Source organism: Rhamphochromis sp. 'chilingali' (genome assembly GCF_963969265.1).
Source record: "Rhamphochromis sp. 'chilingali' genome assembly, chromosome: 21".
Lineage (NCBI taxonomy): Eukaryota > Metazoa > Chordata > Actinopteri > Cichliformes > Cichlidae > Rhamphochromis > Rhamphochromis sp. 'chilingali'.
Window position 1 is genome coordinate 4,247,127 of NC_137949.1, and position 72,089 is coordinate 4,319,215.

Consider the following 72,089-nt stretch of genomic DNA (forward strand, 5'->3'; position numbering starts at 1 on the left):
AGACTTCAGTGCAGGGTTTAATACTGTTGACCATAATATTCTATTAGAGCGATTAGAGCATGCTGTAGGCTAGGTATTAATGGTACTGCGGTTCAGTGTTTTAAATCATATCCATCTAGACTGCAATTTGTTCATGTAAATGGAGAGTCTTCTTCACACCCTGAGGTTAATTATCGAGTTCCACAGGGTTCCTTTTCAGTCGATTCACTCAGTGTAACACATAAGTATGGGATATCATAGCATCCACAGTCATCCTTCAGTTCTTACACTCCTTACCTGAAAACTTATCTGCTGAGTTGGGCTAGCTACCTACAAACTTGAAGTTAGCTTAACTGCCAGTGGAGCGCTAATTTTTAGTTTTCTTGTGCAGTGTTTTGCTTTGCGTTTTGTAATGGATTTCTCTTTGCAAGACAAGCATGTCTACCTGAGGATTCTACATGCTAGCAGAGCGTTGACGGAGCCCAAAGCTTGTGCATTTTGTCGCCAGCTCCGAAAAGGCAGGTGATGTTTATGGAGAAAGTGCTGAGACGAACAGCTGTCGCATGGCATGACACTCTCCTCTCTGAGTCTGGGGCCTTGGCTTCATCCGAGTCCGAAGACGAGGAGAATCCCAGCTAATTAGCTGACCACATGTGATATGTTCATGGGTTAACCGAAGATAAGTGGAAAATGTGGAAAGACAATGACGTGCTGGACATTGGTCTGGAGATCTGTACTTGGTTGGAGGATGAGGAGGAGAACCCATCGTCAGCCCATCATCAGCCTCCATGCTGTTTCACCGTACAGCTGAGAAGCTGCAGGTGGACTGGCCCTCTCTTCTGTCAGCTCAGAAGCTGTCATGGGTTGCAGGATTTTTCCTCCCACCGGAGCCCAGAACGACCAAAAATTGCCTTCCCATGTTCCCAGACTTTGTATCTGAGTTAACTGCATCATGGAGTAAACCACTGTCACTGTGCCCGGCTATGGACAACACATGGAGTTGGACAGCACCGAGGAGACTGGCTTAGCTAACCCACCCCTTATGGAGCCATCCCCGGCTGCTTGTCTGGTGTAACAAGCTTGGTGTAACTTTCATTAAATTTTATTTGACCTCTGTCTACACTCGTGTTTTGGACTTTTCCATCCGATATAATTAAATATAATAAATAAGAACTTTTAGTGTATATGCTAAGATATAAATGGGTGCTGGAAGATAGTTCTGTTAAGTATAAAACAGGACTAATGCTTGCACTCTTCAGTTTTGATGTATTAGTTAAAACTGAGGTTATTGTACTCGGCCCTGAAAATCTGAGAAATATGGTATCTAACCAGATTCTTACTCTGGATGGCATTACCTTGGCCTCCAGTAACGCTGTGAGGAACCTTGGAGTCATTTTTGACCAGGACATGTCCTTCAATATACATATTAAACAAATACGTAGGACCACTTTCTTCAATTTTAGAAAAATTAGAAATATCCTGTGTCAGAGTGATGCTGAAAAACTAGTTCATGCATTTATTACTTCTAGGCTGGACTACTACTACTACTACTGTAATTCATTATTATCAGGAAGTCCTAAAAACTCCCTGAAAAGCCTTCAGTTAATTCAAAAGGCTGCAGCAAGAGTCCTGACAGGGACTAGAAAGAGAGAACATATTTCTCCTGTATTGGCTTCCCTTCTGTTAAATCCAGAATTCAAAATCCTGCTCCTCACATACAAGGTCTTAAATAATCAGGCCCCATCTTATCTTAATGACCTTGTAGTACCATATCAGTCCATTAGAGCACTTCGCTCTCGCACTGCAGGCTTAGTTGTTGTTCCTAGAGTATTTAAAAGTAGAATAGGAGGGAGAGCCTTCAGTTTTCAGGCCCCTCTTCTGTTGAACCATCTTTCAATTTAGATTCAGGAGACAGACACTATCTCTACATTCACTTTTTATTTTCCTTTTTGCTAAAGCATATAGTTAGGGCTGAATCAGGTGACCCTCAATCCTCCCTTAGTTATGCTGCAATAGGTGCTGCTGGGGGATTCCCATGATGCATTGATCTTCTTCTTTAGTCACCTTTTTCACTCAGTATGTGTTCATACACCTCTCTGCATTAATTATATGCTATTATATATTCCTGTCTCTCTTGCATAGCATGTTTTTGTCCTGTCTTCATCTACTCAACCCCAACCTGTCCCAGCATTTGGCCGACCCCTCCCTGAGCCTGGTTCTGCTGGAGGTTTCATGTTAAAAGGGAGTTTTTCCTTCCCACTATCACCGCAGCACTTGCTCATAGAGGGTTATATGATTGTTGGGCTTTTCTGTTAATGTATTATTGTGGGGTCTACCTTGCAATATAAAGCACCTTGAGGTGACTGTTGTTGTGATTTGGCACTGTATAAATAAAATTGAATTGAATGACACTAAAAGCAGATGTAGTATGACCGTCTCAGACACACACCTCTGACTGTGAGCCCTGATGTTTCAATCTTTTGTTTGTGAGGCGGAAATAATCAGAAGAAAGGTGGTTTAAAGGAAAATAAGCAGCTTGTTTATGATGTGTGAATTTAAAGGCTGCACAAAGGGTCAATAAAGATGAGTTTGAAGTATTAGATACTCAAAGTTCAAGAATATAAACATGGAGGGGATCAGTAATAAAAGGTAAAAGGTTTGTTGTAGCAATGGGCCTTTAGCAACAGGGCAAAATTGCAAAATCACAGAATCCAGAATTTCTGTCATCATAATTTCTGTTTTCAATTAATGTCAGTCTCATTTATCATCTCTGTGGCTGTGGTTATTGTCATGGGGAAAGCAGAGTCCAGAATCATCTAGGTAACAAAAGAGCAGAACTGTGTGTCGGTATACTAGCAGACCAGACAGCAATAGTCAGGAATTCTGTTTGGTTAACTCCCAGCATGCACCTTGTAAAATGAGAAGGGCGAAGGGAGGAAGGTAACTGGAGCAAAGATGAACATTTTCTCAAACTCATGCCGGTTCAGATAGAAAAACAGAAGGGCAGAGAGGTAGCGTATAAAATGTAAAAATGACCACTCCTCTTGTCAAAGTCATCAGATCAGGTCTTTTAAATTATTTCTGATGGAAAATCAATTTCCTGGACTTCACTTTTCTTTTCTTTTTTTAGCTTTTGACTTATTAGTTCTTGTTCATTCACTTTGAGTAGGTTTGTTTTGCATCTCAGGGCCTCATGGGATGAAAGCTTCAGTCAAAACAGTCCTGTTGCCAGGCAGACTTTGAGCTATCAGCAGCATCGTTGTATGAAATCTCCACAGCCTGCCTGCAGCTCACAGGTGCTTTTGTAAAATGATATGAGGCGGTGGTTATTTCTGACAAGCAAGATTAACAGCAAGGCTGAAGTCTTTACCCAGAGTAGAAGAACATTTCATTTTCAAACTGCATGTGCTTTGAATGTCTGGTTTCAAGACTCCACTAACTTTTCTCAGTCAGGTCAAAAATATTTTCACATTGAAATCTGCAAAACAAACAATATTCCTACCAGCTTCAGCTACATTTTGTGTTACTTTTAAGTGAATAATAACATGTAAAATGATGATTGTTATAATGGTGAACATTGAATTGTAAGTGTATCATAAAAGTTTGTTTCTTTATTAGTCCTTCATTTATCCAGGTTAAAAATCTCCTTTCCAAGAGAGACCTAGCATCATGGCAACAAAAGTCAAAATACATGTACCACATAAGTATCTAACATTTTTTGCGCCCTTCCTGTTTTCCTTGTGGTATCCAACACATTTTAATATTAGAAAATGATAACCCGAGTAAATAAAAAATGCAGTTTTTAAATGATGATTTAATTGACCAACTTGACAAAAGAAAACAAAGGAAAGTGTGTGTCCTGTTGCATCTGTCATAAAACTAATACAGCATTTCAGAAAAGGAACATCGTGTCAACAGTAAAATATGTTGGTGGTAGTGTGATGGTCTGGGGCTGTTTTGCTTCCTCATGACCTTGAAGATTTCCTTTGGTAAATGGACCCATGAATTCTGCTGTCTACCAAAACAACCTGAAGGAGAATGTGCACTGAAATGCACTTGGGATCTGCAGCAAGACAATGATACAAAACACACCAGCGAGTCCACCTCCGAATGGCCAAAGTCCTGACCTAAATCCATTTGAGATGATGTGGTATGACCTTAAAAAGATGGTTCACGTCTGGAAACCCTCCAGTGTTGCTGAATTACAACAATTCAGCAAAGATGAGTGGGCCAAAATCCCTCCAAAGCTATAAAAGACTTGTTGCCAGTTATCAAAAATGCTTGATCAGGTTTAGGGGGGCAATCACTTTTCACACAGGGCCATGCAGGTTTGGATTTTTCTTCTTCTAATAATAAACTATTTCATTTAGAAACTGCATTTAGTGCTTACTTGTTTTTATTTTTGTCTAATATTTAAATTTGTTTGATGATCTGAAACATTTTCAGAAAATCAGAAAGTGTTCAAACACTTTTTCACATCATGTTTTGCTTTTGTCCAGTCAAATTTTATCCTCCTGTGAAATGTTCTTGTGCTCATTTTAGTGGATAATTTGATTGATTACACATCCCATCACTCAGTGCTCTCAGAAAGTAATCCCAATCCCTGCTCCAACACACCTGATTCAAACAAAAATAATTTCCTCAGAGATCATTAAAGTACTCTGATTCTGATGACCAACTGGGTATTATGTGCTGCAACTATCTGGTGGTTTTGAGTGGGGAAACTCCTTAAAACCTAAAACAAGAATATAGTCTTTCCTTTAAGACATTTCATCCGAGAAGCTTCTTCAGTTCCAAGAGCAACTGGTGGAGAGTCCCAGATTTTAAACCCTATGGGAGTGTCTCCAATAGGGCCTATTGATCTTCTACCTAATCACACGAGCTAAGGTGTGAAAACAGGTGTTGGTCACAATCAGCCAAGGTTTCGGGTGAACCCACTGTGAAACCTAGCCCCACCCTATCAATACTGCCAGTGACCAATCACAGTCCGTAAAGATGAGCTGCTTCCACAGTTTAATCCAGTACAAATGAAAAACCTCCTCAATACGGAAGCCATGGCTGCTGACTTATTTGAGATGTAGACAGACCTATTAGCTGTGGTTTAATGGGCGGGCATGATGTTATTAGCTTTATACCTGTTCCAGGCCTGGCAGAGTTCAAACAGATCTTAGTTTCTTTGTAAATCTTTTATCAGATGGGCTCCTTGAGAGGAATGTCTGGAGCAGGAATGAGATCTGTGTATATCATCTCCCATAGAGGTCTTGCCAAGCTTGAAGGGGAGGGCCAAAACATGACGAGAGAAAACATACTATGGGACCCTGGCATCACAGGAGATTAATACTGTTTTTCTTCAAGGTTCTTTATTTGTCACATGCATAGTCATACAAGTAGAAAACACAATGAAATGTGTCCTAACCTGTGCAGACATTATAAACAAGAAGTAAATTGAAATTAAAAATCTGGAAATTTAAATTAAAAATCTGGAAATTGAAATTAAAAATCTGAAAATGTGCATTTTGCGAGTGGAATGTTAAAGTGTTTTGTGCCATGTTAGCACAGCAATGCACTGAGAGAAGCTGACTTTAGAATATGCAACAAAACAATAAATAAAATAAAAAACTAAAAAAGAGCACAGTCTGGATGTGGCCGGGCCATCTTACTGCCACTGTCCACATAATTTAAAACTGTTGTAACAGAATAGTCTGGCAATGCAGCTAATCTGCACTTTACCCTACTTGCCTACTGGTGTTGGCCAGAGGGGCCGATGGCGCGATATGGTAGCCTCGCTTCTGTCAGTCTGCCCCAGGGCAGCTGTGGCTACAACTGTAGCTGCCTCCACCAGTGTGTGAATGTGAGAGTGAATGAATAGTGGAATTGTAAAGCGCTTTGAGGTTCTCGAAAAGCGCTATATAAATGCAATCCATTATTATTATTATTATTATTATTAATCTGCCAACAAGGAAAAATATCCACGTCCCCAAAGGCTACATGGAGGTTCTGGTGTAACGAGGACATCCAAATAGTAGATGAAAGATATCCAGTTCAAACTTACTGTTCTGTACAACATTCATCTTTTTATAAATTTGGCTAAGAAAAGGTTTTACAGTGATCTCAAATATTTAATAATAATAAATATACCTTAATAAATAAATAAAGTCTCTCCATGAATTTGCTTAATGGCATTCAACTCATATAATAACTGATGAGGACTACAGATGGAAAACAGAAACTTCTGGTCTGGTCTAATTTCTTCAAGTCTGTATACCACCACGAGTCTGCATACCACTAACTACTACTACTGACTAACCAATGCCATAGTTATTACAGACAGCAAACTAGTCACTGGCACTTAATACCATATCTGTTGAGTGAGAAAAGAAAAAGGCACATGTGCGTAACTGTCACAAAAAGAGGACAGGAACTCTGATGCACTTGTGATTTGTGCAGTTAAGAGGTTTTGCCGAGTGTGACTCTGAATATTTGTTGAGCAAAACTGACAGAAAAGGTAACAGAGATTGGGGACAAGTGTCCTTGAATGCACCACAAAGATTCAGATTTGTTAAAAGAAAATCTAAATGGCTACTTCTTTTCTTTTCTTCTGAAGAAAAGAAGCAAGCTGTCTGAAAGGAAGAAAATTAATCCGCAATCTGGCCAAGTGAAGCAGTTCTTTGTACACCTGGATCATTTTCCTCCTGGATTAGTGTAAGTGTTACACATAACTTCCCCCTTATTTAAAAGCACAGGTCTCCTTTCCATCTGAGAACCAACTATGAGGGAGTGGAAAAGTTGCAGACACCTGATCTATGTGTGTCAGTGTCCTCTGAGAACAAATAGCTCTTTGTATGAGTCTTCCATGTCTCTGTTGCCAAAAACCTTACGGGACCAATGTTACTGTAAGACATCAGATCAGGACGAGTTTGTCAAGTGTCAACATGATTCAAACAAAAGGTCTAATGGACAGCAGTTGCCAAAGCAGGAAGAAGATGGGAACTAATCAGATGCTTGAAAAAATGGATGGAGGTGATAAAAGATGAAAAAGACCACAAGCTGAATCCAAATACAATTTAGCAATTTGAATTTAAACACAACGCATCATTGGAAATACCATGCAAACACAACGAGCAGCAGAAAAATTATTGATTTGTCATAATCAAGACAGACTTTAGTCTGTAGGGGACACTGCTGAGGCTTTTAGTCCACTCTAATCCCAGAACATCCTTTTTACATAACAGTTCAACCCTAATTCAATGTGAGCTGTGGCTGTATTAAAGCAGAATTAAAAAGTGCTTAAAGCGCTCTTGGTTGCTTTTGAGGTCCAACAGGCTGGAATAAGAACATTACCGTCGATGTGAGTGTTTCTGGACATTTCCTCATTGACAACAGGCTGCTGACTGTCACGAAGATAATTCCGATAACCGGATAATAAGAGATAACCAGTTCCAGAGCAATGTGATTATGATGAGTTTTTAGGGCCACAAGATGAAGTGCCAAATTATCTGCTAAGATCAGTTAGTCAACTTTGCCTTACCCGGGCTAATTAGTACAAATTAGTGTAAAGGAAATTAAAATGTACGAATTTATTTCACCAAAAGCCTAAAGCAAAATTTTCCACAGGGCAGGGAATATTATTTGTAAATATAAAAGGCTCCAGAAGACACCACAATCATAGTGGAGGGGTTCAGATTAGAAAGTCAAATCAGACAGACTTAAACTACAGATGCCTTTATTAGCACATCTGACTGAGACAAGAAAAAACAAAACAAAAAAACCCTCCACACTGCAGGCTGCTGATACATGAGCTGATATTTGTACACAGGGGAGTCTGCCTACATTTTCCTAGAGCACAACTATAACAACAGATTTTGCTGATTGTTAGTTTAAATCCACTGATAAGACAACACAAAGTTCAAGCGTGAACTTACTCACATTTGTTCTGAATTTGCAAAACAGTGTATATGATATAAGACAGTGACACTGTTAAGAACTAAGAACTTTCTAAACTGACTAGTTGATTTTTCCCTAAATAAAGCTATTATGTGTTGTCTGGGAACAAAATGTTAAAGATCAAGAGAAAAAAATCTGATAATATACAAGATGCAAAATTCGTTCTCTGAACCTCGTGAATTCCTTTTCTGTCTATTTCACGAAAACCTTATTTTCTGTTTCTCCCATTTTCTTTTATTATTCTTATTCTCTTATTCTCTAAGCACTTCTAACCTTTAGGTAGTGTGTGAGGGTGGAAGTCTGCAGCATAAAAAATTAAAACGGAAACGTGTTTTATGGTGTGGTCTGCTGGGGCGGCAGTATCTCTGCTGGGGACAGGAAGAGACTGAACAGGGTGATCCGAAGGGCCAGCTCTGTTCTAGGATGCCCTCTGGACCCAGTGGAGGTGGTGAGTGACAGGAGAACGGCGGCTAAGCTGTCATCCCTGATGGACAACATCTCCCACCCCATGCAGCAGACTGTGACAGCACTGAGAAGCTCCTTCAGTGGGAGACTGCGGCACCCACGGTGTGGGACGGAGAGATTTCGCAGGTCTTTCCTCCCCACTGCTGTCAGACTCCATAATAAAGACTTTAACTGATCAAGCACACACATCCATACATATGCAATAATACTAAGTGCAATAATCCTTTCTGTCATCGTTGTATTTTTACTCAGTTGTATATAGTATTTGTATTTGTATTCTATTTTTATCTTATTGTATATTTATTTTATTTTATTCTACTGTATATAGTATTTTATTTTATTCTATTCTGTACAGCTGTGTACTGTATTTATTCTTATTGTATTCTAATTTTTGCCTCATAACTTTTGCACTGTCCACTTCCTGCTGTGACAAAACAAATTTCCCACGTGTGGGACTAATAAAGGTTATCTTATCTTATCTTACACGATTTTGGTTCAAGCAAATTGGTGAACTATTTGACATACAACATGGGGATCTGTCACATTTCAATAAGGATTCACAGCAAATTTCTAACTGCAGAGTATGGATCAAGTGGTTATTTTGTTCTGGTCAAAAGGATGACAATGCTGTGGCAGAAAGTACTTAATTTCTAATATTATTATTTCTGTTATTTTTCATTTGTTTTAGAAGACGTCTCCTACAAAATGTAAACTCTGTTTAATGTTTCATAATTTGTCATTAAAAAGATTGCAGAACTGTGCTTAAACAGCAAAGGTGTTCACTTGTATCAGATATGTAAAAATCCATGACTTAATTTATTCTGTGGTACAAAGTCACTGAGCAGAGCACTTCACCAAAATCAAAACAAACTGCCATGAATAAATACATTAAAAGGAGGCAGTCTGTTGTCTCATTCAGCTGAACATCTGCCTTCATCATAAATTATTGAAATGTTTTAACAAGCTTAATAAATAAAAACACATCTGATATAAAATAAAAAAAAACCCCTGAAAACAACAGTGCGTCTAAATAACAAATTTTTACCTCTGTAGCTTATAGTTGTTCATCTGGATGTAGCGTTTTCAGTGGGAGAAAGATAAGACAAACCTTTATTAGTCCCACACATGGGAAATTTTTTGGTCACGGCAGAAAGAACAAGTTGAAGAGAAGTAAAAGTTAAGAAAAACACATTAGAACAGGACAAGAAAAAAAAATAGAATAACATACTATACAACAAGAATAAAATACTTTATTATGGTAGGAAAAATTGCACTTGGTAATACTGCACATCAGGGAGACAGTTACAATTGTGTATGGGATGTGTGTGTGTGTGTGTGTGTGTCTGTCTGCACATGTGTGGTCATCTGCAAAGACCATGTTGTAGAGTTTGATAACAGTTGGAAGGAAAGACCGGAGACTCTCCGTCCCACATAGCGGGTGCCGCAGCCTGCCACTGAAGGAGCTGCTCAGTGCTGTGAGGGTCTCCTGCATGAGGTGGGAGATGTTGTCCAACAGGGATCACAGCTTGGCCACCATTCTCCTGTCACTCACCACCTCCAATGGGTCCAGAGGGCATCCTAGAACAGAGCTGGCCCTCTGCTGGGGACGGGAAGAGAATGAACAGGCTGATCCAGAGATGCTGCCGCCCAGCAGATCATACTGTAAAAGATGACCACCACAGAGTTCTAGAAGGTCTTCAGGACTGGGCCCTTCACTCCAAAAGATCTGAGTCTTTCCCCAACTCTCTGTGAATGGTACTTATGGCCATGTATCAATTGTCATTAATTAATTAAGTAATAACCTGGTGAGACTGAAGAAGTCACTTGGATAAGTGATGAAACGTTTCTCAAGACATTAAGACCTTAAAGTATTAGCTACTGATAGTTACAATTGAAACTTAGTGGGGGTTTTAATGCACAAAACCTAAAAAGGAAATTTTTAGGTAGTTGCCCAAATTCACATAGCAGGAGGTTCTTTAAAGATGAGTTAAAGACACACTTGTCTAAAGACGATTTTGTAGTTTTATGTTTATGTATGCAGGAAGTAATGTTTAATGCTCTAAAATATGAAGAAATGCGTGACTCCAGAGACAGTGAGTTGGAACTGTTGAGCTTTATTAGTAGCGCTTAGTATGAGGAACAGAAATTACGGTGAAGACAGAAAATATTTAGTCCATTAACAGAACAGAGCAGATAAAACAAAGTGGAATAAAGATATCGGCAATGAGAGAGGGAGATTCACATGTTGTCAGTGTCCGTGTCACTTTTGGCCAAGTTGGGAGAGCTGTGAAAATGAAGACCACAACAGGTTTTTAAATAGACACAATGAAACGTCTATGGGCTTATTGGCTTATCCCCTCACTGGTGCTGTGTGGTTCCTCACCTGTTTGATGAACTGAGACGCATTGAAGAGCTCACTGCAGCCATAAACAATCTTCTTCCCCTGCTTAGACTGGAAATACAGAAAAATAAAATGACGTTTGCTACTGAACCTATTATTGCAGGGAGAAAGTAACACTTCCACACAAATACTGTTGTTTTTACCAATCTACATGTATTTAACACCTTTGGTGTTAGCTGGTTGTTCGGTGGTAATGTTGCCTCACAAGAATAGAGGTTTTTGGGTTCAAAGCACAGTAGGGCCCCTCTGTTTGGAATAGGTATATTCACCCTGTGCTTGCGTGGTTTTTCCGTGGGAGCTACGGTCTCTCCTACCATCAAAATCACTAGGTTAATGCTGCCTATATCAGGAGGTATTCAAAGCTTTCACTTACTGGTAAAAATAAAGCTCTGAACTTTGCAAATAACAAAAATGATATAAAGAGTCTGCATGCCATTTTGTTATGTTAGTGTTAGTATGTGTTGTAAGTTTGGTCCAACAAACTTTGAATATTAGTATCGCAGTTATGACTTGCTCATGTTGGTCACTTTATTTCACACTGTAAACTGTAAAGCTGCTTCGTTGGTCATTTTAAACCACTTCAAAGTCCCTTTAAATCTCAACTGTAAATTTTAGACTGTTATTAACCCTTTTTTACTCCAAAGTGTACATTTACTCCCCTTACCTCAGTCTCAAAGTGTATATATATATATATATATATATATATATATATATATATATATATATATATATATATATATATATATATATATATATATATATATATATATATATATATATATATATATGTATGTTTATTCTTACTCTTCCTATATTTATTTTTGTTCTTTTGCACTGACTGGAACTGCAGCCTCGTCGTCTCGTCTCTCTATATACTGTACTGTATATAGCAGAAATGATAATAAAGTTTACTTTGACTTTGAGTACATTTTCCCGACTTCTATTTTATATAATGTGACAGTGTTTTCACTGAAGGACCTAAATTGTTTTAGTGTCATTAAACTTTAAGAGTTTTAGTTTGATATTTAACCCATCCCATGTGAAACTACATTGTATTCATCTAAAGAGACATCAGACTAAAATATGGAAAAGAACTTTGAAATGTACTACCGTACCTTGGTGTAGTCCACCAGATTCTGGTACTCGATATAGTTTCCTCCACCCACTACGAAGACGATGGCCTGAAACAGCAGGAGGTAAAAAAATCAAGCTTATATCAGAGGATATGTTGAAGGTGATGGACAGAAAGACTGCAAATGATTAAAAAAAGCTGCTGAAGTGATTTTACAGAATGAATTTCAAGTATAAACACTGCCAAAGACAAAAGTTTTATGAACTGAAAGAGGTAGACGCCTCTAATTGTATGCAGGAAATCAAGTTTTATTCCAATATTCAGGATTTGTAATTATTTACTTCATTACTATACTTATGTATGCATTTAATTTCAGATATGTTTTTACTTGTTCAAGAAATCAATTTTGTGATATTGTATCTTATTTTTTCACATCTATAATTACTTACTATAATAATAGTAATGTAATTACTAGTCCCACAGTTACTGTTTTATGATCTACCACAGACTTGCTCGCATAACTGTTGTTTTACATGTGATTGTGTGGTGACGGGATTAATAAAAGTCCAAATCAAATTCAATCTCATAAAAAAATTCCAGATTTGAAACTCTGCAACTTTCATCACAGCTAAGAAACAGTTAACTGTGCGTTATGAGAGAATCATGTGCGGCAACAGAAATTCCTGTCTGTCTTGTGTTTCCTTTCAACTTTTGTTTATCCTGGAAATAACCTGAACTGAATCTCATCAGTCAAACTTTGGTCCAGATACACAAATTCACCTCCTGAAACGGGTTCTTGTTCCTGGGGATGGAGCTGAAAGAGAAGGAAAGGATGATGAGACATCTTCGAGTGTATTTTACCCACCGAGAAGATGAGCTCTGCCAAGCTACAGATGAGATTTTGGATTTGTTTTCATACCTTTCACTGCCTCGCAGCATCTTTGGGTCAAAGTATCGATAATCATCTGTTTCCTTAAGGATCAGATAGAAAATTTTTTTTAGTCAGACGTACTACACATGACACACTTGTACTCAACAGCCACAAAAATAAACCCTAAATAATGTAGATGGTAGAGGGATATGTAGATTGGTTTGGCTTTTCTGATATTATTAGATGAAGAAGAGCCTCCGATTTGTAACTTAAAAAACAAAACAAAAAACCTGCTGGTGTCAAAATGTAAAACAACAACAACAACAAACAAACAAAAACAGAGTTAACCAAATTGAAAGCACGACAAAGGCAAAAGATTTATTTCACAGGTTGACCTGGTTGTGTTGTCTCTCAGCTCCAAGGACTAAACACAGACAGAATGACACAGCACTGTGTCTTTTGGCTTACTGTCACATGACCTAGATGCAGGTGGGTACAGGTTTAGTTCAAAGTAGTATTTGTACTGGAGAAGGATCGTTTTTGTCAGTGATGTAAAAGCCCAAGCAGACCATGAAAAACAAAGACGAGTCAGATTTATCATCTTCATATTTTCCTCATTTTAATGACACAAAGCTCTGCAAATTGTACGTCTCCCACTCCATCCTAAATTAATTACAGGAAATCTCAGTTCTTATGCAGACACTCAAAAACAGCACAACCTATTTATTAGCTCAAACTTAAAAAGTATTTCCTTAACTGCTTTGAGCCAGTGTCTACAATGGCACCAGTAGTTTTTGAGGTCAAAATTAAAACTTGTGCCAGAGCACCTCACAAACGCAGAAAAACAAAGTTAAACTGTGATTTTCTAAAAGTCGTTGGAGACTTTAAAGGCTTTCAGTTTGTCCACATCAAGAGAAAATCGTACAAAAACCTCCACTGTGAACAGCAACATGGTTTTATTACGTGGCTTTATCTGATTAATGTTAGTATTAGTATTAATATTTTATCTAACTAAAAAATGAGTAATAACCTCTATAAACTTCTCCACCATTTTGCTATACTTTAACTAAAACATAACCTCGAAATGCAACAGTTTTACACTGAGGACAATCTGATAGAGGGAGAATGTGCTCCGTTTCTTTTATCTTCATCCCAGACTTCCATCCCCGCTCCACCCTTTCCCTTTTTATTCACAACAACAGGACCTTTGTTGGTAGTCTGTAACTCCAGACGCTGAGAAACCTGCAGGGGGTGTGTGTGTGTTCACTTGCAAGTCTGTCACTACAAGGACCGGTTTAAGCTTTGAGCAGAGACATTTGGGACTTAACTTCAAAAGGAATTTTTGAAAGTTCAGAGTTTGTTTTAGGGTTCACGTTAGATTCAGGTTTTGCTTTGCATGCATATTTGTGCGCATGGTCAAAATGAATACATGGGCTGAGAGTCAGAAACTGCACTTTCAGTTCAATGTGATAAAGTGTGTTTGCTAGTTCACGTGGGTTCAAACGTGAGTAATAGAATATGTACTTTCCTTCCTCTCACACATGGACCACAGCAGTTAATATGAAGCTAATGTAATTTGTGGCATGTGTGTTGGAGCTGTCAATCACAGCTGAAGTGACACAAAAACGTGTCTTTCTTCTGAGTTTCCTCTCACCAATTAAGTTATGTTGAGGCCTACAGATATGTAGGTCTTTCAGAGGAACCTTTCATATTTTCTTTAGCAGAGAAGTTCTACATGTAATATAGAGTACTCTGCAGTTTTGTATTCACACTATACGTACATGGTAAGCTGCTTTTATATCATGTGTCTTTCTGTCGGTCAACTTTACACTTATATTGTATATTAAAGTTCCATTTGAGTAACTTTTCTTTCACATCAAGAGAAAACAACTTAAAATGATTCACGTAAAAATGTGGCTTTTTGGAAAACTTTTCCCAATCTGTACCGCAGAAGTGGACACCAGAGACACATCAGTGGGACTAGAATCCCCCCCCTCTTAATACTCGTATTAAGTGTTTCTATAAAAGGGCTTGGGCTTTTCCCGCTTTTCACAACACTTCCTATATTTTTAACTAATATTGGAAATATGTTTTTTAAATCATGAACAAAAACAAAACTCACAGGATGAGACTTCATCTCCATCAGGTTGTCCAGGATACGGGTAACCGGAAGGTTCTGGAAAAAAAAGAAAAAGAAACAACTTTTAACCTCCTAGGACCTGGCGTCCACATATGTGAACATCACATTTTGGGTTATTTAGACTAAAATATTCAATTTTGCTCTACATGGGCCTGATATCCACTTACGAGGACATTATACTGCTACTCTTCTATCAAAATTTTAAACGAATATCCTCATATGTGGCTCTTATTTTTCTTAAAAAAAATAAAAAAAATAAGGTAAAAGAAAAAAAATCTGCTAATTCTTTGTTTTTACATTCATCGGGCCCCAATCAGCCCAAATATCAGAGAGAAATGAAAAACGCACGTTGTGGAAGAGTTCGGGTCTTAGGAGGTTAAACATAACAAAGAATAATGAATCTCTTACAATAAATTCATTTACTTTTTATGATATTTCATAAGAATCATGAGTTTGTGTTTAGGTTGGACTTTTTTTCTTTTTAGATATTTGGTAAGTAGCTATTTTGGAAAACTGGAGTTGCAAGTGAAGAAAAAAAAACAAAAAACAAGAATAACTTCAAATATCTTCCCTAACAGAGCATCAAAAGATGCATTCAAATCTACTCTCACTGTTAATAATGTTCTGGCAGCGAAGCAGAACAGGTGACTTCAGCGGGTCCAATTTCAGTATGAAGAAAACAGACGCCACCCTCCCAGTGTGTACGTGTGTGTGTGTGATGATTATAAATGACTTTCTTGTCTGTGCCAGTTTTAGTCTGAAACACCCTGTCATCGTCATCGTGCTCATCCATATTCCTGTTGTCTAGGAATGAGAACGTCGTCACATTGTGTGCACTTGATTTAATATTCTGCCAGATGCAAGCAGACGGAGGATGGTGCTTTTGTGCAAAGGCTGTTAAATGCAATGTGCAGATGCAGTTCAAAATTATCTCGTATATATAAATATATATATCTAAATATAAAAATGGGAATGCTGGAGAAGATGTGGATCAGAAGAGCCACATCATTATCATATCTTTTGGGACTGCCCTAACTTAAAAAATTACTGGCTGGGAATTCATAAAACTTTGTGTGAGGTTTTTAAGATAAAATTTGACATCAATTTTGTAAATTTGTACTTGGGCTTGGTTGCTGGCTCGGTCCGGGGAGGGGACACAAAACTCTTACAAGCGCTATTAGCGGCCAGCAAAAAATCAATAACCAGAAAGTGGTTAAATCCAATCCGCCAACACTTGAGGAGTGGTTTAATGTGATTTTCTAAATATTTAAAATGGAAAAATTGACATTCTTTTTAAAAATTCTAAAAGACAAATTCTACAAAATATGGAATAAATGGATTAGCTTTGTGTCCCCCATCCGCCCTAAATTTAGGTAAGACCAGCCCTGAATTGGTGTATCTCCCATGTATCGTACAATGTCAGGTTGACCCTCAACTTCATAATATGTACCTAATGTAGTCTTTGTAAATAAGTTAAACATGCTGCATTATGTAACACACTGTCAAGCCAACGAGTTAATTTTATTTTTTTGCTATCAGAATGTAAAACAAAAGGACTAAGAAAAAGGTTTTTTCTTCTTTTTTTGACTAAATAAAGTCAATGCACTTTATTGTAACAAGTCCTTTTTTTTTCTTAAATAAAAATATAATTTAAAAAAAAGAAAATGATCTCGTTTTCAGGTGAAAACATATGCCAAGGAAGTTTCCCAAGTGTTACATGGACAAACATGAACAAAAATGTGAGAAAAGGAAAAAAACAGAAAAAGAAGGAAAAGTGCTGTTGATTACAGCCCTGTCCCTCCAACCTAGCACTTTATTAACTACAATTAAATAAAAAAAATCTTCAGATAATCTTCATATAAATGAGAAAAAATGTGATCTCTGTGACATTTGGGACTATTTTTAAACTAAAATGATTCTTCTTTTTCTTCTTACAAACGAATGCCATTTCTGAGGTGCTAAAAGGTCCTCAAAAACTCTGACACGTGTCACATGTATGAGCATGAGTGATGTAAAACAGCTTTCAAAGTTTCCATAAATACAGCACATTATAATAAATATGTGTAGCTCTGATGATGTAAATATGCAGCAGTTGTGTGGCAGGCTTTAAATGTAGTTTTATCACTTTAATTTGAAGGCTGTAAGGCATCTTTGGTCAGATAAGACTGGGTACTGTTCAGGTTGATGAACTGGACTTTAGACAAGTTCTTAATTACTTTTCTTGTGTTGATTTTGGTAAGAGTAGTTCATTGTTTCAGCTGGTTTTCTGGAATTGAAATGGTAACAGAAGGAGTTTTACTCACATGCTGTTTGAGCACCAGGTTTTTCACACCCTCCATGACAAACTGGGAGCCAGTATTCATCACTCTGGAGAACAGTCTGTGGGGATGGAGTTGGGGGGGTGGGGGTGGTAAGGAGAAATAGATGAAGAAAAGCCAGGACGGGAGGAGAGACAGGATGGAGGAAAGCAAGAGGCGGAGGGCAGGAGGACAGGGTTAGGCTGGTAGTCTAAGAAACTCTAAAGTAAAGGAGAGAGTGGGATGTCCCTGACTTTTTGATTCAAAAAGTCAGTTTACAAAAATAGAGTAATAAAAAACATGACCACAGCCTACACTCAGGAAAACAAACTTTCAGGATTTGTGTTACACTGTGATATCACAATTACACAGCCAAGCACCTAATTAGTCCCACCTGGATCCACCCCCTACTCTACCTCTACTATAGCAAAATCATAACTGCTGTCACACTATGGTACCAGTGTGCCTGCTATCACCATCAACCTTGGTTGTATGCCTACACACAGAGAACCACTTTCTTAGAGGGCTACGAATATAGACGTATATACACAGAGTGAAAAGGTATGACCCACTATTTTATTGTCTCATTTTTCACTAGTGTATCTAATGGCAGAGGCAGGAAAGGAACAGCTCACTACATGAATGAAGCACACACAGCAGCCATTCCTTTGGAGCTTAAATTTGGACATATTAGACTTCAATAACACACGGAAATAGGGTGTAATATGTGACTAACAATAACAGTAGGAGAGTAATCATAGTAGGCTCCAGTTATATTTCACAGCCATTGAGAGGCAATTAAGGCACAGTAATATGTTGTTTCTAAACAGTTTCTAAAGCTGCTAAATCTCAGTGGAAAAACCTTACAAAATTAATACATAAAGCTGGTCCAGCTGTTTAATTCACTGCTGATTACTCAATGAAAAGAATGTTTAAATTGTCATATAACATCATTTTAGACTTGTCATCTCACTTATTAGTTCATAATTCTAAAACTATGTTAAAAAGGTACAAACTAATAATATTATTTACTTACCCCATAGGTTTGACTCCACTGTTGCCATAATTGGCTGGTGTGGCAGCCATTTTGGTAAAGGCCCTTGAAAGCATGAGAAGAAACCAGAAAGACTTAAGCATACTGACGAATTAGTCAATACCGTGTAAATTAAATGATTTTTAGATAAAGCCTTGATGGAAATTTTGAGTTCAGCATTTATTACAAAATCTGTTGACCATTGGAGGGTCAAAATATGTGGAGTTAAATGATGCTGCTGGGAAAAAACACAACTTACTTCCATTGTTTAATGTAGTTTAGAGGTGAAAGGTCACAGACTGCATCCAACAAAGCCTTCTTATACTGCTCCAAATCAGACTGAAACACAAAAACAAAATCCCACAGTCATCTAATGTTAACACATAAAGACGCCTAAGGCTAGAAAATAGGTGGAAAATAACAACAACAATAATAATAACAGAAAATAATAATAAAATAATAAAAGGTTAAATAATGGGGGGAAAAAAATCAATCGCACAAACCTTCCTCAGCATAAGAGATGTTTCCTAATAGTGCCACCAACATGTAATCAAGATGTTCTTACATCATTGAATAAAGAGTGACTGTTTATATTCAATAAAAAGCTAAACAGACACTGTGAGTATTTTGAAATAGGTGCAGTGTCAGCTTTGCGACTAAAAGGTACTGGCAAAAGTTCTGGGAGGAGAACATTTAAGGAAATAATATAATTATGATTTGAAGCACATAAGTTTGCAGCACACAAATTAACACAAATTGTTTTGAATATTGCAAAACGTACATCTTATTTGCACTTGATGTGATTGTGATAGGTGCTGTTGGGAGTGTTTATTTATTTAGAATTGAGAGGGAGATGCTGTCAAAACAAGTGTGTAACTGACACTGACAAAATGATCAAAGCTGTAGATCGCGTTCCAAAACTTGGCTGTGTCTTGTAACTCTTCATTGAGTCATCACCCTGAATGTTTAGAGTTGAGCACCAAATATATTTGGTCTACAGCAACACTTATATTCATGAAAGAGAGAACTTACATGAACAAGAAAGTCAAGACACTTTTTGCAGCGAATGACTGGTTTGTAGTGTTTTAGATTTTTAGTCCCATTTCTATACAAAAATCTCTGCGTCTTATCTCTCAGCAGTGTGCACACAGTGCTATTATATGCAATACAAGGCAATACTGTATACAAGGATTTCAGGTTTGTGTGCATAAACCCTATGTTCCACCTGACCTGTCAGAATGAACAGCTATCTCAACTATTCTACCGCACACAGTCCCAAACAATTTCTAGCAGAAAAGTTTGCAAATATACGAAAAACATTGATTCTCAATATATTAAAGATTGCTCTTACACTGTATTATGTATATAATGTTACTAACTCCCTTATCAGGTCTGCTCATTTTTGACCCCCAAATTTACTTTCAGCACATATTTGTGATTGCAACATCAAGCTAATTTTCACACACTTAGTAAATCTTACTGTACCATGGCAGAATATTACACCAGCAGTGTCAAACATAGGTTTGCTGAACTGTGGCAATCCAACCCACTGGAGTTTGTTTTACACTATAAAAATGACAGAGGAACGAGGCATAATCTTTTGACTTTTACTTTATTTTGCACCAGAAACCAATACTTTTCACTTTAAGTGACCAACTGGTCATTATCGTAAGCCTTCTTCTAGAACTGTATGAACAAGTTTCTTTGACTTGTGAGTGTGAATGTATAAAAAACTTTAACTGAAATAAATATTTTTCTTAGGACTTCTCAAAAGGTCCACCACCTGTTTCATTCATTAAATACAAAAGGTGTTTTCTTAGGTTATCCAACAGTCCAATCCATTCAAGATCAAATTGCAATGTATGTGGCCCATGAACTAAAATGAGTTTGTCAGCCAAGGCATATCATAATAGGAATGATTGAATTTTGTGCACCAATTTAATTTTGGATAAGCTGGTGCCATTCACAATAGAGCAGAGTAGGTTAATGGAAGAGGAGTGCTCTGTGATGTGTTTTTGTCTGAAAAAAGTCTTAGTTATTGTCAGTTATCACTGATGTACATGTGGGATTTATTTAGCCTGCACTCTTGACTGAAACAAAAATAAATGAAACATCACTTAAGCCACCCCATGTCAAATATTTCATTATGCATTAATCATAACACAGAATTTAGCTGTTCAGAGTCCTGCCAAGTAAAGTAAGACATTAGTGTATATAGTTCAGTTTACTTCAGTGTGAAAGAATATGATGCAGTGTGGATCGTCCACACATAGCTTACTCTGATGAGCAGCTCGTGGAAGCCACCCAGGCATTATTAAAGTGCCAAACCATGTTAGAGGGCGCACAAAAGTGTGCCTGATTGTTTTTGTAGCTATCTGATATTTATCTAATCCACACTAATGAAAATCCAGCAGCAGTCGCAGAAACCTTAAAGCAAATAGAAGAGAGTAAGGAAAAGGGTGAGAGCGAGGTCTGTGAGATATAAAACAGGAGGTAGAGGAAAGAGAGCAAGAGACAAAAAGACATGGACAGAAGGCCAAGAGTTGGTCACAGAGGGAGAGGGATGACCGGAGATGACAGGAAGGAAGAGGGGAAAGAGTGAAAGAGGGGGTGGAGGAGAGGGGGCTGAGAGGGTACTCCCAATGGGGAACATCTCTCAGCTGGATGAAAGATGAAAGCAAGAGTGAGGCTCACATTTTGGCAGAGGGGCGAGCAGTCACACCATCTCACAGCAGAGGAAATGGAGGATGACACTCTGAGAATCACAGAGCTCAAAGTGGAGATCTTAAACAACCATCAAACAGTCTCCTTTCTGTTGTTCACATTTGGGAAACTTTTCGCCGAAAAAGACGATTCAACAGACAACTCCAGACATGGTCTCCTTCACAAACCTGACCAATCACTCCTTGAAATGGGAATGTCTTAGAATTATACTATACTGCATTATCCACAACATACTGGTACATATCATCTCAACAATAAGAATTATACTGGTCCAAACTACTAAAAATGCCAAGAATAACACAGTTTGAGAGACAATATACAGTATTTTTACACTAAAAAGTTTGAATCCCAATAAACTATACCATAGCTCAGCATGGTGTGCAGTGTGTCCTTAAGAAATACAAGTGCCAGGCCTAAAAAAACTATCTAGAGCAGACGAACAGTATCTGAAAGTCATGTCTTTAAGAACTGAGACCTGACGGTCACATTTAGCGTCGTCAACAGCCTCATTAATTGCCACCCTTTCATCAGGTGGAATGGTCAGTTGGAAATGTTTACATATTGCCCAACGTTACTACACAAATGACAAAAAAAGACTGCCTGAGAGAATTCTGACTGTGTAAAGAATAAAGGTTTCTTCCCAAATATCGACTTTCAAGCAAAATACAAAGAAATGAAGGGTTGCTCAAGAGTTTTGCTTTATACTCTTCATAGCTGAATCAATGGGCTACTTTCAGTCATTGTGCAAAGGTACTGTTTATAAGGCTGGGGATACCTGCATTCAGCTGAGAGTGAAAAAGTCACTTGGATGAGTTCTCCCACTGAAAACGCTACGTCCAGATGAACAGAATCAAGCTTTTGGGATTTACTTACCTGGATGATTAAGCATGCATCAAGAAAGCCAAATCAGTAATGTGACCTCCCCCAGTGTACTTTAAACTTATCAGGCATTGCGGAAAATGGGATGCTTTCATAAAACAACATCCAAGGGTTGTAAGAAAAAGAAAAAAACATTTCTGTCATCTGGAAATGGTTGTGACGGACAAGATGTGAATAAAAGATCCATTGTTCAAGAATCCAGTGGAGGGAAAATAGGTGTGGATGAGAACAAACAGTGAAGAGAAAAACAAAACAAAACATAACTGAACTTACTCTTGATGCCACTTGAGGCTGGCTCTCCAAATATTCCTATCTTAAAATTGATTTTTGGCTAGGCTTAAAGTTAGGGGCAATGGGACGCTTCAATTGACAGGTAGCTCTTGGTGTCTTCTAATCTAACCAAGTCAGTTTTTTTCTGAGAGAAACTTTGGTTCAGCCATTTGTCAGTGGCTCATAATGAAATGATAAATACGGTACAGCCAAAAAGATGTTTCTCATACAGCACATCCAAAATGTGGCTATCGATCAATATCCTTTGGTTCTGAGAACACAAGAGCGCAACCTACTTCAAGCCATCTGCACAAACCATTTCTATTATTTGCCAAACCACAGCTGGTGTTGCAAGTCTCCTCTGTGCCATTTTTTTGAGCGATGATCTAGAGCACTGTCATCTAAGATGACAAATTAAATTCTGTTTGGTTCAGAAGTCTGAAACAAGATGCTGAGACTTGGCCGGGTTAGCTTCCACTTCAAAACATGGAAGAGACAGTGAGATCACTACGGAAGGAGTTTTATTTAATCAGTGAACTTATAATAGAGTGTTTAACTGAGAGAATAAATCTAGTTAATCTCTTGTTCAATCATAATTGTGATCCTATAAAATAACGCCTACCATTTTTAAAAGTGCCTTTTTGCATAATGAGTAGTCTTATAATTTTTTTTAGTATTTGCTAGCTTTGAATAGAATAGAATAGCCATAATGTGTACAACCCATAACAGAATATTATTTTGGCTTGTACACTGGCAAAAAGTCAAGACAGTTGACTCGCTTCTTTGCGAAACAGTTACCCATTACAGAACATTCATTGGATTTTTGCAGTGGCAGTACCACACTACATTTCCTTATGAACAAACATGAAAATTTCGTTATGATCTCACGTGTTAAAAATACTTTGTAATGTCATGTTATTTGTATATGCTGCATTCTATTAACACATCTCTCTCAGAGAAAGGTATTAAGAGCTGAAGTCAAATAGTGGAAACCATCACAGAGAAATAAGCTACTATACCGGCTTTTGATATTCTTGTCTTTCTTTTTCCGAAGTGCAAATTTCACAGCCTCATCAACATTGTATTCCCAAAAGGGCAAAAACGTAAACATCTAGGCAAATTTTAAGGAGCCAGAAAAGATTCTTATTTCCATCTCGATTTTATTTAGGGGTTCTCCTACAGTATCAGTAAAGTACAGTTGGTATCGTTCACCATTTATCTCATAGTGGCACTTCTTGCAGTTCATTACGTGTTTATGAGAAGGTATTTTTAAAATTCCCAATTTCCTTTGCAGAAATATGCGTTTACAATTAAGGCTGCCACTCTGTTCTGAGACCTCCCTGCTCTTCCAAGTGCATATGGACAGCCAGATGTAGTGAGAGTAGCAAAAACAATATCTCTGCCTCTGACAAGTACAGATCAGACAGTGACAAATCAAGAAACAGCATTCAAGACAAATCTGGAATGTCTAGCAATTAGAGGGAAACCAAAACAATTTAAAAGAAGGATCATGTATGAGATTTGGATGTGTAGAAAAGTATAAGCTGATTTGTGCTAGCACTGAATTTGCTGGAATTTTGACTAATCTTGACTTTAATTTTATGTAAAATCTAGTAGATAGTTTAGAATAGCCCATTATTGTTATTGCACATGTACAGGGTGGGCCATTTATATGGATGCACCGTAATAGTACGTTAGTTTATGTGAGGGGGCAAAGGCCTCAAGATGGGTGGTGACCATGGTGGCCATTTAGAAGTCGGCCATCTTGGATACAACTTTTGTTTTTTCAATAGGAAGAGGGCCATGTGACACATCAAACTTATTGGTAATGTCACAAGAAAAACAATGGTGTGCTTGGTTTCAATGTAACTTTATTCTTTCATGAGTTATTTACAAGTTTCTCTTTGTTCACAGCCATTGACATGTCGAAGAGGTTAACACGTGAGGAGCGGATTGAAATTGTGTTGATATCTGGTGAACGCAGTAACCGGGTCATTGCAGCAGATTTCAATGCAAGACACCCTACGAGACCACCCATCTCCCATGCTACAGTTAGCAAACTGCTTGCTAAGTTTCGTGAAACTGGTTCAGTGTTGGATTTGCCAAAATGTGGACGAAGAAAACTTTCACTAATGAAGAAACATCAATGGCTGTCCTAGCTTCATTCAGCAAGAGTCCACAGCGTAGCACTCGCCGCATGTCACTGGAGACTGGCATTAGTCAAACATCCCTTCGGCGGATATTAGCTACTCACAAATGGCACCCTTACAAACTCCAGCTACTGCAGCATCTCAACGAGGATGACCCAGATCGGCGCACAGAATTTGCAGAATGGGCAAAACAAAAATTGGAACAGGACCCTCGGTTCACGCAGAAGATTTTGTTCAGTGATGAGGCAAACTTTTATGTGAACGGTGAAGTTAACAAACAAAACCACCGCTATTGGTCTGACACTAACCCACATTGGATGGATCCCTCCAAGACTGTTGGAACAACAAAAGTGATGGTTTGGTGTGGTATATGGGGTGCAACGATAGTGGGTCCATTCGTCATCAATGGAAACCTCAAGGCCACTGGATATTTGAAATTGCTACATGATGATGTGTTTCCCTCTTTATGCACTGAAGCTGGCACGTTCCCTGAGTTTTTCCAGCAAGATGGTGCACCACCACATTATGGGTGCCAGGTCCGAGCATTCCTAGATGAACAGTTTCCTGGAAAGTGGATTGGTCGTCGTGGGCCAGTTGAATGGCCTCCAAGGTCTCCCGATCTGACCCCTTAAGACTTTTATCTTTGGGGTCATCTGAAGGCAATTGTCTATGGTGTGAAGATACGAGATGTGCAGCACCTGAAACTACGGATACTGGACGCCTGTGCTGGCATTTCTCCTGCGGTGTTGCTATCAGTGTGTGAAGAGTGGGGGAAGAGGGTTGCATTGACAATCCAACACAATGGGCAGCACATTGAACACATTTTATAAGTGGTCAGAAACTTGTAAATAACTCATGAAAGAATAAAGTTACGTTGAAACCAAGCACACCATTGTTTTTCTTGTGACATTACCAATAAGTTTGATGTGTCACATGGCCCTCTTCCTATTGAAAAAACAAAAGTTGTATCCAAGATGGCCGACTTCTAAATGGCCCCCATGGTCACCACCCATCTTGAGGAGTTTGCCCCCTCACATACACTAATGTGCCACAAACAGGACTTTAATATCACCAACCATTCCCATTTTATTACGGTGTATGCATATAAATGGCCCACCCTGTAGAACAAAATTTTAGGTGCTCTACACTAAATATGCCTGAAAAAACAAACAAACAAAGAAACAGGAAGAACATATACAAAATAAGAGAGAGGCACACAATAGAAAAGGATCTGTAACAATGGTATGAAGGCTCCAAAAGCCAACTGTAAATCTAGTAAGAAACAGAATTTCTTCACTTAAAACTGTGTTGAAGACTGAAAATGTTTCTCAATTAACTCAAACAATTTTTGATTTCCTTGCTCAGTTTATTTCTGCATATTTTGGACTTTTAGCATTAAATACTCTTTTTGAGTTTACTCCAGCCTTTTGTGTCTCTGCAGCAACAACAATACAGCACATTATGCCTGTTAAATATTCTGCTCATTACCTGCTTACTGTTGGTAACAATGGTATAAATCACAAGCTAGATATAAACATATTTCTATATATGCTCAATTAATGTGTGTTCATGTTTGAAATATGCTGAAATAGAAAACGTATGTGGTTAAATTAATTACTTTTACATACCTTTAGTCCATTCTTAATATGGGTATTAGACTTTCTCAAAGTATATATAAAAAATAAGTTAAAGAAAAATATTTCTATTATCCAAAAATGTATTTTGAAAGCGCCTTCCCATCTGTGCTTTTAAAACTTCTTCTGAGATGTGAGTCTAATATCTCAAGTCAAGCTTAAATGTGGAATAAAGATCAACTACTGCATAATTTCTCTTTTTGCTATTTTAGAAACTTAAAAACACACACACGCACGCACACACACACAGCTGCTGACACTGTTGGGGATTTATTCAAAATTGAAGGTACACTGAACCAGCATGGCTACCACAGCATCCTGCAGCATCTTGCCATCCGAACCGGTTTGTGTTTAGTTGGAACATCATTTATTTTTCAACAGGACAATGACAGCAAACACACCGCCAGGCTTTGTAAAGGCTATTTGACCAAGAGGAGAGTGATGAGCGCTGCAACAGTTGGCCTGGCCTCCACAGTCACCTGACCTAAACCCAATGGAGATGGTTTGGGATGAGATGGACCGCAGAATAAGATGCTCAGCATCTCTGGAAAATCCTTCAAGACGTTTGGAAAACCATTTTAGGTGACTACCTCATGAAGCTCATCGAGAGAATGCCAAGAGTGTGCAAAGGATGGCTATTTTGAAGAATCTAAAATATAAAACCTGTTTTGAGTTATTTCACACTTTTGTGTTTACTACATAATCCCGCATGTGTTCGTTTATATTTTTGATGCCTTCCGTGAGAATCTACACTGTAAAAGTAAAGGAAAATGAAATGGGAAGGTGTGTCCAAACCTTTGACTGATAGCGTATAAATTGTGTCAATAAATATATTTAAATAAATCTTCTTTATAAATCTTTTTTTTATTATTATTATTATTATTATCATCATCATCATCATCATCATCATCATCATCTATGATCTTAACGAAATCTTAAATAAAGGCAATCATACCATACTGTTGCCAAAGTGTATCCAGTGTTTTCTTTGTTTTCTTTGTATTGTTTTAGGCTCTTTACCTTAAAATATAAAGTGCCTGCAGGCAACTGTTGTTGTGATTTGGCTCTATATAAATAAAACTGATTTGAATGATCCTGATCTAGTCAAGCATTAAGCATTTGCATCTGAACTGAATTCTCTTCTACAGCTGCATCAGGAAAGTTAAGGTTAACGCTTCTGTAAAGCGAGCACTTTTTCACACCAAACAGATGGATGAATAGCCAACCCTGAGTGTGTTCTTCTGTTGCTGTAGGCTCATCCCTGCTGAGATGTTTATGTTCCTGTTGCCAACTCGGTTATCTTAATAAACCACTACAAGAATAATTGAGATGTTTTGCAGGAAAGATTTGGGGACTTCATGTTGATCATGACTTTGGTACCTTCAAAATGGTCTGTTGACATTTACCAGAATAGAAGTTTGGATTTCTGTTCTGGTAAAAGTTTGGATGGTTTTTGGTGAATAAAAAATAGACCAGAGTAGGGCTGGAGAGAAAAATGTTTTAGACATTGGAAAATATTTAGACTCTGGAAACCAGAGGCCGTTTTTCTCATTGACACTATTAGTTAGACTTGGTGTGCTGGCAAAAAACAAAAACACATTTGCCAATTCACTGAATGTTCCTACAATAAATATGGAAGGAGCTTTTCTAAATCATTTTTCACCTTTAAGATGTTCAAAATACGTATGAGAAAAGTTGGTGTTTGATGACACTTGATTTTCTACCTCACAACATTTAAGCTGCTTTCAAAGCAGCAAGCACTCCAGCGGGTGGTGAAAGAAGCTGGCAGAATTATTGGAACAAGTCTGCCAGAGATCAGTAATATCTTCCCCACTCGCTGTCTGAGGAGGGTGCACAGTATCCTGCGGGGCCAACATCACCCTGCGCGCCACCTTTTCCATCTGCTGCCCTCAGGGAGAAGGTACAGGTCTATACAGGCCAGAACATCCAGACTGGCCAACAGCCTGTATCCACAGGCTGTGAGGCTCCTGAACTCTCTGCCCCCCTCTCACGGACAATAACCATATCCAACTTCTTAATAGCAATGAACTGGTCTGCATTGGTGCATCATATCTTTATTCTCTTCCCCCTCCTGCCCCCCCCCTCTTTCTTAAATAGATAACTATCATATCTGATATCATATCTCACAGTACAATAATATTGAATGGGTTGCATTGTTGTATTTTGTCATGTTTCTCAGGTCTTTGTCTGAATTTCTACGAACATTATTGCTAAGGATTGTCTTATTGCATTGGAGTCACACTGGGTTAAATATGTACACTTGGGTTTTAAGGGGTATTTATTATTTTCTTCTTTTTTTTGGGTTGTATGGAAGCCCCAAACGCAATTTCATTGTTCTTGACAATGACAATAAATAAATACTAAATACTAAACATGAACTGCAGCTGTTTTCTAGTTATTGCCTGACTGGAGGTTCATGTCAGAGCACAAATGTCAGATAAAGTTGTTTCAGACAAACAGTCTTTAAACTTCTAACCCCTGAGCACAAAGTCCTTGGGAGGCCTACTGACATACTTGTGAGAATAAAGGAGGTGATTACGTGGCGAGTGAGTCGCTGTTGTGCGCTGTCTCCTGAATAAACGATCCTCACTTAAACCACTCAAACGATTTCCAGAAATGAGAATACATCTGTCTGTTCCCACTCTGCATCAATCAAGTTCTTGTAATTCTCTCCGTGTTCAGTCTTGTAATGGCAATTGAAATTGTAATCCTTACAGAAGTCTGCTCTCCACAGTTTATGCATGTGGCTTTACCTCTTCCTTCAGTAAATAAATATTTGGGCGTCTATGTATGTTAATGGCTCTATATTCATCTTTCAGTCCTATCAAATTCATATCATCTAATTGACGTTATAACACATTTATAACAAAGCTGCTTCACTTGCACACAAGTACGTATGCAAATAAAAACAAAAAGAAATACCAGCCACCTTTAAAATGAAAGAACACACACTGAAATGGGACAAGCTGCATGACGTTACACCTGAATCCTAATTTTCCGCTAACCTCATTCAGGCAAGAACAAATAGGCCAGACGTGGCCCACAGGCCACACAACACTCAGGTCTAATCTACTTTAAATAACTTGGTTTTCTGACCTTTACAGCGGCACGTTTTACACCCCCCCCTTTCCCAACCTTTTAATACTACTAAAGTGTTTACCCTGACATTTTATGAATTAGTGTCGGTGGGTGTGTTACCTCTGAAGGAGCCTGCTGTGCAGTGATGTAGTAGATGAGGAAAAGTCTCATTTTGTCTTCTGGAGTGCCAGCTGACAAACACACACGTTTACACACAGCTTATTCAGTTTATTCTGTCTCTGTAATACATGCTTGCTGAATATAAACAAATACAATTAAAACAACATTTAAAATAACCCTGCAGTTACAGATTTTGCACTTATCCCAGTATGGTATATGATAATTAAGTACCTGCATGTGAGTGTGTTTATGTGTGTGTGTTTGTGTGTGTACCATCTGGGTCACTGATGATGTCCAAAAGGGATTTGTCTAAAGTTGACTTGCTCATCAGTTTCTCTTCAAATTCAAAGTAAACATCCAATTTCCGACTCTGAGGACACAAAGAGCATAAAATCAGTACAACAAACACTATATTCACACTCTGTATTGTATTTTCAGTGCACTGGTACTGCTGTAAACCATCCAGTAAACACTTCTTATCTTTATACATATTAGTGCACTGTTTTGTAATGGTAACATGTTTCCAATGCTAGCAGGCCTAGCCTGTAAAGTGAAGTAACTGTAATTTGAGGAGAAACTTCAGTGATACTGGGTCCACCTAACAAGCAACCCGTATTACAAAGGGTGGATGACTTTTAGCAAAGGTATGATGTCACTGTACTTTATGTTTGACTTTTAATGGAGAATAGATTATGTTCAAGATAACAAGAAACACAAATACTCCATCTTCTGACTATTCACCATTCCTATATGATCCAGCAGAGGTTCTCAAATTTCTAGAGCCCTTTGTTTTTAAATATTATCTAAAAGAACACTTTTCCTTGCTTCATTATATTCTTGCTAGTAACTAACTTGCTAGTGATTGGTTAGCTCCAGTAATTGACCCAGCCACGTCTGCAATCTGTCATCTGGTGACAACAGTGCCCCCATTTGTTTAAACAAGCCAAGCAATCAGTTTTTCAACTCAACTGAACTGTCAACCTTCAACTCCAATGTAATATTAGAGTTTTATAAACTCATTTTATAGTACATAGTCTTTGGGTGTGTGGCACTTAAATTGAACCTCAGTTTCTGGAAACTACTGTATACCTTGATGTGGTCAAGCACTGCTGTGGCAACATTGGTGTGCAGATCAATCAGTCTTTTCTTTTCCAACAGCTCTGGCAGAGAGCTGCAGAAGGTACAAAAAATGTCAAAAACAAGACAAATAAAACTCAGTCTGCATTTTATTACCTATCATATGGTCAAAACTCTTATTGTACCCAAGTCTGTAAAGAATTTGCAACTACAAGGCTGTTTTAGACAGTGTGACACACACACACACACACACACACACACACACACACACACACACACACACACACACACACGCACGCACACACACGCGCACACACACGCAGCTTTATTTTATGGAAATCTCACAAACCAAAACTTAAATCAGATGTTCCCTGCATCAGTACTCATCTGTCCTCTTAAGTTCATGGAAATAATTTCTTTGTTGTTGAGAAACAGACTGACGCAAAACCAAAGACATTCAGTGAAAGGGGTTAAATAAAAAGCTCTGTGTTCACTTTTGAACCATTTAACCATAATTTCACCTCATTCACTGAGTGCATGACTCAGGGACAACCTGCACTGTGGTGTAAACTTTTCTTCCACTCAGAACTATGGAGCCAGTATGACGATGATTTTTTTTTTAGGCCATAAAATATCAGCCTGTCTGTCTGAGCAATAAAACACTGGGACACCTTAAACCCAAAGAACCATTGTAAATACACATATTTTTTGTTTCGTTTTTATGATGAGGAACGTCATTCATGTAAGGTTTATATTTGAAAGGGCTGATTTTAAAATGACCTATGCTTGTTTTGATGCAGTTCAGAGGGAGAGTCGTTTTGCATACATTGTGTATATACAGTGGGGCAAAAAAGTATTTAGTCAGCCACCGATTGTGCAAGTTCCCCCACTTAAAATGATGACAGAGGTCAGTAATTTGCACCAGAGGTACACTTCAACTGTGAGAGACAGAATGTGAAAAAAAAATCCATGAATCCACATGGTAGGATTTGTAAAGAATTTATTCGTAAATTAGGGTGGAAAATAAGTATTTGGTCACCACAAACAAGGAAAATCTCTGGCTCTCACAGACCTGTAACGTCTTCTGTAAGAAGCTTTTCTGTCCCCCACTCGTTACCTGTATGAATGGCACCTGTTTGAACTCATCATCTGTATAAAAGACACCTGTCCACAGCCTCAAACAGTCAGACTCCAAACTCCGCCATGGCCAAGACCAAAGAGCTTTCGAAGGACACCAGGAAAAGTATTGTAGACCTGCACCAGACTGGGAAGAGTGAATCTACAATAGGCAAACAGCTTGGTGTGAAAAAATCAACTGTGGGAGCAATCATCAGAAAATGGAAGACATACAAGACCACTGATAATCTCCCTCGATCTGGGGCTCCACGCAAGATCTCATCCCGTGGGGTCGAAATGATCATGAGAACGGTGAGCAAAGATCCCAGAACCACACGGGGGGACCTGGTGAATGACCTGCAGAGAGCTGGGACCAAAGTAACAAAGGTCACCATCAGTAACACACTACAACGGCAGGGAATCAAATCCCGCAGTGCCAGACGTGTTCCGCTGCTGAAGCCAGTGCATGTCCAGGCCCGTCTGAAGTTTGCCAGAGAGCACATGGATGATACAGCAGAGGATTGGGAGAATGTCATGTGGTCAGATGAAACCAAAGTAGAACTTTTTGGTATAAACTCAACTCGTCGTGTTTGGAGGAAGAAGAATACTGAGTTGCATCCCAAGAACACCATACCTACTGTGAAGCATGGGGGTGGAAACATCATGCTATGGGGCTGTTTTTCTGCCAAGGGGACAGGACGACTGATCCGTGTTAAGGACAGAATGAATGGGGCCATGTATCGTGAGATTTTGAGCCAAAACCTCCATCCATCAGTGAGAACTTTGAAGATGAAACGAGGCTGGGTCTTCCAACATGACAATGATCCAAAACACACCGCCCGGGCAACAAAGGAGTGGCTCCGTAAGAAGCATTTGAAAGTCCTGGAGTGGCCTAGCCAGTCTCCAGACCTCAACCCCATAGAAAATCTGTGGCGGGAGTTGAAAGTCCGTGTTGCTCGGCGACAGCCCCAAAACATCACTGCTCTCGAGAAGATCTGCATGGAGGAATGGGCCAAAATACCAGCTACTGTGTGTGCAAACCTGGTAAAGACCTATAGTAAATGTTTGACCTCTGTTATTGCCAACAAAGGTTATGTTACAAAGTATTGAGTTGTATTTTTGTTATTGACCAAATACTTATTTTCCACCCTGATTTACGAATAAATTCTTTACAAATCCTACCATGTGGATTCTTGGATTTTTTTTTCACATTCTGTCTCTCACAGTTGAAGTGTACCTCTGGTGCAAATTACTGACCTCTGTCATCATTTTAAGTGGGGGAACTTGCACAATCGGTGGCTGACTAAATACTTTTTTGCCCCACTGTATTTAAATTACCCTGTGTTGTTCATTACCTGACAGCAGAGGTTAGCTTCGCTGTGTTGTCTGAAAGCATGCTGATGGCTCCTTCATCTTCCCCCTCTAAGCCCTGCAGTCAGAACAGACATCACAAGAAGTAGCATGCAAAATCATGCTGTAGTGTTTACAACCGCCTTAAATAGGACTGCATCAGGACTAATCTGCCATATAGTCTTCATGTAAGGTATTGTGATTATAACCTTGATTGCCATGCAATATCATCTTAAATTTCTTGAAGTACAACAGCAGATGGTTAGACATGGGATCTGGAAATTCTCTTGAAAACTTGGGACATAAACTTGGACATATCACCTTAGACTTGAAACTCAAAACTGATGTGACTGACCTCTGAATATGACTTAACTTTGTGACTCAGACAAAGCCTCAAACACTGTGAAACTGGAGCTGGATTGTACCATACTGAGTCTCATGCTGTATATGTGAGTCTTACCATGATACTTTTCAACCGTTTGACTTCATCCTCCTGCGCTCTATACGTGTCCAGCTCCTCCTGAACTGACTCTGCAACCTCTGGGAATGGACTGTAACAAACAACCAATTATAATAACCATATTATAATGATATTCAGTATAATAAAAAGAAAAGAAAAAGGCACTAAAGAAGATGAAGTGTTAGTCAGATAAACTCAGACATCATCAGCATAGAGACCAATGTTATAATGTTCTGATACACACACATCCATACACCCTATTACTGTTTGGCACCTAATAAAGCACTTCCTCAATACAAATTTAAATAGCAAAATGTTTGAACATTGTTGTAGTTATTCCAGTGTGACTCCAGAAATAGTAACACAAAGGTTTTTGCTGTCGTCTGTTTAAATTAAATACAGATTTTAGAAAAGTAAAAATGGGACATAAAGCGTTGGGAATATTAACCTTCCCAACGCTACTGAAAATTTATCAACTTTCCTTAAAAGTCATGTCTGTACTGGAAAACCAGGAGATTAAAATGAACACTATCAATACGGCCAAGAAGTGTGGCATCCTGGCCTTAAACATGTCAGGAATGGTATGCCTAGTCCAAATAATATTTAGCCCCAAATCCCACATTTCTGTGCCAAGTTAAGATAAATTGTAGGGCTGTTAATGTTAACTCGCATTAATCCGTCACCTTAAAATTTTTTATGCAATAAACCAATCAGGTGTGCAGAATGACTCAAAATCCTTGAAATGTCTCTGTCAACGCATTTCGGGCAGTTTGTCTATTCTGCGCTCCAGATGGGTTAATTGCGTTAAAAACTTAAAGCGTGTTAATCGTGATGGTGGATTAGCACACGTTAACGCGGTCATCTGTCCATTCAATATTTGGTCAATGCCCTAGCTTTTATTGTTCAGTAAAAAGCACTTTCAGCGGTTACTGAGCTTTAATACCAGGACTATAAGGATGCATTCAATTATATCTTACACATATTAGTTGCACTTAAACTTGCAAAATCTGAAAAGAGGCTTTCACATGTTCACAGATGAATGAACAACTAATATATGGGAAACAACATGTAATTTAATTCTATGATTATTCTGCTGATTATTCTGTTAAAAGATTTCAAAACAGGTGCCAGAAAACAGCCAAAAAGATTTTCTAAAATAAAAATGTCATAAAAGTCAAAGATATTTCATTTAACATCATACAAAACACAGAAGTCCTCTTAAGAATGAAGTTTAATTTAGAGTTGTTAGCATTTTTACTCTAAATGATGATGATCTAGACTGAAACAAAACACCACCTCTTTGGGAACTGACCTGCCCTTGTGTTTCTGCCAGAACTTGTCAGCGGCAGTCAAGTCATAGGTCTTCCTGCTCTTCTTCTTTGGTCTAGCACCAGCTGATGGCTCTGCCCCCATACCCTCCTCCATCACCACCCTGTTCAGATGGAAGTCCTGGTGGACACAGGAAAACATTTTTTTTTTAAGTATTGTTGGCTAATATTTTGTCCAAGTGCTATGATTATTGCTGTTAGTCGGTTATTTTGGTATGTTAGAGCTCATCACAGAACTAAAACTAATCCAGTTTTCTGGAATATATTTTTTTATTATAAAACCTGATCAAGAATCCAGGAAAGCTATTCCGAGAAGAAGTATTGGTGTGCTAAAGAAAATTGGAATGAGCTACAGAGCAAAGACAATCTTTCCTACAGCACATCGTTGCTAATTCCAGTACACTAAATGGCGCCAAACGCTGAGAAGAACCATAATATTATTGTTACCATGAAAACAGAGGAGGCATAGTAACAAACACTTGGTGTTACAATCCAGTCTCCTGTTGGGGGGGCGTGGTCACGTTTACAGGAAATAGAGACGGAGATGTGGAGTCGGCAATGCTGCCATCTGGACTGATGCAGCACTTACTGGCAAAACAAGGCCACAAACAGAAATCCATCCTAAAGCAGGCTGACACTTTTTCTTTTTATCTTCCAACAAAAAATCAGTATGTTCAAAAGTTATAGTAAAGTGTCTGATTCAGACTTCTTTCAAGATGCTAATTTCAAAATAACTCCCACACAAACTAAGCTAAAATTGACTAATAACATCCATAAGTCAGGCAGGCTAGATGAGATAACTTCTGACGCTACTTTTATCATTTATATACACTTTTTATTTGTATTGTCTAGCAGCTTTCATAGACGCCTACACTATCCAGCAATGAGGTCTGCCTTACCCATATTAATCAGATCAGATCTAGAAGTTTATTTGTGCTATATTAACCAGATATGTAAAAATCTGACTTTCTAAAAATCTTAACACACTTTCTGAAGAGAAAGTGATAAAGAATAAATATGAGACCAAATGACTCCTTAAGAGTGATGGTTTATGGGCTTTATTAGCAAAAGCTGAACTTTTATGAGAGCAAGCACATTTGTGTGTGTGTGTGTGTTGATTACATAATACATCATTCACCTCTACATTCCAGTGCTGTCAGTATTAACCTCAACACCTCACTAGTTGACAGCACTCTGGCAAGAATTAGTGTGAGAATTTGTGTGCATTGTGGGAACATGGGGATATGTGTTTCTGACAGTCATATAAATGTGACTATGATTCAGTAAGCCCCCATAATGTGCGTACAGTCATCTGAAAAACAAAATACACCCTCCTTCAGTTCTAAGGTTTTATATATTAGGACATTAATAAAAACATCCAGTCCTTAGCAGTTCTTAGAATCAGCTAAATACAGCCACTGAAAAATACAACACACTACACCCGTTTATTATTTAACAAAAATTAAGCCAAGATGCCAAAGTAGTATATTAGAAATTAGGTACACCGTTTCTGCTTCCATAGAAATTAAAGGGGTAAATAATAGTCAGGGGCAGATAATCAAGTGCACTTAATATGAAAAAAATGAAATGTTTTTTTTAATGCTAATCTTTTTTCTTTTTTTTTTTTAACAGTTTCAATTTTTTTCGGCTACAAATTAGATTTTTGTCAGTTTCAGACTTTGTGTTGTGGGCTTGTATCAAGGAGGAGGGACAGAGCATAGGAAAAATGATGGTAGGTCGCTAACCCATGGGAGCTATGAGCGCAGTAGAGAAATCTAAGAATCGTCCATTCATTTCTCCGTACTATATGGAAATTAGAATTCCCAAACTTAACACAACTTTAATCTTCTTTTGTAACAGAATCTTTTGACATGCTGCACTGAGTAGCATCAAAACTCAAATGACCATTGAGAACTGAAAGCAAAACGGCTCCATTTTTATTTTCCCTAATTGTGAAGCATTTGTCAGAGACCAAGCAGAGACTGAAAAATGAGGCCAGTGACATGCTAAAAGTTACTGTTTCTCTAAAAGTCAATTGAGTTTGACTCCAGAAGCGATTTAATCCCCACAGACCCCAATCCCCATCTTAAAATGTCCAAATTTAGGACAAAAAACAGAATGTTTTCAGCCCAGTACTTGTTAAAGGTTTTGGTCTCTATAGATAGTTTCCCACTTAAAAATTGAATAATGGATAACTGCTTTCTTTTTTAAAAAACTCATCCAATGGAATATTGGAAAGTTTAAAGTTATGGCAGTGGCTTCTTTGATTGACAGGTGTGCTAACAAAAGAGGCTGTAGCTGTTTGTAGTCTGCTAGGAATCGCCTTCACTGAATCCAGCCAATGAAATGGACTCTACTGTGTTTGTGATGGTGATGGCACCATGAAATTTGTTGTGTACCACATGGTTTTGCAGCTTCAAAGACAAAAGGAAAAGCAGAAGTATTTCTGGTCATTCTCAGACAGGTGACTTCTTACCAGCACATCATGAATCAGCGCCTGGTAGGTCCAGGTGTGATGGAGGGGCGTGGCCATGTCCACATTACGATCTACCAGGACAAACAGGGGTCTCTGAAAGCTAGAGGGGAGAGTATAATACTGATGAGCGTGGTTAAACACAGGGCCAATATTTAAACTGGCAGAGAAAAAATATTGCATGATGGGAGATAGAGTCTCACATGGACTCAAAAACTAAAGTAAACCATACTGATTACCTTTTATTCAGTGGATATCTAAAGCAATATTGTCAATGTTAACATTAATGTTAACATGTTGAAAGTCGATCTAGATCTTCCTCTAATATAAATACATACAGTATATACTGTGTGTTTTTCTACCATTTAACTCCTCATGCTAATGCTAGTTGAGCAACACTACAGAATGAGAATGGTACAGACTAAAATAATAACTGAAACAAAGAAGAAAAAATGGCATCACCTGATTTATATTCCCAATATTTATAATTTTGCAGAAACTAACATATTCGTTAAGAATGCTGACCTGAACTGTCCAGCAGTCATGCTGTCTCCTGTGAACAGACTGTTTCTGGCATCACGCAGGTTCTCACGGAGCTTTTTGTCCAGTTTCTACACAAACAAGTACACAATTCAACACAAAGCATTCCTATTTCCACAAAATTATAATGACTAAAGTGAATGCCTTTAATATTTTTCTGTCCAATGTGTTATTTTTGTTGGAAATCTTGGATGCTGGTATTCATAGGGATGATTTTTTTTAAAACAAACTATTCACCTAAATGTTGTTCCAGTTCACAAAAACAACAAAACAAAACAACCAGATTTGGGTTTCTGAGCAACCTCTTGTTGGAGCTAGGCCCAGGGGGATCAACGTGCATATAGTGATTGGGTGTTAGCCCTTGGGGCCTGGAAGGGCTCAGCCTAAATAAGCCATATGGGCCACCCCTTCTATGGACCCACCACCTGTAGAAGGGGTAATAGAGATCCAGTGGAATGTGGATTTGGTAACATTTGAAGCCAGAGACCATGGTCCGATCCCCAGTTGCTGAAACTCTGCTTTGGGTAACTGGAATAGGTAGCTAGTGAAGGAGGAGTCTGGGCTAGTACTTGAGGCCACTGAATCTGAGTGGAACATGTTCTGTACTTCCATTGCTGACATGGCTGTACGGAGCAGCGGCTGCAAGGGGGATGGTGCCTGTTGTGGTGGTAACTCCCAAACCAGATGGTAGACACTGGAGGTGAAGAGAGCTTTCAAGCTAAAGGAGTCGTCCTATTAAACATGGTTAACTTGAGGGACTCCGGAGGATACTGACAGGTACTGGCAAGCTAAGCGGAGCGCAGCCAAGGCAGCAGCCAAGGCAGCAGCCAAGGCAGCAGCCAAGGCAAAAACTGGGGTGTGGGAAGAGTTCGTTGAGGTCACAGAGCAAGACTTTTGGTCGGCCTTGAAATGTTTCTGGCAAACGACTCAGGAGAGGAAGAGCAGGTTCCCATCAACATGCAATATAGTGGGGATGGGACTCTGCTAGTCTCAACTGAGGTCATAGGTGGGCAGTGGAAGGAATACTTTGAGATACAATGAGCAGTTTGTACATGTTAGAGTGGACTCACCACAGCAACCATTTCTGCTGCGTTTCCTCTAGGACAGCGGATGATCGGAACCGCACCTGGTCAACAACAATACACTTTAATGAAGTCTCATTAAACTTAACAACAACAAAAAAAATAATAATGCCAATTGCCAAAGAGATACACATCTTTATCAACAGAATCCCTAAATTAGAAGGTTAAAATGGTTTACAGACAAATAGAATTCAGAGAGATGTTTTCTTCCAATGAAGCATCACTACTTGGTTCAATGTTGAGCCACTATTTAATAAGAATGATGTGCAAATAGTGAGTTACAGGTAACTTAAGGTTGTCAAAAAAAACCTTCAAATACTATACTGACTATTGTGGTCTAAAAATGTTGAGACCAGTTTTACAAAGAAAAATTGACTCTAAAAGGTCAGTTTTACTGACAGAGTCAGAGAGTTAGTCTAACTTTCTAACTGAACTTTCAGATCGACCCAGTGAATAGCTGTCCCAACCTACAGACCAACACACAATCCCCAGAAAATTCTGACAAAAGAGTTCACCATTACATGAAAAGCTTATTCATTCTTCTTTGGCTGGTTTTCACTGATCTAAATTGCCATGTGTGAAACAGTATTACTGTATATACTACATTAGTGAAGAGGACTGATTGCATTTGTGATTATAAATCGTTAACAGAAAACTAAGAGATTTCCACTCCCATCTACATACTTTGGCCACTGTGGTATTGTGCCAATTTGTCCTTACTGTAAACTAGCAAAGCTACTGTGGTTTTGACAGAGTCGAGGGAGTTTGACAAGTTGAGGAGTTTTTACCCCGATAATAAAAAAAGATTGTATTACCATCTAGTGGACTGTAACAGTAACACACCCAACTGAAAAAAAAATGCTTCAGCTAAAAAAATAAACATTGTGAAATCCAGGTGAATTTGTAAGCACACAGATATCAGATATTTGCCTTGGCTGTCATTCTATGAGCCACACTCACCAAGAGTGACGAAGAAACAGAAAAGACTGTCTACAATGGTGTCCATGATGGCCTCCATGTCTGTGTCCTGGATGTCTGCCCTGTTGATGGCTGCACAGGAGTGAAAAAACAGGCAAAGCAGAAACACTTACTCTGTGTTTATTTAAGTAGAAAAGGTGGCAGCTAAAACAACATGTCTCTTCTAGTCATTATATTACGTCTAGTATAGGAAGCTATGCTCACTATATATATAAGTGTGTTTGTGTTGGTCATTCAAGTTTCAGTGACTAAAGCTGTCTGTATGTCATACTATTTCCTTTGAATTTAATAAATGTCAGTACACATAATATGAAATACAAGACAAGATACTCCTCTTTACACATACATATCCATCAGGGTTTTATGACACATAATGTGTTGTGTTCTTTTGCTAATCTACACACCTGATAGCTTAACTCTTAATACATGGATTTCAGGTTTATACTGAATTATGTGCAATAAACCACCATTTGTCACAATCTTAGATCAGTTCATCACAAACTACTTCTGCAATGTGAAATATCCTGCTGATATTTTAGCAGAACCTTTAAATTAAAATATTATTACACTTCAATTAAATCTAAGTAGATTTAAATGGATAAGTGAAATAATGATTTCAGACGAGGCAGGTGAAGGCACCTCAGTAGTCTCGGGGACAGATTTGCTAATGGTCTGCACCAGCATGTAACCCTCTTTTAGTGTTAGGGTCATTGTTTAGCTCAGTGTGCCAAGTAGGGCTGCCACGATTTGTCGACTAGTCACGATTACGTCGACTATCAAAATCGTCGACGACTGATTTAATAGTCGACGCGTCGTTTGAAACTTTGTAAGATCACAAAAGACGCAGGAATAAGTGGCAGGATTTAAGAGTGTAATAACGGACTGAAACAGAAGATGGCAGCATTGCATGTACAAGGATGTCAGCTACCGTTAAACCCCGAAGAAGAAGTAGCTGTGTCCCAGAATTCATAGCGCGGCCCAGCGCAGTTTCCAACAATGGCGGCAGCTAGTTAGTTTTAATGTTACTCTTATTATTCTTTCTGGGTCACAAAATAAACGTTTAACATATTTTCAGGCGAGAATGTAGCTGTGTAAACCTCAAATATCTGCTCAGTTTATCAGGACACCACATATTTTCAAAAGCGCTCCGACGTTTTCGGAGACATCTGTTACCCACTAGCTCGTTAGCGAGCCGGGGGCTAGGCTCACTAGCGCCCTGAGAACACCGGACTCCCCGCAAATCGTTTTCAAACCCACCGCCGTCTTTCGCTACTCAGGTTAAATATATATGAGTCACTTAGATAACTTAAAATGTTATTGTTTGGCTTTTTTTTTTTTAGTATTTTATTTGTTCCTGAGTAAATCAGTTTGTCTGAGATTAAAGTTATAGTTTTTACACAGCTGAATAAACGTCAAGCAGACAACTGATTATCAGAAGTGTGAGATGCTCCAGAATATACTCCAGTGTCCTGTTATATTTTAGATAGCAAGGAGTTTATTAAACTTCACTGAAACAATCTGCAAATTTCATTAAAATTTAATAAACTATCATCTTGTCTTTATTTTTAGTTAGCACAGACCTTAAACACTTAAAGCTGTAAGCTAATGATAGTTATATAAGAGCAGATGCTGCTGGTGCAATAAGCTGTAGTTTTACGTCTAATGGATGATGATCTGATTAGACGACTAATCGCAAAAATAATCGGTGACTAGTCGACTATCAAAATAATCGTTTGTGGCAGCCCTAGTGCCAAGCAGGTGATGTATATGCCATGAAGTGAACACAGCGGTCCAGGTTCTAATGTGCTCCGGGTTATTTGTAGTATTTGCCCTTACCCTGCTCTGTTCTACTTTGCTGTCATCTCCTGGCTGCTTTTATCATAATAACTCAAAAAAACAAGACCCACAAAAATGATGACCAAAAAAAGGTCCTGTCAGAATTTCCTAAAGCAACACGTTGTGTTTTGTACTTTAATTCCATGTATTTCCATACATATGTTTCCGCTTGAGAGGGCAAAAGTTTTTAGAAGAACAGTATAAATGAATCGCACAAACCCAATTTACTAAGGTTTGCGGTCTGCAATTTGCTGCAAACTGTGCTGGAGAAAAAGCAATTGCTGTGGCTGTGACATCTGCTACTGACAGTGCTCACTGGTTTGGAAAGGGAGGGGAAAAATTATGTTGTCAAAACATCTTGTCCTCAGGCTGTGGGTGCTGTACTGGAGCTCTCTGGTTTCTGTAAATGTATGTTTGGATGAAATAATGCCACCACGTGGGGGGTGAGGAGCATTAAATTGTTCATTAAAACACAGGTAAGTGCTACATAGCTAGATTAAACAAACTGCCACACGTAAATCTTACATTTTGTTGACTTGGACTTTCAAAAAAAAAGTTCCTATAGTATTCATTTATCTCATAAATGCTGTGTCATAACAGTAAAGCTGAGTGAGTATTTTTCCAGGTCAGGTAAACCCGTAGGTCAGGTAAACCCGTAGGAAAGGGTTAGGAGATGTATGCTCACATGTTGGTGCCATACTCTACGCCCCTCTGACAGTTATAAATACATAGTGAGTAGTGCATTCAATAGCACAGTAACTATCTGGCATTTTTAAACTCAAAGATATTCAAAGGAGGGCTGGAGAATAAAGAACTGCTGAACTGTTTTGCCCACCAAGTCTGGCATGACAACTATGGATTGCCAAGTACTTTTGAAGGACTTCTTCGTGTGTGTACATCACTATCATATACTTTTATCTCTTATATTGTCACTTGATTTTCTGATCTTCCTATTTAGCTTCTTCCGTGAAGCACTTTGAAACGTGACTCAATAAAATGTTTCAAATAAATTATTTTATTAGAAAACAATAATATACATCTAAAAACCTCACAACATCAAAATGCTGTTTGAAGCTTCAGATTTGGTTTTAAGCTTCAACTTACAGTTGTGGTCAAAAGTTTACATGCACTTGTAAAGAACATAATATCAAGGCTCTCTTGAGTTTCCTGTTATTTCTACAACTCTGATTTTCCTCTGATAGAGTGATTGGAACAGATACTTCTTTATCACAAAAAACATTCATGAAGTTTGGTTCTCTTATGACTTTATTATGGGTTAACAGAAAAAAGTGATCACATCTGCTGGGTCAAAAATATACATACAGCAGTGCTAATGTTTGGTTACATGTCCCTTAGCCATTTTCACTTCAATTAGGTGCTTTTGGTAGCCATCCACAAGCTTCTGGTTGAATCTTTGACCACTCCTCTTGACAGAATTGGTGCAGTTCAGTTAAATTTGATGGCTTTCTGACATGGACTTGTTTCTTCAGCATTGTCCCCATGTTTTTAATGAGCTTTAAGTCAGGACTTTGGGAAGGCCATTCTAAAACCCTTATTCTAGCCTGATTTAGCCATTCCTTTACCACTTCTGATGTGTGTTTGGGGTCACTGTCCTGTTGGAACACCCAACTGCGCCCAAGACCCAACCTTCGGGCTGATGATTTTAGGTTATGTTGAAGAATTTGAAGGTAATCCTCCTTCTTCATTATCCCATTTACTCTCTGTAAAGCACCAGTTCCATTGGCAGCAAAACAGCCCCACAGGATCAAACTACCACCACCATGCTTGATTGTAGGCATGGTGTTCTTGGGGTTAAAGGCCTCACCTTTTCTCCTCCAAACATATTGCTGGGCATTGTGGCCAAAAAGCTAGATTTTTGTTTCGTCTGACCATAGAACTTTCCTCCAGAAGGTCTTATCTTTGTCCATGTGATCAGCAGCAAACTTCAGTCGAGCCTTAAGGTGCTGCTTTTGGAGCAAGGGCTTCCTTCTTGCACGGCAGCCTCTCAGTCCATGGAGATGCAAAACACGTTTGACTGTGGACAATGACACCTGTGTTCCAGCAGCTTCTAATTCTTGGCAGATATGCTTTTTGGTGATTCTCGGTTGACTCTTCACCCTCCAGACCATTTTTCCCTCAGCAGCAGATGACAGCTTGCGTTTTTTTTCTGATCGTGGCAGTGACAAAACAGTGCCATGCACTTTATACTTACAAACAATTGTTTGCACTGTTGCTTTTGGGACCTGCAGCTGCTTTGAAATGGCCCCAAGTGACTTTCCTGACTTGTTCAAGTCAATAATTTGGTCCATGCTGAGCTCCTTTGACTGTCCCCATTGTAGCGTTTGTATCCAATGAGCCCTATTTAACTGGCCTCAGAGAAGTCACCAGCTGTAGTCACTCATAATCACTCACAAGAAGTTAAGAGGCTATGCTATGAAGCTCATTTCACTGACAACTTTCTAAGTCACCAAAATTGCTAATTCATGTTGCTGTATGTATATTTTTGACCCAGCAGATGTGATCACTTTTTTCTGTTAACCCATAATAAAGTCATAAAAGAACCAAACTTCATGAATGTTTTTTGTGACAAAAGAGTATCTGTTCCAATCACTCTGTCAGAGGAAAATCAGAGTTGTAGAAATAACAGGAAACTGTAGATTTAGATCACAAAGACAGAAAGGTGTGTGTGTGTGTGTGTGTGTGTGTGTGTGTGTGTGTGTGTGTGTCTTTGTTTTACCATGGTAGGAAATGAGCTCCTTATTTTGATGGCAGAGGATGAACATATCATCTTCCAAAGTGATAAAGTTTAGATACTGATCAAACACCTGAAACACAAACAGATATCAGCCTGATTAATTAGTGCTGGACACAATAATGTTACACCTGCTCGGTGAATCTATTACAAAACCTGTGTTACTGAGCTGATATAAATTATCCCGCAAGGTTGCAAAGAGAAGGAAGCAAAAATAATGACCACAATCTAGCAATAATAATAATAATAATAATGATAGTAATAAAAGCAAAAGTAAAAAAATCAAATAAACCTTTTAATATTTACATTTGTCAAATGTTGCTAATTTTTTTGTTATTTAATAAATTGTCATTGCCTTATTGAAATATTTTTGCATTTTAAACATTTATTTAGTTGTCACTGCACCAAAAAGGAGTGCTTCATAAACACAGAAAGAACGTAACCTTGGTGACTTGGGTAACAGCGTTAGCAGCCAATGCGGCACTGGCAATGTCCTCCAATTTACTTCTACTGATGGCAGAGATGAAGTTCAGATAGTATGACTCATACAGCTGGTTCCTCAAGTCCTACACACACACACACACACACACACACACACACACACACACACACAATGATGAGATTGCGAATATGATGAACAATGCATTTCTAAAAATTAGTGCGTAGTAGGCCAAAATATCTCAGTCTGACAAGTACTGATTATTGGATCGTTAAATAATCAACAAAAATGTTTCCAGAGCTCAAGATCATCCCTAAGTGTCCACACTATATGTGCCACAATTTTAAAAAAATGACATGACACAACAGAACCAAGACATCCTTTAAGAATCGGGATCAATTCATCAAGTTCTGTTTTCCCTCCACACCAAGCAGCAGTACTTGGTTCTTTATTGCAAGCAAGTTCTGTATTAGAGTATTCTGACAACAAAAATCCAGAAAATATCCCAGTGTGGGATGCTGAGTATCATCAGTTGCTAAAAGATGATAAATGATAATAACAATATTTTGCTGCTGCATTTTTAACCTCTAAGAACCTGTCGTCCACATATGTGGACATCACATTTTGGGATGTCTAGACCACAATATTAAATTTTGCACAATCAACCCAAATAGCAAAGAGAAATTAAAGATTCATGCAATTAAAGAGTTCAAGAGTTAAAGAGGCATTAGGAGGTTAATGAACTCATCAAATCACAAAAACACAGAAACTTGGGCTTAAATTTAAGAAGGAAAGCCGTGAGCTTTCCTCACAGATGACACAAACACAGAAAAATGATAAATCATTTCTCAATAAAAAGGAAAGGTCAAGCTCCAGAAAGGCGGACGAATAAACGAATAAAGCTGGGATTGTCAATGTTTTTACCAAACTTTAATGACAGATGAAAATTAAACGGGATAACTGAAAAATGATTTGAGCTTTTAGCGTCTTTTAGCTCATGGTTTTGGTCCTGCAACTTCTGAAAGGAACTCTTCTGTAATTCCCAGAGTAGATAAACGCACTCAGGCAAAGAGCTGAGTGCAGCTTAATGAGTTACTGTGTGCGATCACCTGACAAATCCTGTCGATGTTCTCCTCTGTGGGCATGACGAAATAAATAGCAGGAACATCTGGAATAGGATCTCTGTCTGAATGAAGCAGCCTGAACACACACACACACACACACACACACACACACACACACACACACACACACACACACACACACACACACACACACACAAAATTTTTTCTCTGTTAAAAACTGCAAAACGAAACAAAAGTAAAATTTGGGAAACAGCTGCCCCATAATCAACTGCTACAATGTTGTGCAAAACTCTTGTTTCTTTATATTTTGCTAGGAAAATGAAACATTTTTAGCAATTATTATTTTCACAGATTCAACTGAAGAAATGTATTAATTCATTCATATTTTGAATCTATTTATGAATTTCTATAATGATTATATAACAGCAAGTTTTTTGTTATACACAACTGATTTCAGAAAAAGTGTGTGAAAGTTTTGGTGCCAAAACCACAGCATATTTAAACCGAGGTAAACAGCTGAGGTGACTCTCCAGTGCCTTCTCTGAGAGGAGCATGTGACCAGCTGGCTTTGTGGTGATTACCGATGATTATGATTATTTTTGATTATGTAATATTTTGTTTTGCTGTTCTCTTAAAACAGCTCTGTGTGTGTGTGTGTGTGTGTGTGTGTGTGTGTGTCCTACAGATGCAGAGTGATGCCCATGTCTCGGAGCTCTTTGACAGACAGCAGTGGGGAGATGATGTCTTGGCCAAACCGGTCATATATTAACACCTGCAGAAAAGGCAGAGATCAAAAGACTTTTTCTGACCCAGGCAGAAATCACAAATACAAAGTCTTACTGATAAACCACACAACACTTATTTATGTGACTGCTTTCACTGTGTGAAAAGTCTGGCATGTGAAAGCAGTGATTGCTAGTGGAATGCAGATCTGAGGGTGAACTACTGATACATACATACACTGATTAACAGCATGAAAGATTGAGTTGGGGATGTGGGCTGGCACTGACATCAGCTGATTTGCCAGCATTGTGGCTTAGGTTGACTACATGGCCTATGTGAACTATAGAATTATTATGTATTTATTTATTAAACTTTGAGTTCACCTTGAAAAGCATGACATTCTTCATTACACAGTAAGCACGTACACTGTCCCTTCAACTCCTCTTAGAAACACAGGATGTGGATTTTAAGAGGCTGAGTTAATCCTAAATAAGATTTAACACACTGCATTTTCTGAAGACATTGAGCATTTATGCACGGCGAGTATGAGTCTCAGTATTTAAGTCATGATTTCAGGCTGGATGTTTTTCCTTGACGCCTGTTGAGTTACTGCACTGTCAAAGTGACTTACCTTCCATACTGGCTCAGCTGCAGTGTTCTTCAGAGGAGGTGCATTGAAGTTCAACATTCGCTTCAAAGCGACTGCAGAAATGCAACACAGAAACTTTTATGTTAGGGCACACACAACCAGATCAGTATCCACATGGCTAATAAATACTGCTCCATTAATACTAGCTTAACTGAGAAGCAGTTGTTTCTGTAATCAAAATGTTGTTTTAGACATCTCAACAAATACTCTTCTGAAATATGTCAAGGGTTTAACATGCTTTTTTTTTTAAATAGTGAAACGAGCCTGGGGATATGGCATGCCATATGACAAAATAAAGCCTAAAATCTTTGCATTTTAGGCTTTATTTGTCACATTTGTTTCTTAAAAATATCAATAATGACTATCTGCTATGATAATCATAATTGACTAACTGTTTCACTTTTGACTAAAAACGAAATTCTGTAGGATGTGAGTTTAGTGTGTGGAAACATTTCTCTGAGCATTTCATAGAGAAAATATTTATTAACTTGAAACTAGACTACTGATGCAGTCCTCTGGGACTGCAGTAAACAGCTAGCTTTATTTTTTGCCAGCTATCGATTTGATAATCCCACTAATCACTGCAGCTCTAGATCACACATTGATAAATCTCTTTATTCACTGACCAGACTGCCCACAAAAATATTCAATAAATGTACTTGAATAAAAAAAAGTATATGCAAGAATAAGACATCCACATTCTCCTGTCCATCCAATATTTAATATTAATAAATAATATTAAAAAGCAATACAACAATAAACTGATCCAAACAACAAAGCTTACTGAAACCATAAGAGTATAATCACATGATGACGAGAGGATTCATCCAGTGTATATGAAGCTAGAAACTAGAAATAGCTTAAGGCTTTCTTCACAGTTAGCAGGAGGCTAGCTATCCGTAGCTATTTCTACCGTAGTAGACCTAGCAGCACTGATAGCTGACAGGACGACGGGTTAACTTTGGGTAAATAATTTAACAGTGTGGTTGACAAGTTAACGTGTCTGTAAATATAGGAAAAATGAACGAGTTCCGCTATAAATAGTGAAACAGGAACATTAATGAAGTAGCTCAGCCCCTGTTAGTTTAGCGCGTAGTTTAGTTTGTCAGCTATTTAAGAGGGGGAATGGTATCTCAGTCAGACTTCGGGTTGGTGGACCTCTCCACAGACCGTCAGCGCTGCTGTCTTTCGCCTGATATAATGCTAACGAAGGAAAGAAAACATTTTAACAAACCTGTCTGCTTCTCCCGGACAGACGCCGCCATGTTTGATGTTGTTAGTTACGGAGTGACTGATGACGTGGCACCAGCTCGACGTCAGCTCACACGTCAGAGAAGAGTAGAAAGTGAAGAGGTCTCACTCTGGTGCTGTTTAACAGAGAATACAAGAAAGAACGCAGATCATCAAAGTAAAGTTCCGTTTTCCAGTAGACCAATAATGAAATTTTTAACAGCTGTTTTTCAGAGTTATGTGGTCCTCACAAAACAGCCACTACAGGCACTGATTTAATAGAATATGAGGAATTGATTAGGAGTATGAAATATTTGAAATGAGCTCAGCCTTAATTCAATTCAATTCAATTTTATTTATATAGCGCCAAATCACAACAAAAGTCGCCTCAAGGCGCTTCATAGATACAGAGAAAAACCCAACAATCATATGACCCCCTATGAGCAAGCACTTTGGTGACTGTGGGAAGGAAAAACTCCCTTTTAACAGGAAGAAACCTCCGGCAGAACCAGGCTCAGGGAGGGGCGGGGCCATCTGCTGCGACCGGTTGGGGTGAGAGAAGGAAGACAGGATAAAGACCTGCTGTGGAAGAGAGACAGAGGTTAATAACAGATATGATTCAATGCAGAGAGGTCTGTTAATACATAGTGAGTGAGAAAGGTGACTGGAAAGGAAAAACTCAATGCATCATGGGAATCCCCCGGCAGCCTACGTCTATTCCAGCATAACTAAGGGAGGATTCAGGGTCACCTGGTCCAGCCCTAACTATATGCTTTAGCAAAAAGGAAAGTTTGAAGCCTAATCTTGAAAGTAGAGATAGTGTCTGTCTCCCGAATCCAAACTGGAAGCTGGTTCCACAGAAGAGGGGCCTGAAAACTGAAGGCTCTCCCTCCCATTCTACTTTTAAATACTCTAGGAACAACAAGTAGGCCTGCAGAGCGAGAGCGAAGTGCTCTAATAGGGTGATATGGTACTACAAGGTCATTAAGATATGATGGGGCCTGATTATTTAAGACCTTGTATGTGAGGAGCAGGATTTTGAATTCAATTCTGGATTTAACAGGAAGCCAATGAAGGGAAGCCAAAACAGGAGAAATATGCTCTCTCTTTCTAGTCCCTTAAGCATCTATAGTAGCAATATCAATCCATATAGCACTAATAGTGAACATTCTTCTCCAGGGGCAGATCTAGAGAAATTTTCTTAGGCTGGTATGAGGGTGGCATGGAAATCGAATGTGGTAGCAAAATCAAAGGCTTTTACACACATGCAGGTGTTACATTCTGTAATATGCATTATATATCGTCAAAATACATCAAATGCAGTAAGTATACACATGGTTCATATAAATATACTCTATAACTTTCTTATTTTCTTTAGCCCATATAATTAAACATTTCAGTTATATAAAACATGCAAATTTGGATTTTATGTACTGTATAGCCTATATAGTAAATAAGTATGTAGTCCAATAAGTATAAAATCCAGAAAGCTACACAACATAGGGTGGTTCATTTAAAAACACAAGTCTAACTTAATTTCAAGACTCAAGACTCAAGAAGTTTATTGTCATTTCGTATGGTGTTACTCAGCCTGAAATGAAATACTGTTTCTCACCTGCCTCTACAGCCTCTACAAGAATAAATACAGTTTTAAAAAAATAAATACAGTTTAAAAAGAATAAGTTTTTTAAAAAAGCAACAAAAAAGGCATAAATAGCATGAAAGCATGATTTCAAACTCTTTTTTGTATTAAAAATAACCAAATCGTTACATGCTTAAACTTACACAAAATGAGTGAAATCTGCACTGTCATGAACACATTTTTCACCAACAGCTCAAAAACTATTAAAGATGTGAGTGAGTGAATGGAATAACTGCTATATTAAATAGTTTAAAAGTAATGTTTGAAAAGCGCATGCCAACTGAAAGTGTAAAGAAAAATAACCTTAAATAAATACCGCATTCTTAATGGATTTTAATTTAGTACAAGCAATCACTGCCAGTATGATTGTTTGTGTTATTATGTAATCTGTGTGTTAATGTGTTTTATCATCTGTTACAGGTTTCTTATTCATTTTCAGTTATATTAAATACATAAATTAAAAAACACAGTGAAACAATAAAACTGGTGTTTCTGACATTATTCATCTTTGCTGAGGGTCCACATAACCGGACTGGACCACAGTCCATCTCTTATTGCCCACTTTTTCATGCCAATCTTTGTTACAGTCTCCATTTATATTTCCCCCCCCTTCCCTGACCAACATAAAATGAAAACCTCATATGAACAATTTAAAAGTCTGCTAAAATATATTCAGACATCATTTCCGAAGACCATTAGTAGTTCAATGTGTGGATCCAAAATATTCCAGTTGTGTTGATAGTCTGGGACAAAAACCCTTGTCCAAGGGTTTCAAGGATACACTAAACAGTCTTTCAGTGCTCCCCTCCCATACGGAAAAGAAATAGTAAAAACTTATATGTGATTACTCATGAAAGTGGCCACTTTCATGAGTAAATCATATAAGGCTTACATGATTTACTCATGAAAGTGGCCACTTTCGCATTACTTTCATACATTGTTTTAGTAAGTATCCAAAACATACAAGTTTCATTATATAATTTTTCAAGGGATCTTATATCTGTTTTCACTCTTATATGCTTTTCATACAAGTTTCACACAAGACAGATACAAACTTTATAAGATTTATATATATCTTTTCCATATGGGCTGTTTTCTTGAAATCTCTTGTCTGAACTCTTCATTCAAACAGTTCAAACTAGATCTTTTGTTGAGAGACAGTTTCCATCCAGTTCCATCACAATTTTTTGTAAAACCTCAAATGTGTACTTAGGCTTTGTGGGGTAGCTCAAGACCAATGAGTAAATGAGGCTAAATAAAATGGCGAATGCATTTGCAATGTTATGTGGTCATGAAGCACTTTAACACCTTCATGATTCTTCCAACATCTTTAAGGTCATCTGTAGGTTCTGCCCCTTCCTTATTAATGGTGAAGATTCCCAGGGTTACCCACATAGTAAGCAGGTCTGGCCCAGATCTGGTATTAAGCCGGCACTGCTGGCTGACTCTTGGCATGATAAGACGTATGTCATCCAGATATAGGCCAGGCCTGGCATAGATAGCACTCTTTATGTGATGGCATGCCATATCTGGACTGATTGTGGTTTGGTCCATCTGGCCCAGGCTCATAGAAAACGGGTATGACCCGGATCTGGCACCAAGCTGGCACTTCTGACTGACTGGTGTCATGGCAGGGTGTATGTCAACCAGATGTGGGCCAGGTCTGGCAATGATGGCACTATTTATGTTCCTATTTTCTTTAGAAGACCCAAATGCCATGTTTCAATACTATACTCCTATGGTAGCCAGCGTTTCAAATGCAGGTTTGACAGGTTTGTGAGTGTACACTTTATCCAAAACCTAGTGAGGGTTTACTCATGTTCAACACTGGGTGGCTGTAGCTCAGGAGGTAGAGCAGGGCATCTACTGATTGGAAGGTTAGTGGTTTGACCCCTCTCTCCTCTAGTCAGCGTGTGGAGACTTCAAATGTAGTTAGGAAGCACTCAGTTTAGAAAAAGTGTGTGAATGTGGCATGTTGTATAGAGCACTTTGAGTAATATGTGAGGGTAGAGAAGTGCTATATGAGAATCAGTCCATTCACTGTCTGAACAGAGTTTTGTCATGGTATTTTTGCACTATTATGTATGTTCCAGCACATGTTGTTATTACATGGCTTGATTAAGGACATCTGGGGCCAGAGCTGAAACTGTTCTGGGCCAGCACAGGGCCAGCAGTGTGTCTGCAACTGGCCTTGTGCTGGCCCATGTGTGGGCCACCTCTGGCAAACCAGATCTGGGCCACCAAAGGGCCGTCATTCTTCGCGGTAGGTGGGCCATGTGTAAGCATATTGTGTGGGCCAGATCCGGGCCATACCAATTTTTCTTTGTGGGTATCTGCCACATTACCTCCTGGTGGAGATTCATTACATATCAAACTCAGGACCTGGTGTGGGTCTGACCGCCATCACAGTATTTATTTGCAGACTGGTGAAAGAGTATATGAGTTGAAAAGTTTCATGGAGACTGCAGATTTAGTCACCTTTGTTCACTCGTGTCCGGTTTATTTAAGAAGGCCCTGGTCATACAAGTAGATGTAAGAATGATACACAAGTGCCATTTCTTTTCACCTTGTAATGCTTTTAAACCCTTAAAACCGTATTCCAAAACACGATGCTGTGGGCAGCAATCAGCACTTCAATCAAAATAAACACCCTGAATGATTGCATATGAAAGCAGTTAAAAAATACCTGAAATTTCTAAAACTAACAATAATTCAAAAACTAATATTACTAGTCCAAAACTGCCTTAGAATATTACTGTTGTTCATGCTATGGAAGAATGGCTGCCTAACACCAGTTTAAACTTCAAATGACATTAGCAGCATAAGGACCCAGTTTGAATTTACAGACACAAAAATACGATATCATCAGAATGAATCAACAACAGTTTTTTGAACTCTACAAACAGAAACTGCAGTTTGCCCTCAGCATGACAAACATTTGCCTATACACAAACACTTAAACCAAATGAAATTAACACATTTTACACATCTAAACTATAGCTTACATATTTATGAACTGCCTTGATAAACGAGCAAGTCTTAATCTAACTGTGCGCTGCTTCACCCTCCACCGCAAGTGGAAAACCAAATTTGCTATAAGGACGGCACAATTTATTTCATCACAAAATGCACTGCTGTTGTTGGGTTCGTTTTGAGAAAAACCCAATGTGTTAAGAAGTTGAAGTAAAAAAAAAAATAAAAAAATGCTGCCCTATCACAAAGAGCACCACAACCAGACAGTAAATGCTTTTTATTATGTGTGATAAACAGGACACTAAGGTAAAAAGTTGCAGGAAAGCCACAGTTCTCCTTATTTGGCAAAGCTCCAGCTAACATTTCTTCTTCTGCAGCTTTCTGGGCATCTTATTTAAATGAAAATTAGCTTTTTTTGAAGCTATAGGCCAAAATTATGAATGAAATTGAAATGACAATGTAGTTTCAATTTAATGAGCGTAAAAGTTTGTACATTTCTACTTTCTTCTACAAGTCCTGTTGTAAAGTTACAGCAGTGCAAAATATGCCACTGACAAATGTATTCAGATTCTCATACAGAAATGAAATGTTAAGTGTTATGCTTGATCCTAATCTGCTGCCAACTCTGTTTACATTGCTAGCTTAATAGCTGACACAACACAGAAAAAAAAAATCTGTTTATCACTGAGAATATTAAATCAGTAAAGTTAATTTCACTTCCGAAACATCATTTAATGTCAACACATAGACCCCTTGTTTGTTTACATTTGGATAAAATATAATGATTACAGAGTTTTTTTTTTTTTATCTTTATATCTGCAAATATGAACAAAGTACAAGGAAAGCAAGGACAGCTCGTTAAAAGAGGTTTTTGAAAAATATGTACAGTAAAGTATGACTGAACTAAAAGTCAAGGTTACAAAATCAGCACCGTATCACAAAAGATGTTGAGATTACATAACAGAAAGTGACGACGGTTGAAGACCTTTTAATGCTAAATGGATTCCAAGGACAATTCCAGGATGAGGGGCTACGTTTTGGCCATCAATGTTTTCTGTCTCTAAAATGCCCCCCTCCCCCCCAAAAAAAATCTCCCCACACTTCCAAACCCAGAAAAACAACACATGAGGCAGGATTAATCATTAGGCAACTACAAACAATATGTACAAAATCCTCAATCACCATAAGCATAAATGTATTTAAGATATACTGGGATACAATCAAAAGAGAGACAAGCTCTATGGAGAGACAAGCATTAAAAATGAACTGAAGCCTATTTGGTCAAATGTGTTATTGTAAAAGAAACATAGATAAAAACAAACAAACAAACAACAACAATAATGCACCACTCTCATGACTCAGAATGTGTTTGCAAGGTTGTAATAACAGAGATACGATAGTAGCTTCACTTCAGGTAACTACAGCCTTCAAGAAGTGTTTTAATATTGAAGTCTAGCTTTTTCGAAAGGACAAAATTTCAATGTACCCAAACACCCGTCGCTGACAGCTTCAAGTCAGGACTGATCCACGGATGCTGCCGTCAAGATCAAACTATTTGTGAGGCGTTTAACAGCTTGGATCCTCAGCAGGAACCTTTGAGCTTGGAGCAGAGCGCCACAAGAAGGAAAGGGTTTGTGGTTCAATTCATATTCCGTGCTTGTTTAAGCAGTTAAGTAAATAGATAAAAGGATGGATATTTGCATCTAGATTTACATCTTCAAAAGAACATACAGAACATTCTTTCTTCTTATCAGCCAACTCCAAGAAGCCTATTGACAGGAATCGCCTAGTGCTTGTGAGTTTGCACTCTTCCGAGCTTGTGAAGGCATGCTGCGCTAGCATTCTACTAAAGAATATTATACATATGTCAGAAAAAAGAAGAGTATTACGTAACACTGTCGGTCCTCTAGGTATACAACACCAGCTAACTCAGTATAAATGATATAGAAAACACTAAGGTCTACACATTAATACCGTGTCATGGTATCTGTAAACAATACCACTCAACCAGCTACGATACTGAAAGTTTTTCTTGCTGAAGCAAATAGTGATTTCTTTAACAAAACATCAAAAAACCTTGTTCATTATGTTTTAAATGCGTACATTGCCCAAATTTCTCTCTGTCAATCACAAAGAAACCCCTTGGAAAAAAACAAAAAAACAATCAGAGTTTATCTTCAAACACAGATCCCAAACCAGACCAGAGCCAACCCCACCTACTTCTTTAACCATCTGAGGGGAGAAGGTGCACATGGTGGCTGATGGCCTGCTCCATGGAGCTTTTAAAAGCCTGGTAGGAGGAAGTGATGGGTAGGAGGAGGTGTTTGGACTCAGGCTCACTCTGAGGGAAGAGTCCCTCATCCCTCCAGTCCACACCTCTCCCTTCTTTGAATCCTAATGGGGAGGGTGTGAGAGGATGGAGGAAGGAGATGGAGGGAGAAGAGACGGCACTGACAGCTTGTTGCTTGGCACTTCCTGTGGCAAAGCGAAGGAGATCCTGAAGGGAGATGGAGCTCCTTCCAACTGAGGAAAAACAGAAAGGGAGTATAAACATTTTAGAGCATAAATATTATCATCATCATTTCTGTGGGACACTTTGGGAAAACGTATCAACACATAAAACAGAGAGTTAGAAAAGGACCCACTACCACTTTTATCCATCCTAATGCAATATTTTTTATTTATAATAATAAAAAATAGGATTAACATTTCACCTTCACACTCAAGCAGGAAGTGCCTCCAGAAGGTGACAACGGGCGTCTCTCGTTTCAATTTTTCCTCCTGCTCAGAGAAGTTGATGGTGAAGAGCTGACCAATCTTCTGAGCTGTGAGATGATCACCAGCTTCGCAGAAAACTCCACAGAAGACAGATGGGAAGAGCTGAACCTGATCATAGTACAATGTAATTAGAGTTTTTAGCTTCACTTTTCTTCATTTCAACTTCTGAATACTTTATCTTGATGTTTAATAACATTAATTGCTGCTTTTTATATTAATCAGTCCAGTTTAAGTCACTTAGTCTTTGTTTTCCCATCAAATATTCCCATTTGTGTTAACAGGGTTACAAACAGCTCTGAGACATTTTTGAACTGATTTAGAAAAGGGTAAATTTCTTTTCAAACTTCAGTCACCTGATCAAAGACACCCAAAGTCTGTAGACCTTCCCGAAACCTGAGGATGAAAATAAGCAAAGTAAACACTGAAAATACAAGAAAGACCAAGGAAAACAGGAGAGTTATCACCACAATCATTACAATGGAAAAAGCATATCTTAAAAAATACAAAATAAGACACCTAAAGAAGATCAGCAGGTGCTGTTATAAGGAAGTGTTGTTTAATTTGGTTTCTTTTACTATTAGGACTACAATTAGTAACTAGGATGCACCAATCCAGGCTTTTCCCGTTCTAATATGCTACGATGTCTTGGTTTTATGCATCTGCTGATACCAAGTACTGATCTCATAACTGTGTTAAATTAATAACTGGATTTTCCACTGTGAGGATGAGACTAGTAATCTTTGTGTGTACGGCAACATCAGTTTCCACTTAAGCATTGCTTCCCCAACTCATTTAGTATTTATTCATAAAATAACAAATGACTAAGATCAATAACACTCAGGACCTTCTTGCCTGTGAGTAAAAGTGCGAACTATTGCACCACCATCTGCCCAGAGTTGTATGTAACAAAGTTTAATATATAAATGGAAAATAATATTTGTGTGTTACTGTAGAGATGGATGGATTAGGATTCTCCTTAATGAGAGTAGGTCTGATTGAGGTCACATTCAAAGAATAGGTTTAATTACATTTAATGACTTAAAGCAGTACACCTCTGATAACCATAGTGGTAATATTTTTGTAAATTAGAAAAGGAGAATTATATTTTGACAAGCTTTTGTTGTTTTCTTTGTTTTCTTTATTTATATTCAGTGATGGAGTTTTAGCTGTCCATAAAGAAAACCGGGGTCATTTTATACTCTGCGTCTTATATTCAGAACAACGGTCTAAATAACATAAGCACCAGTTCAAGCCACAGCAGCCCTTTCTCCTCTAGGATAAAGCACACGGGGTCCTGGCATGCTTACGCTGACTTTGCTGGAGAATTACCTTCACTTTTCTTACACGGGAGCGATTAAACATCACACGGGCCATGCACTAGGGTGCTGCTATAACTATTTAAGACTGATTTCATACACATTTATGGGCACCTCTATTAGGTGACATTCAGAAAAGATCAGGACTGCAGTGCATGCAGGAAAACAGCCATCTACTGTACTTCCATGTTTATTTATCTTACCTCTGCAGTGGCAGCTGCATCCTGGTGATTATGGTGAAGCTCACCAAATCCTCCACCAGAGCCTCTCTCTCCTTCAGGCTGCTGATTGGTCGATTACAGCCAGCTAGTTCCAGGTACTCCCAGCTGACTGCCATGACTTCTTTTAGCTCTTCTAAAGACTCTGCCTCTGTGATCTGAAATGATTCGATCTCTATTTTAAAACTACCTATAATTTTATTTTATACGTTTTTAGCCACTGTGCCTTCCATGAAAGTTTGTCTTGTTCTTACCCTGGTGACCTGGTGGGTGAAGTGTGTGTCAGGGGTCATATGTGTGACATTGAGGGGACGGTTGGCTGGGTAGTTGAATAGACACTGATAGAGAGCACGCGAGAAGAAGCCAACAGGTGGACCACCATGGACCAGAGAGAGGGCCAGCAGGCAGCCGACATCAAAATAAAGGTCCTCACGCAGAGCTGAATAACATACACAGTCAGTGTCTTTGTTCAAATTTTTCATTTACATACAACTGCATAATGGCTTTATAACACAAAAATAAGCTTTGGAAGTACCTTCTGAGTCCAGCGCCAAGTTTTTGGATCCATCTGGGCCCTCGAACACTACACACTCCTGTATCTGCTGCATCAGCAGCTTCAGGAAGTACTCCTTGGCTGTGTCACTGTCCCAGAGGTTGTTGGGAAGGGGAGTCTGATCTATGTCTTTGAACCTGGACAAATAACATCCCACAGTAAAGAAGACAAATAGCAAAAAGTCTAAACAACAAGCACAACTCAGGAAAGCTTTTCGCCACTGACCTGACAGACAGGGTTTGTGTGGGGTCAAAATCAGCCCTCCTGACTAAGTCGAGACCAGCTGACAGAGCCTGGTCCCCGATCACCTCCACCTGGACACTTGGGGGATGAAGCTGAGGGACCAAAGACTGCAGGAGCTCTTCAGGCGATCCAGATCTTTCGGGTAAAGATGGTCTAAGAGACAGAGAGTGACAATTAAGAACAAATCCTGCATCCTCGATGAGGTACTGGCAGGTTAACTTGTACCTTTTACAGCTGATGGAGGAGTGAACTGAAGGCCTGTGGCGTTTGGACAGCAGACTTCTCCTCGGACCTCCCTGAGGAGACCTAACAAGGGAGGCTGGAGAACAAGGTAACACGGTTCAGAGTGTTTAGTCATCTCTCCATCAATTTATAAAGCAAAGAGGAGGCAGAGCTGAGTGACATGTTGTCTCAGACGTTGTCAAATATGAAAAAAAATGGAAAAGGTAGGATTAGCCAGTGTTTTACAAACATGGAACCAGCCATCATTAACCACCCATACCTTTCCCATCTGTCGCTTGTGTGCAGTCAGTGCAGGCCCAGTCTTTAGTGTCCAACTTTAGTCCCGAACATTTCCTGTGAGTCCCTCTAGAGCCACACAGTCGGCAGCGGATCACCTCAAACCATCTGAGAAACACAAAAACAGAATTATAAAGTGATTCCCATAATATTTCCTAATCTCTAGATGACGAAAGCCAGAGAAATATCACTAATGATTATGCTTCACACAGCTGAGGAAACTAAGATCTGCTCCGCTGAGACAACAGCACTGAATTTTTTTATTCCACTCATTTTATTGCTACACTTTGCCAGTCTTGATGCCTTACATAATGTAAAGCACAGCATTAGCACACAAACAGCTGCCCCTGTGCTAATGTGGTTCTGTTGTTTAAAGGATTTTAAGTTTTTTTTTTAACAGTAACTAATGTCTTTATTTGATAAACAGCAGTTATAAATATAGATCCTTAGACGCAACTTCACTTCTTGACTATTTTTCCTGTTGGCTCTAAACAATTTTACAACATTTTTAATGTTCTATAAGAAATAACGTATGACCTTAAAACAAATACTTTTTTGTACTTAGTTTTTATTCTTTTCTTGTTTCTTAATCTCAGACTGTTAGACACCACTTAAAGGAGCAAATCTGAAACTGTCTCCAATAAGTCTGAACATTAATTGAATGGAAAAACTATTGAAATCTGATGGATTTCAATAGTTTCTCCACTTATGTACTGATATTAACCTTAAGAAACTCTGCTAACTTAAGAGTCTGTATTTCTTTAATTCAAATAGGCCAAACTTTATTAATGTAATAACGCTTGCTGAACAGTGACATTCATAGACACCTCACCCTCATCTACCGGAACTTCAACACTATACAGTCCATTACATACAGTCCATTCATATTGCTATTCCTTTTGCACATTATTCAAACTGCTGACCGCTGTATATTTGACATATATGTATAAACACGCGCACACACACACACACACACACACACACACACACACACACACACACACACACACACACACACACACACACACATATATATGCATATATATTTGGAATACATATTAGTAATGTGCATACATTACTAATATACAGAAAATGTTGTTTTTACAAGCATCCTTAGATACGAAAGATACAAATCTGTAAACTAATGAAAGAAAAATATAAATGCCATACCCGCTCTTGGCAGAGTGTGTACAACCATTGTTGCAGAGGCAGGTGAGAGCGTCACAGCGTTTGTAAACCTCCAACAGTTCTGCATATGCATTTGCCTCCAACTCCCACGAGGCATCTCTGCAGGAAGCCCAGACAAAGGGTTCAGGTGGGGGGGCAAAAAACAAAAACAAACCAAAGCAAATAACAGTTTTTCCTGGACAAACAAGTGCTGAAACGCTGCAGATATAATTTAAGGTTACCTCTCTGGGATGTATATTCCCATTCTGAGCATTTCCTCCTGGAAGTTTTCCTTGTTGTTACACAGGGTACATCTAAAGAAGAACAGGCCTGCACTGTGGGCCTGACGCTAACACACAGACACACGCCAATAAAAATACACAGAAATACAAAAAGTTACACATGCATTGTACTTTTTATATACAGTGGTCCCTTGCTATAACGCGGTTCACCTTTCGGGGCCTTGCTGTTTCGCAGATTTTTTTTGAGCAATTTTCCATACAGCGCATTGTGTTCTGCATCCTGATTGGCTGTAGAACATTGTCAATCAATCTTGTGCAGTGTCTCCTGTACAGTACAGAATGCATTCAGCTTGTCAAATTTACACGTCGACGAAACATTTTACACTGTCCAAGGCAGCCGCGGGTGCCTTTGGTTTCATTCTATAATACTGGACTTATTTTTCTACGAAGGTTTGAACTTTGAGAGTGTTTAAACAAAAGATACAAGTATGAAAATGTTCATGCCTGTCTGAGAAAAATGTATAAAGCGTGTAGTGAGGGATTTTACAGCCTTAAAACATCTATAATAATTGTAAAAAATTAAGTTTGCTACTTCGTGGATTTCACATTTTTGGAATGTAACTCCCACAATAAACAAGGGACCACTGTAATATGGAGTGTAAAAAATGAATTTAATCTTCTCAAACTGAATGGACACAGTTTGGTGGTAGAACTGCAGATAATCAATTCAGCAGAGTCCAGTATGCAGGACAGCCATATAAACCATTAAAAAAAATGCAGGACCACATATTCAGGGAATATTTCAAAACATTCAGCTCCCATGAAAGCAAAGTCGAGCTGCATTTCCTGTAAACCTTTCTAAATAGTACTAAATAGCCAACCCAACATATAAAATCAGGGCTCTCTGCACACTCATGGTACCTGCACACAGTCTCTGTGGAACCAGCTGGTATGGCAGGATGGACACTTGAGGATGGAGTAAGACAAAACGGGATCAATAGAGTCCAGACAGATGGAGCAGGATCGAGGCAGACTGATGTCTAACCCAGTACACAGAGACTGGGAGGGACTATGATCTGGACAGTAAGATCTGGACACACAGACAGAGGGGCAGTTACTATCTTTTATATTTACAGTATTATAGTTTAGCAGTTTTATGCAGCTGCAGCTTGGAAGAGTTTTGCAATTTCTCTGCAATTTGGTGCATATACTTTTTAAAAGGAACCAACACTATTGAAGCTGAACTTTGACAGCATTTTACAGCAGTTTATTTAAGTTTTAAGAATTTAAGTTTTAAATTCTATGATAGTTTGGACATTTTTGTAATTCAGTTTTCAGTAGAATTAGATTCTTTTTGTGGCAGAAACAGTTTTTTATGGGTTCACAAAGAAGAGGTACATCTACTTCTTAATTTTTTCTTTACAGATACATCACTCCCAAAGTACTTGGTGATAAATGAATAACAGTTTCACCTGCCTCTCTGACAGACTCCACTCTTAAATCACATCTGTGGATCTGCTGCAGCAACAGAGTAAGGATTACCACTTCTAGATGCAGACTGAGATGGTGTAGCTGGAGTAGGTCTAACCATAGAACTGATGAGGCAACAAAGTAATAGGCCAAGAAAATAAATGGTGTGTTCTCCAAAGAAAGATCCACGATGTACTATCAGCTTCAAAGAAATAATAGCACAGGAGGAGACCCACCGAGAGCTGAAACTAAGCAATACTGGAAGAACATTTTGGAGAAAGAGCCAAGTGCCTGGTGGAACTCAGAGCAGACCATAGCTTTCTAGAACAAGAGCCAGTCAACAGCCAGTCAAAGACAGACATCCAACAATGAGTCTCTGGAATGAAGAGCTGTACACCATGAAGACCTGACACGAGCCATGCCTACTGGCTGAAGAAGCTAAATGCACTCCATGACCACCTTGCAACAAAAATAAATGGGCTGCTAACAGCAAATACTCATTCATCCAGCCTCTCCACATCATGACAAGATGAGTAGGCACTGGAAATAACACCAGAAGACATTCCCAGTGTGGTCAAATGGTTTCATAGAGGCGAGGTGATTCGAACTAAAGGGATGGAGCCACCAGAAGTCAGACTAAAAGATATACTGGACAACCAAAGTACCTAGGTGTCCCACAGGGTAAAGGAAAAATGATAAAGATGCCTGAATGTCAACAAGTCAAATACCTTCAGAAGGTAAGACAGGTGCTCCATCATTGAGGCTCTGTGAGCAATGGAAAGAGGAAGGGCAGAGATTAGTGAGTGTCAGACCCACAATCTAAGAAGATGACCCCCGAAGATGAGCTGAGATCAGTAATCAGGAGCATTAAATGGCCTAAATGACCTGTATTTATATAGCGCTTTACTAGTCCCTATGGACCCCAAAGCGCTTTACATTTCCAGTCATCCACCCATTCACACACACATTCACACACTGGTGATGGCAAGCTACATTGTAGCCACAGCCACCCTGGGGCGCACTGACAGAGGCGAGGCTGCCGGACACTGGCGCCACCGGGCCCTCTGACCACCACCATTAGCAGCTATAACCCCAAAACTGGAAGAGTGGCTCCTGCAGATTCCCAGCACAACATCAGATGATTCTGTCCAGAAGAGAGCAGTCCTACAAAAAGCTAAGTTACTGCCCAGAACCCTATATGTACCTTAGCACACAAAGTAACTTGCTTTTGGTCAGTTGTTTCTTTGCTGTAACAATGTTTGTTGGCAATAAATTTTATACCACTGGAAAGTCTGTTTATTTTCTCTTAAATGTTGCCACATTTGTAAGCAAAATGCATTTGTGGATTAAGCAGTAGAGATGAGAATGTGGGTTGCATCCATGACAAATCTTAGTATGTTGCCCTAGTATGTTTGTCATACTAGGGCGACATAGAAAGAAACTAACACCCATGCATGTAAAGCCTATGTGTGGCAAACACTGAAAAATCAGCTTGTGTATATCTTTTATGACTACCGTTTGGCCACAGCAGGAGTATTTCATGTTAGCAAACAGTGCTTTATGCCTTTAACCAACCTACAAATACAATTAAAGAATTTAATGTGTTGTCAGCACTCACGGGAAGAGTCCAGTGAACTGGGAGACAAACATTTGCTTCCTCCCACAGGGGAAGTGAACCATCTTCCTACAGCTCCTGACATTACAGCCGACACATGCTCCCTTCTTCTTACAGCCAAAACATGTCTGAGACACATATACAGCACACAAGGAAACAGTAAATACAAACAGGCCCGCACACTTCAATCACAAATCACACCTAGAGGATTTGCTGTTGACCAAATGTAGAAGGGTGTTGGGATCTTATTTGTTGTATTTGCTCTACAGTATCTCACAAAAGTGAGCACACCCCTCACTTTTTAAGAAATATTTTATTATAATTTTTCAAGGGACAACACTGAAGATATGACACTTTGATATAATATAACAGTATAAATTTGATGTCTAAACTGCTGGCAACAAAGACGAGTACGCCCTTAAATGAAAATGTCCAAATTGTGTCCAACGTGTCAATATTTTTTGTGGCCACCATTTTTTCCCCTGTGCCGGCAGCCCCAAACCGTGACATTCCCACCACCATGCTTGACTGTAGGCAAGACACATCTGTCTTTGTGCTCCTCACCTGGTTGCCACCACACATGCTTAATATCATCTGAACCAAATAAGTTCATCTTGGTCTCATCACACCACAGGACGTAATTCCAGTAGTCCATGTCTTTAGTCTGCTTGTCTTTAGCAAACTGTTTGTGGGCTTTCTTGTGCCATGCAGACCCATTGTATGCAGTGTGAGGGGTGTACTCACTTTTGTGAGATACTGTAGAGCTCTTAATATATGCAAGGTAATAATATTGAACTGCTCACCAGTCGAGCTGACCGGCGGGCCTCCTGTTTGATGTCCTCCACCAGGAAACCGAAGATGCCTTCGTCTTCCTCTCCTCGCTGATAAACTCCACAAGATGTTAGCTGAGACAAACACATGCTTACAATATTATTAAGACACACTCTTAACAAACAGACCCTTTTAAAGCATTTTTAATCTAAGAAAATACATCATTGTCACTTTATTTGTGGGACAGAAAAATACAAACCATGAGCCCTCTTGTTCTGTGGTGACTGTGCTCCCTCCTCTAATATTTACCACCAAATAAATTCACTTAAATCATAATGAGGTCATAGAATAAATCATTTCCTTCTTTGTTTGCTTGTTTTATTTATTTATTTTTATATTCGATTGATTGTGACTTGGTTTGTACAAGTCTTTCAGAAAGAATATTTTTAATGCTATAACTGTTGGTCAGGCACTTGTAAAGCAAGTCTCAATAAAATATGCTTGAAGGCTGAAAAATACATATTCCTGTGAAAACAGAAATACTTGCAGGCGTTGTCTTACCAAGCAGAAGTAGTGGACAGAGAGTTTATGTTCTTTGAGTGTGACTTTCTCCCCAAACATGGCTGGGTCATCATCACTGCACCTACACAAAGCACAGCCTGCAGATACACACAAAATATGCAAACCTTCATTCAACTAAAAAAGCTTTCTCAAGGCCCCAAAAGACATCATCATAAACACTCATTAAGGTTTTAACGTATGTAAGGAGAAATGTGAAGATATAGCTTTAGTTGCTGATTTTCTTTTTTTAACAGTAAGAGCACTATATATAAAACCACAGCGACAACACAACAGAGCTGAAAAGTCAAGCCTAACACACAACACACAATGGCTGGAATTAGCAGTCAAAAGGTGGTTTAAATACACATTTGTCAACAAAAAAAACAGCAGCAGGAGATATTGACTTCCAACTGTGTGTGAAAGTCACTCACACTCCTCCTGGACACTGTTTGTGTGTGTCTCCTGCGACCTCCTTGCCTTTTTCTTCATGTTTGTGTGAATCAACCCTGCAGGAAAATGAAAGACCACATTTACTGAGCTTTTACAAACACTGTCATCACAACATGCTCACTACACAACGCAGTGGGTTATTGAACAAATGCTTCCAACCTGACCATATTTGACTTCCCTGAAAAGAATTCCAGGTTGACGATAAACTCCTAAGCTTTCCCATTTTTACTAGTTTTTTCATAAAAATGATTTGGAATGAATCTAGAGACATATTCTAGCCCCAAATACCTGTCACTGTACGGTCATTAAACTGAAAGTGAAGCTAAAGTTCAACATAAAATTTAGAGCTCAAATTTGTTTAAGCTCTAAGAGTAAGGCCTGCACCACTTGCACATATGCAGATATTTCAAGCAAAGTCATTATGATATTACAAAAATTACATTATATAACAAGAACAATTTGACTCATCACAAAATATATTTTTTTAATTAAACAAATAAGAGTAGAAAGTTAAAAGAAAACTCCCCCTCAGCGTAAACTTTAACAATAAAATACATTTAGAATGTCTGAGGATTGAAGAGACAACACTATTTATTTTAACGTAATGTATCCTTTAGCATTCATGGTGCCTTTACGGATGTAATAGCTTAAAAAACAAACAAGCCTCCTTTCAGGTGCTTTCGTGCTCTTTCTTTGTTACCTGGGAGGACATGCCTACAGTTGCTCCTACATTTCCAAAAAATATGTCACGTTTTTATTAGTCAGGCAAAAGGACTGTTTTATCCATTTCACTTCAGCAACCATCCTGGTGTCAACTCCAGGCAATTATTTAGGCAGAAACAATGCTCTTAAATTATTTAGGCAGCCTTTCAGATTAATCTGCATTTTTCATTTTTTATTCAGCCTGTTTGAAGCTTCTTTTTTTTTTTTTTTTTAAAATACATATGGTTAAAATACTAATTGAATTGAACAAGCGTATATTTTTTAGCAAAAATAATATTTTCTTTTGATTTTATTTACATTTTACAAAGAGGTCTCACTTTATTAGAAACAAAGTTGTATACCGGAAGTCACTGACGGCCTCTCATAAGGTTAATCGAGCCTGAAAGTCTTACAGTGATGTCTCGTTTTGTTTTGTTACACACACACACCGAAAAAAAAAACAAAAACACATAATAATATCAGCTAAATAAAAATAAAAAACAACAACAATAAAAAAGTAATCTTTATGCCTGGAAAGATTCTTCTTTTGATATTTCCTTAACTACAACTAATATTAGTATTTAACTATAAAAGCATTCAAATTATTTTCTGTGGCAGCTCTAAAAGCTTCCGTTGTGCTAAGATCGACAGCTCTCTCTGTTAGACCTACAGTCGACCAAATGTTCCTAACATGATGCCTAACATTGCGTTATAGCTACTCCATTATACTCCTATCTGTAAACATTTAGTCGGAAAAATACATTAAGTGCAAGAAGGAAAATAGGAGTTTGAACACGTTCAGCTGAGACGCTGACATCAAAGAAAGGCTCGGTTTCAAACGCAACCTAAACACTACAAAATGTTTCTCCGGTGACCTACTTTACATTCAGGGGCGAAGAGTGTTAGTTTGCGTCCATTTTCCTGTCGTTTTTTGAAGGCTTACTCCCAATGCTTTTGTTTATTTCCGACTAACACCGTCGAGTTTTTAAATTTCCCTCTTTCAAAACAAAAGAACCTTATTTCCGCTTCCGCCTCTTCTTCGTTTGCTTTAGATGATTTTTCGCACTAGGTTCTCATTTGCCTACATGCGCGCCCCCTGATGGTTGGTGTTGATAATGCTCTCAATAATATTAAATATCTCAACAGATGGTGAAAAACTAAGATATGTGGAGGAAATAAATCCTGATTAAAAACAGTGTCTCCATAATATATACACAAACTACATTTTTAAGGTAGGTAAAGTTTTCAGAATTTTATTAAAATGAAACTTTGGTAATCATGATACACACTTGGTATTTCAAAATTAACATGAGTTAAAGGTTATGACTTTGACACAGGATCTCATTATTTGGACTTTTGAATAACAACAACAACAACAACAACAACAACAATAATAATAATAATAATATGGTTCTTAGCAGGCCTTAAAATTAGGTAAATGCAGCCTCAGATGAACTACAAAACATGACATAATACACAGTGTTATTATTTATTAATAAACACTAAGCAAATATGCAGAAACAGTTTGTGAAAAAGCAAGTAAGTTAATAAGATTCAGTAACTTAAGGAACCACCTCTGCCAGTAATAAGTCACTTGAAGGTTGAAGATTTTTTGTCCAATTTTCTCCTACATCACTTGTGGGGGAATTTTAGTCAACTTTTCTTTAAAAAAATGTTGCTTCAATTCATTGATGTTTACAGATATTCCTTTATGAATAGCTCTCTTAATAACTCACTACAGTATTTCAGTCTGGTTGATGTCTGGACTTTCACTGGCTGCAACACCGTGATATTTTTTTCTTTTTAGATTTGCTACTGTGCTTGGTCTAACTTTGCTACTGCATGATCCACTGAAAGGAAAGGTGTACACCCTTTTAAACTATACAATACCAGGAGCATCCAAAAAATAAATATCTCTAAAATGACAATTTCTGTTTTGGCCCTTGGCTATTTTAACTTCCAGCAATTTAATCCTTATAGAACACATATGCTGCGGTGGTTTTTCAATAATAGTGGGTGATACAGGACAACATCTCCCTATAACAACAGCTCTATTTTCACATTATCATTCAAAAACTGTATTTACACAGTTTATCTTTGTTTATTACCATTATTATTAATAGTAGTAATAGTAGAAGTAATTTATGATCTGAAACATTTAAATGCGACAAATATTTTTAAAAAACTAACAAATCAAGAAGTAGGCAAATATTTTTTCATGGCACTATTTAACATATATTGTTGCACTTGTCTCACTTTCTTCGCTGTCCTAAGTTACTTTCCACCACTAAAGGACAGTTTAGTGGTGGAAAGTAACTTAGTATATTTACTTGATTACTGTCCTTTGAGTTTTTTACTTCACAATAGTTTGATTGAAGTAACCGTATGTTGGCTTTTGCTACTTATCATTATACTTCTACTAATATATGTTACTGCATTATTACAGATTAAGCTTAAATTCATTAGAACCATCTCCTGTTGCTTTACTAAAGGAATAGAAACATTAATGAATCAGTATTATGATCTAATCGCTACTCTCATTTATATAAGTCTGCATAATGAGCACTTTTAGTTCAAGTTAAACCTTCCGTACTATTCCATCCGTGGCTTAATTAGGCAACAGTTAGTTTTTACTTACTTTCATGTCATACATCTGTATGAGGGCCTAAAAAACTATCCATGTGTTTAATGTCTGCACCGGATTTGTTTGTGAGCAAATATTCAGTTTTGCCGCTAGATGTGGCGAAAGCACTCCCGTGCTGTTGCTGAGCCTCCCGTGGTACCCTGTCAGAACATTCTTGAAACGTCCCCGTATGTGCGTTGTGTGTGTGTGTGTGTGAGAGAGAGTCTGTGTCGTCACGGGGCGAAGGGCGGTGCCCCCAGGTAAGCACATCAGCACCCTCCACATCACAAACACACGCCCAGAGCAGCACACAGAGGAGGCACAGTACTGAGAGTAGCCGAGACTCCCTGGAGCCAGACACACACTTCCCTCCGCTCAGGCTAAGGACGGAGCTCACAGAGAAGGAGGCAAAAACAGCCGCAATATTTGGAAACATCGAAACAAGGAAGTTGGATACAGAACACAGCGGGAAGCATGTTCAGCTGGGTCAAACAGGAGCAGGGTGGCAGCAACAAAGAAGGAGAGATGTACCAGACCGTTACGGAGGGACTGCAGACTCTTTACACCAAGAAGCTGCTGCCGCTGGAAGAGACCTATCTCTTCCATGACTTCCACTCCCCGGCCCTAGAGCCTGCTGACTTCCAGAGTAAACCCATGGTACTGCTGGTCGGCCAGTACTCCACTGGGAAAACCACCTTCATCAGGTACTGACCTACAACTGACTAGTGTTCTTGTCTGTGAAGAGGCTGGAAGGGCCGGAAATTGTACTAGATGTAGGGGGAAAAGCCCACCTCTATTTTTGTTGCATCACTTGAATGTTATTTGTTGGGACCTCGTGTCATATCTCGTTAAAATATCACAGTTGAAGACGCGTTTGATTTCATCTCAACTCGAAATATAATTGAAAGACAAACTCCGTGGGGATCCCAAATTTGTGCCGAAGTGACTTTTACTATCCTTTCTTTCTATACTGTGAAAAATATGTGGCATGCTATTGAAAACAACACATCTTAAGGCTCATGGGCATTGGGAGTGAGCTGTGGCATTATGAATGACAGGAAGCACACAAGTTAAATTCACAGCCGTGACTTATGCAAACAGAGTGAGATTTCAACACTACCGTGCCTTCATCAGAGTCAGAGTGGACAAACACACAAGGAAAACACAGCCAACCCTTTCAATCTATTAGATAATGAATCGAAGTTTAAATTATTCTGTTCCACTATTTCAGAAACAGAGAAAAAAAAATGACATGACCACCTCAGTTAAGTGCGATAGGCCAAAGTAAACATAATTGCTATGTAAGTGGGGTGACATCATATCAGGAACAGAACCAAAAATACAGTCTGCTTTTAAAGGTCATCAGGGTACAAAAATAATCACCAAACAAACCAAAAACCACATATAAGCATGTGTCATGGGCAAAACCTGCAGGAAACATGACAAGTCACCTTTTCATGTGCTATGTCACTGTGTTCAAAGTGAAAAGTCAATATTTCTGTCAGTGGTGCCATGAACTGCACTGCACTGCTGCTAGGAGATGATGGCATTTTTGGATTATCCCTTACCTCTCACTGGTAAAATGAAACAAACAGCAAGAGAAAAAAAGTGTGCCTCTAAAAGATTTTAGGGAAGGGGAGAAACTAAGTCACCCTTAGAATTCAATTTCAAAATTAGATTTTGATTTTTTTTTTAAACCCTGAAACGATCTGAAATTTGATTTAAAGGTTCATGCAGCTGAGTAGGTAAATACAGGTAATTACACTGCCATCATGTTTATGTTTTGACACTGTGTGTGAATTCTATAACCTGCAATCATGGAATAAGGTAAAAGTTAACTGGAACAGTTCAGGATCCCTGTCAGTTTAGGTTCCTCCTTCAATATTGGACAATTGCTCAATAAATAATTTAGCTGCAAAAGAAATAATATGTAAGGGCCAGATTAAAAGTCTGTAGTTCTTTTCTTTATGGGCAAACTGACAGTAGAATTGTCCTGTTGCATAAACCTTAATAATACATTTTCAGTTTTCTGGTTAAACTTCCAGATGATTAGGTGTGAATAAAAAGGCAGCTTGGAGACCACGTGCTGATGGAGTGATTTTTATTACACTGGAAGGACTTCATGTGAAATTATGTCAATTTAAAGCCCTTCCATGTTCATGAAAAAGGCATGAACATGTATCATAGCAAATTGTAACATGTCAAACAAGTGAATGCAGTCTCAGAGTAAATTCTGGTCACATAAAATCCAATCCAACTAGCAGGTCTATAGTTACAGGTTTAAAAAACATTTAAAAAATGTCTTTACTAAAAGAAGACTACAGTGAGCGCAATTAATATTTATTTTCAGTTAAAGATGCAGGTCAACATTATCAGTGGAGTTTTCACTTCATACAAAGTTTTAATGGCTTTTGGAATTAAACCAAACTTCCTTCTGTGTGTCTTACCTGCTGCACCCCTGATAGCACTAGCTTAAACTAGCCATAGAGGGCCTTATGTGTGAGCTTGCTTTTAATCTTACCATGCCATTAATAAGAGTAGTTTAGTATTGAGCTGTGTGGGGACAATATTCCTTAAAAAAGCTCAGGAACCTGTTCTCTCTGTATGACCCAAGCTTTGCTGAGAATCAGAAACAGTTTCCAAAAGTAGCAGAGTCTCATTTTCCCATAATAGAAATGAATGTTGCAATTACCAAATAGATTGGCCAATTTTCCAAAGGAATTTTGCATTACTTCTTCTCTTTAGGGTTTTGACATATTTAATCTTAATGAGTTAATCACTAAGGTTGTAACAGTCTAACCACCTCTCGGATAAGCTGTTAGATTAGTTTCCATGAATTTGCAGCCGGGCTTCCTGCAGAAGAATTGAAAGTCCAACATGCACCTGCAGATTTTGTCACTGAAGGTCTCATGTGTGAATGTGTCTGAGCCTTTTTCAGAACGTCATTGATGTAATGTAAACAAATAAGGCACATTCATAACTCTGAATAAGTAAGGAGTGAATGATGAGTGAAAACAGTTGTTTTGGCAACAAGGCAGACCAGCAGATTTGACCTGCAATCCCTTCAAGTCTTACACAAGCTGCAGAGAAACTTTGGCAGTTAGTAATGTGTGTGTGTGTGTGTGTCTGTGGGGTAGGGGGTGGTGAGGGCACAACCGAAGCTCCACCTTGCGCCGGAATGCTCTGAATCATGGGAACATGTTGCCAGTAAATTGCCGAGTCAACATATTTTCTTCTTCTTCTTGTCTCACAAGGGTGAACTGAAACCCTGGCGTAAGCTGTGGCCCAGTGGGCGGCTCGATAGACACGAACAGGTCTTAGTGCATTCTGTTTGGACAGTAGTAGTAATCTGACCAAACCTGCATCTATGTTAATTGATGATAACTATTAGCATATTTTCTATAATGTATAATCCCACTAAAACTCACAATTTCCTAACTGAACACAAATGACCAAACAGTGTAACTGTTACACAGCTATAAGGAAATGCTTGGAGAAATGGGAAGATTATGGGTGGAAGCTCCAAAATCTCTGCATGAATGACAGAAGTAATTATTTCATAGGAAACTAAAGCCTAACAAAATAAGATTATAAACATCTCCAGGTGTCTTTGTGTGAAGAGTTGGGAATGCATTAATATCCATGAATGTTCAACCACTGCTGTAATATATTTGTCCACCTGTCCTTACAAATTAGTGAAGCAGCAGGCAACAATTACTTTTAGCCAAAATATGTCAGCGGTGTGCTAACGTTGGTCCTCGGCATTTTACCTGCCAAGTTTGAAGAACACTGTATGAGCGGTTGTCAAGAAAGGAGAAGAAAAGATATTTCTCACATTTTTCATAAGTTGCACAAAGATAAAAATGCACATAAACAACTACAATCAGAGTGGATCTTCCACAATTTTTCAAACTGCAGCTAGAGGTGGAAATTCTTGTGGATCAGCAGCTGAATGAAAACATGAGGGAAGATTATGACTAAACTGTAAGGCCACGTGACATGTAACATTAAAGGGGCTGTCGTTTCTGACATTTCAGTATAGGGGCATGC

At 38.5% G+C, this 72,089-nt stretch overlaps 3 protein-coding genes across 3 annotated transcripts in view; 1 reads left to right on the forward strand and 2 right to left on the reverse strand.

Annotated features, from left to right (window-relative positions):
- Positions 1-10,486: 10,486 nt before the first annotated feature.
- scfd1 (sec1 family domain containing 1) lies at positions 10,487-48,281 on the reverse strand. The gene is made up of 25 exons (XM_080870330.1): positions 48,201-48,281; positions 46,949-47,019; positions 46,278-46,366; positions 45,619-45,709; positions 44,514-44,636; positions 44,056-44,143; positions 39,465-39,554; positions 38,493-38,548; positions 37,408-37,493; positions 36,886-36,985; positions 34,394-34,530; positions 33,082-33,172; positions 32,627-32,700; positions 30,168-30,249; positions 29,352-29,448; positions 29,079-29,149; positions 18,462-18,541; positions 18,206-18,268; positions 17,176-17,251; positions 14,855-14,908; positions 12,781-12,833; positions 12,642-12,675; positions 11,905-11,970; positions 10,772-10,840; positions 10,487-10,672 (listed from the first exon to the last, which is right to left on the reverse strand). The coding sequence occupies exons 1-25, from the start codon at positions 48,229-48,231 to the stop codon at positions 10,649-10,651; spliced, it is 1,896 nt and encodes a 631-aa protein (XP_080726456.1). The 5' UTR covers positions 48,232-48,281; the 3' UTR covers positions 10,487-10,648.
- A 4,027-nt stretch (positions 48,282-52,308) lies between these two features.
- On the reverse strand, positions 52,309-66,442 carry g2e3 (G2/M-phase specific E3 ubiquitin protein ligase). Its single transcript, XM_080870815.1, has 17 exons — positions 66,296-66,442; positions 64,696-64,770; positions 64,265-64,362; positions 63,736-63,837; positions 62,936-63,060; positions 60,769-60,937; positions 59,848-59,954; positions 59,609-59,725; positions 58,422-58,546; positions 58,145-58,238; positions 57,902-58,072; positions 57,659-57,813; positions 57,378-57,562; positions 57,109-57,281; positions 55,943-55,982; positions 55,526-55,697; positions 52,309-55,334 (listed from the first exon to the last, which is right to left on the reverse strand). Exons 2-17 carry the CDS (start codon positions 64,751-64,753, stop codon positions 55,036-55,038), a joined length of 2,190 nt encoding a protein of 729 aa, XP_080726941.1. The 5' UTR covers positions 64,754-64,770; positions 66,296-66,442; the 3' UTR covers positions 52,309-55,035.
- Positions 66,443-68,279: 1,837 nt separating this feature from the next.
- The window catches only part of ehd4 (EH-domain containing 4), a 37,493-nt gene continuing 33,683 nt past the window's right edge, over positions 68,280-72,089 (forward strand). The window contains exon 1 of the mRNA XM_080870518.1: positions 68,280-68,743. Coding sequence (XP_080726644.1) covers positions 68,514-68,743 — 230 coding nt within the window. The 5' untranslated portion in view covers positions 68,280-68,513. The remainder of the gene's footprint in view (positions 68,744-72,089) is intronic.

Excerpts from the sequence above, each read along its gene's own strand:
- g2e3 (XM_080870815.1), bottom strand. The coding sequence starts at position 64,753 with ATGAAGAAAAAGGCAAGGAGGTCGCAGGAGACACACACAAACAGTGTC. Across the intron at positions 58,073-58,144 it reads TCCTCCATCAGCTGTAAAAG|ACCATCTTTACCCGAAAGAT; the intron begins GTACAAGTTAAC and ends TCTGTCTCTTAG. Across the intron at positions 55,698-55,942 it reads CTTTGGGTGTCTTTGATCAG|GTTCAGCTCTTCCCATCTGT; the intron begins GTGACTGAAGTT and ends TACTATGATCAG.
- scfd1 (XM_080870330.1), bottom strand. The coding sequence starts at position 48,231 with ATGGCGGCGTCTGTCCGGGAGAAGCAGACAG. Across the intron at positions 18,269-18,461 it reads AACTACATTAAACAATGGAA|GGCCTTTACCAAAATGGCTG; the intron begins GTAAGTTGTGTT and ends CATGCTTTCAAG. Across the intron at positions 10,673-10,771 it reads CGTCTCAGTTCATCAAACAG|CTCTCCCAACTTGGCCAAAA; the intron begins GTGAGGAACCAC and ends TCATTTTCACAG.